At 46.8% G+C, this 61,761-nt stretch overlaps 7 protein-coding genes across 8 annotated transcripts; 2 read left to right on the top strand and 5 right to left on the bottom strand.

Annotated features, from left to right (window-relative positions):
- Positions 1–2,458: 2,458 nt before the first annotated feature.
- LOC133128062 (choline-phosphate cytidylyltransferase A-like) lies at positions 2,459–11,044 on the bottom strand. Of its 2 annotated transcripts, XM_061241298.1 has the most exons (11): positions 10,930–11,044; positions 10,742–10,789; positions 9,958–10,265; positions 8,140–8,252; positions 7,870–7,966; positions 7,242–7,358; positions 6,509–6,660; positions 5,180–5,258; positions 4,938–5,080; positions 3,614–3,802; positions 2,461–2,952 (listed from the first exon to the last, which is right to left on the bottom strand). In XM_061241298.1, the coding sequence occupies exons 3-11, from the start codon at positions 10,037–10,039 to the stop codon at positions 2,797–2,799; spliced, it is 1,128 nt and encodes a 375-aa protein (XP_061097282.1). In that variant the 5' UTR covers positions 10,040–10,265; positions 10,742–10,789; positions 10,930–11,044; the 3' UTR covers positions 2,461–2,796. The 2 variants fall into 2 exon arrangements, with proteins under 2 accessions (XP_061097284.1, XP_061097282.1); XM_061241300.1 differs by lacking the exons at positions 9,958–10,265; positions 10,742–10,789; positions 10,930–11,044 and adding an exon at positions 9,577–9,938 and having other exon boundaries at positions 2,459–2,952.
- A 496-nt stretch (positions 11,045–11,540) lies between these two features.
- Positions 11,541–15,481, bottom strand: LOC133128064 (stress-associated endoplasmic reticulum protein 1). The gene is made up of 3 exons (XM_061241302.1): positions 15,265–15,481; positions 14,627–14,702; positions 11,541–12,201 (listed from the first exon to the last, which is right to left on the bottom strand). Exons 1-3 carry the CDS (start codon positions 15,346–15,348, stop codon positions 12,161–12,163), a joined length of 201 nt encoding a protein of 66 aa, XP_061097286.1. The 5' UTR covers positions 15,349–15,481; the 3' UTR covers positions 11,541–12,160.
- Positions 15,482–18,113: 2,632 nt separating this feature from the next.
- On the top strand, positions 18,114–23,163 carry LOC133128063 (thioredoxin reductase-like selenoprotein T1a). Its single transcript, XM_061241301.1, has 6 exons — positions 18,114–18,426; positions 19,254–19,364; positions 19,530–19,656; positions 20,964–21,051; positions 21,239–21,396; positions 21,900–23,163. The coding sequence occupies exons 1-5, from the start codon at positions 18,290–18,292 to the stop codon at positions 21,361–21,363; spliced, it is 588 nt and encodes a 195-aa protein (XP_061097285.1). The 5' UTR covers positions 18,114–18,289; the 3' UTR covers positions 21,364–21,396; positions 21,900–23,163.
- A 737-nt stretch (positions 23,164–23,900) lies between these two features.
- On the bottom strand, positions 23,901–33,407 carry LOC133128942 (glutamate-rich protein 6). Its single transcript, XM_061242749.1, has 11 exons — positions 33,103–33,407; positions 31,047–31,108; positions 30,238–30,342; positions 29,722–29,817; positions 29,062–29,228; positions 28,277–28,344; positions 27,559–27,719; positions 26,791–26,873; positions 26,166–26,324; positions 24,800–25,022; positions 23,901–24,378 (listed from the first exon to the last, which is right to left on the bottom strand). The coding sequence occupies exons 1-11, from the start codon at positions 33,209–33,211 to the stop codon at positions 24,109–24,111; spliced, it is 1,503 nt and encodes a 500-aa protein (XP_061098733.1). The 5' UTR covers positions 33,212–33,407; the 3' UTR covers positions 23,901–24,108.
- Positions 33,408–34,364: 957 nt separating this feature from the next.
- Positions 34,365–36,743, bottom strand: LOC133128943 (G-protein coupled receptor 171-like). The gene has a single exon (XM_061242751.1). The coding sequence runs from the start codon at positions 36,741–36,743 to the stop codon at positions 35,754–35,756; it is 990 nt and encodes a 329-aa protein (XP_061098735.1). The 3' UTR covers positions 34,365–35,753.
- A 4,734-nt stretch (positions 36,744–41,477) lies between these two features.
- LOC133129638 (arylacetamide deacetylase-like) lies at positions 41,478–45,025 on the top strand. Its single transcript, XM_061243863.1, has 5 exons — positions 41,478–41,649; positions 42,411–42,639; positions 42,960–43,029; positions 43,359–43,530; positions 44,426–45,025. Exons 1-5 carry the CDS (start codon positions 41,512–41,514, stop codon positions 45,023–45,025), a joined length of 1,209 nt encoding a protein of 402 aa, XP_061099847.1. The 5' UTR covers positions 41,478–41,511.
- Positions 45,026–51,003: 5,978 nt separating this feature from the next.
- On the bottom strand, positions 51,004–56,175 carry LOC133129836 (succinate receptor 1-like). The gene is made up of 2 exons (XM_061244184.1): positions 56,113–56,175; positions 51,004–52,334 (listed from the first exon to the last, which is right to left on the bottom strand). Exons 1-2 carry the CDS (start codon positions 56,113–56,115, stop codon positions 51,306–51,308), a joined length of 1,032 nt encoding a protein of 343 aa, XP_061100168.1. The 5' UTR covers positions 56,116–56,175; the 3' UTR covers positions 51,004–51,305.
- Positions 56,176–61,761: the final 5,586 nt, after the last annotated feature.

The following is a 61,761-nucleotide window of genomic DNA, read 5'->3' on the forward strand; positions in this document are numbered from 1 at the left end:
AGACATACTCACTCGTAATCCCCACTTAAAATGAAACGGACTATAGTTTGGAGAAAACTTTCACTTTGGCTTAACTTGTGAATGTAAAAGTTCCTTACACGTGTAAAGGGATCGACGTTCAGTACACTGTGAAGGTTTAACCTTTTCACTCCAGGAGTGAAACGCAGATGATCAAACGCCATCACAACAGAAACAATACTTAAACAAAAAGAAAACTATTTCAACTATGTTACTGGAAGTATAGATTATTGTGTCATTTTAATAAAATAAAAGTACATGGTGAGTTTAAAAATGGAGACCGTCATTCCAGTAAAAATGTACTAATGTTCACAGTGGAGCAGAAGACCAGAAGATACGATTGGACAGAACCTTCGACTCCGTTGCAAACATTTCAGTTACAGCCCAAAGGGAAGATTAAATGAAACCCAGAAGTGCTCGTGTTAATAGTAGTAATAAAGTAATAAAACTTCTAATTGCATCATTCAACACTGTACCACTTCACATTATGGCTTGTTGCATTTGTGCAGTTGTATTATGCAGGCTCATACCAATCGCTTATTTTTCACCTCTTTATTCTTCTCCTTTCTTCCCCTTTTTTCTAGTAGCTCCACCCGTTAGCAGAGGCCAGGAAATCGAGAAAACGGGAATTAGGCAAATGGAATGTGCTCCTCCAAACCTCAGTTAGAGACGTGACAGATTGACAGGTTGATCATTTATAGGTCAGGCTTTCCAAAAAAATAAAAACCTCTGCATAGGATGCGGTCATGTTTCCCTGCTCAAAGGCAAGATTGGGAGTTCCTAACTTCAACTTTTAACGGGTTGGAAAGTCTGTAAAGATGGCGGACTTTGATCGATTTCCAGGTCAGGAGCAAGGAAAAGGAAAAGGAAAAAAAAAAAAAAAAGGAGGATTAAAATAAGCGATTGGGATGAGTCCAGTGCTTTGCACAGAGTGAGAGAGGGGAGAGGAAGTGTGAACTTGGCACAATCTCCAAAACACTGATCCAGGAACAGCTGACCCAACACCCAACTGCTTTGTTACTAACTGGAGGTCAGAGGTCACTTGGGGGAGGGGCTGAGAGTTCCTCCCACAGTAGGGGAAACAGAACCAGACAGTACACAGGAGGAAGGGTGGGGCTGCAGAACAATCCAGAATAAACAGTGGTATCCCTCGGTGTGTGTGTGTGTGTGCTTACAGTGGTTCATGTTAGTAGACTTGAAATTGTGAGGTAAAGTAAACGCATACAACAGAGGCATGTCCCTATACAGTTGGCAAATAATGGGCATCACCCCATTATTGGGAAAGGGGTGCGAGTGTAGACGGCGAGGCCAGAGGTACGGGTGTAAGAAGTATGTTTTGTCTGAACACTGTGTGTGTGCACGTGCCTGCTCCCTGCCAGTGTTCTCGCTGGGTTGCGTATTGGGGGCGAGGAGGAGGAAGCGGCACACTGACCCAACTCGTCCACCAGGGGGCGACTCAGACGTGGCACCTGCCTCAGCCCAATTACGAGGTGTGACACAGCCCTCAGGACACGCCGTACCTGGAGACAGGTGGAGTCTGCGTAATTCGGGCAGGATCTCTGGAAAGACAGGTGGAACTGGATGGGACTATAACACTCCGTTCGTAACACTGTTGTCCTGAGGGACTGCTACTCCTGTGACCTGGGCTGGTCTTTTCACGGCACGACAGAGAGCAACAGACTGAGAGAGAAGTGGGTTAGATGTTGATTGGTTAAGGGAGGCAAAGAGGGAGCTGTTGATTGGTTAAGGGAGGCAGAATTGGAGGTGTTGATTGGTTGAGGGAGGCAGTGTTGGAGGTGTTAATTGGTTTAGGCAGGTTGAGAGGCAGATGTTGATTGGTTAAGGGGAGGCAGAATTGGAGTTGTTGATTGGTTTCAGGGAGGCAGTGATGGAGGTGTTAATTGGTTGAGGCAGGTTGAGAGGAAGGCGTTGATTGGTTAAGGGAGGCAGAATTGGAGGTGTTGATTGGTTGAGGGAGGCAGTGTTGGAGGTGTTAATTGAGGCAGGTAGAGGGGCCGGCGTCGATTGGTTTGAGCGAGAGACGGAGGGGCGGGGCCAGGGGCCCTAGTCCTCCTGGTCCTCCTCGTCCTCGCTGATTGGTGGCGTGGGGGGCGTGGGAGGAGGGGGGGGGAGGGGCCTGTGGCGCGGGGAGGAGGGGGGGGGAGCGGGTGAGAACGGAGGCGGAAGGTGGGGGAGGGTGAGCGCTCGCGGGTGGGGCTGCTGCTGGGGCTCTGTCTGGGGCTGATGGCCTGGAGCATCCGGCCCCTGCCCTCCTTCAGCATGTGCTTCTGTAGGGGGAGGGGGCATTACATTACATTACATTCATTTAGCACATCCTCTTATCCAGAATAACACACATTCTCAAACTCAAGCATCTGGCCCTGCCCTCCGTCAGCATGTGCTTCTGTAGGGGGGGGGGGGGGGGGGGGGGGCATTACATTACATTACATTACGTTACGTTACGTTACATTACATTAGATTACATTCATTTAGCACATACCCTTATTCAGAACAACACACATTCTCAACTCAAACTCTCATCCCGGACATCCACTTAGTACAAAGTCATCAAGCTAGCTTGGTTATTAAGACAGTTTTAAGTCATCTTGTGGGCTGGTCTTCACCGTTTCCATGGATAGGCATAATGCGTCACACTGCAAAAACATGCTTAACGTGCGTTTTTGTCTTATAACAAGACTTCAGATCTTATTTTTCAAGTCACCAAGTTAGCTACGTTATTAAGAGAAGCAGGTCATAGATAGATAAACATAATGCTTCTCACAGCAAAATAATTAGTCTTAACATGCATTTCAGTCCTATAATATGACTTAAGATCTCATGTTTTCTCTCTAGTAGAAAACATTTTGCTTGTTGTGAAATTTTCTTACACCATTGGTAAATCCTGAAATGAGTCCCAACTGTCTCCAGGATTGTCTGGTAAAAGAAATACGATTTGAAGTCTAATATAAGACTAGAACACTTATTTTTTGCATTTTGCAGTGCGGTACCGCAGATTATCCATGTCCACAGATAACAGGAGGGCAAATACGTAATTGCTTTGGATTGAAATACTTTTCCACACTTTACCGAGTTTGTCTGGTGTATTGGAACCTATGAAATGATCTTAACAACTGTAAACCCCCCCGCCTTCTGGTCCTCTTGGTTGGCTCAAGTGCTCCAGGTGAGATGTATTTGAATCCAAAAACAAGTACATATTTACTTGGGTGTGGGGGGGTATAGAAGCAGAATTACTGATTTAGCTGGATAAATTCACTGAATAAAACCGGAACCCTTCCAAACCTGGAACACGGACGGTAAAAACAGTGGTTCCGGGTTTTACATGGTGAACTCATCCAGCTAACTTAGCAATTCTGTTTTGCGATATACCCCCCCCCCCCCCCCGCAATTCTGTTTTGCGATATACCGCCCCCCACTGTTGGCTACACACCAATAGAAACCCAAAATGGGTCCTGAATGCCCCCCCCCCTGCAATTCTGTTTTGCGATATACCCCCCCCCCCCCCCGTTGGCTACACACCAATAGAAACCCAAAATGGGTCCTGAATGGGTCCTGAATGCCCCCCCCCCCCTCTCACCAGCGCCCCCTCTGGCCCGAACATCTGCAGGAAGTTGCCGATGAACTCGCGTGACTTCTCCTCCCACTTCTGGATGAGGTCGATGCTCTTCTCCTCCACCTTCTGCACAAACTCCTTGGAGAGCTCCTCCACGTCCTTGACCTTCCTCTTCACCTTGTCCACGCGCTCCTGCAGGTGGTACTTCTTCTCCTGGCAGACAGGGGGGGCGGTATGGCGGCATGTCATTGCCCCGTTCTCGGGGGCTGAAGGAGTTACACGGCGGTCTGCCCCAGTTTCCATCAGCTCGGCCACGAAAGGGGACTATCTAGATCAGCATTTCTCACCTCCAGTCCTCGGGAGCCACTTGCCAGAAGGGTTTTTGTTGTAACCAGGAACTCACACACCTGATTTAATGACTGAGCCAATCAAACACCACCAAAAATGCCCTTGATTAGAGTTCAATCAGGTGTGTGAGTTCCTGGTTACAACAAATACCTTCTGGCAAGTGCATCCTGAAGACTGGAGTTGAGAAACACGGAACTCGGTCACTGGTTCTTAAACAGTTTGATATCAGCACCAAAATTAGACATTTAGTACTGTTCAGGGACTCTTCAAATACACAAACTAGCATAGTCTAGTGGACTACAAACTCATGCACTCCCATGACCCATGACCCACCTCATGCACTCATCAAACTCATGCACTGACACAAATAGCTTAACAAAACACTGATCTAGTTCAATAATGGATGTGTCACCTCGAGAACATTTTGTATCAAAGAAACATGCAACGTAGCAGGAATACCGATGTCATGGAACTTTGAGAGGATGATGTCACAATCATGCCTGTTCATTAGTTCCTCTTCCCAGTCTTGAGTCATTTGTTTTTTTGGGCACAGCAGACAATTCAGAATGCTAGATGTTTCCTTTGCATATGAATAAGGAGAGTGCATATATCCAGTCCCACCACAAACAATATTTCTAGAGACTTGAGCAGTTATACTAATAAATTGGTTTATGAACTGATCAATAGGAATTATATAGTTTAATTGCAGTTCACAGAACAATATTTGAGTAGGGGCAGCCTATAATGTAGTGGCTAAGGTGGCTTGACTGGGACCTCGGAGATTGGTGGTTCAAGCCCCAGTGTGGCCACAATAAGATCCACACAGCTGTTGGGCCCTTGAGTAAGGCCCTTAACCCCACATTGTCTCCAGGGCTGGTTTTCCTGTACTTAGTCTAATCAACTCTATGTTGGATAAGTGTAATGTAGTGTAAGAAGTATCCCTGTGCGTGAGGCGTTTAACCTCCGTAAAGGTCCGGACAGTGAGCACGCGGGGACTCACATTGATGAAGCTGACGTTGAGTTCTTTGGCGGTGTAGCCCCTCTGCAGGTTCCGGCGCACGTACAGGTCGTAGTCGCGGACGATGCGCGTGATGATGTCAGAGGTGGAGATGCCCTCCGTCCTCTGAGTGGGTGCAAACATGCCTGGTCGGGGGGGGGGGAACAACAGCCAATCAGAAACCCTCACTGTCAATTCCCAGCCAATCAGAACCACCCACCGCCCCCGGTTACCATGACACCCACCTGCCTCTTTGATGTGCTTGTAAACGTCGTCACTCCCCGCAGAGGAGTATGGGATATCGTCATGGGCAACAAAGTCGATCTGAGGGTCAGAGAGGTTACAGACCGTTATCGTCCGGAGCAGAGAGGGGGAGGGGCTGAGACTCAATGAGACCACGCCCCCCCAAAGATCATCATCAGCAAGACAAGATACCCTCGCTCTAACTCCGGCCCGTCTCCTTCATGGGGAAACTGAGGCTGAGCCAACAGCAAAGCACACTGGGATACCAGGAAGCACTGAAGCGCCATGTAAACAGCAGGAAATACTCCAATATTGTAAATGATACCCTCAGTCTCTCTCACACACTCTCACACACTCTCACACACTCACTCACACTCACTCACACTCACTCACACTCACTCACACTCACTCACACTCAATCGCACACACACTCGCACACACTCACACTCACTCACACTCACTCACACTCACTCACACTCACACACTCGCACACTCGCTCACACACGCTCACTCACACGCATACTCACATTCACTCACACTCACTCACACTCACTCACACTCACTCACACTCACTCACACTCACTCACACTCACTCACACTCACTCGCTCACTCGCACGCACGCTCACTCACATGCACACTCACACACACTCTCACACACTCACTCACTCACACACACACTCACTCACACTCACTCACACTCACTCACTCACACTCACACTCACTCACACACTCACACTCACACTCACACTCACACTCACACTCACTCACTCACACTCACTCACACTCACTCACTCACACTCACTCACACTCACTCACACTCACACTCACTCACACTCACTCACTCACACTCACTCACACTCACTCACTCACACTCACTCACTCACTCACACTCACACACTCGCTCACTCGCACACACGCTCACTCACATGCACACTCACACACACTCACACACACTCACACACACACACTCACTCACACTCACTCACACACACACACACACTCACACACACTCACACACACACTCACACACACACACTCACACTCACACTCTCACTCACACTCACTCACACTCACTCACTCACACTCACTCACTCACACTCACTCACTCACACTCACTCACACTCACTCACACTCACACTCGCTCACTCGCACACACGCTCACTCACATGCACACTCACACACACTCACACACTCACACACTCACACACTCACACACTCACACACTCACACACTCTCACACTCTCACACTCTCACACACACACTCACACACACTCACACACACTCACACACACTCACACACACACACTCACTCACACACTCTCTCTCTCACCCGGTGTTCGGCGAGGAACTCGGGGGAGAGGGTCCAGGGAGCGTCGCGGACGACCTCGTCGACGTAGCGACAGTGGCTGACGGCGTCGTAGCGCTCGTCCTCGTTCATCACGGTGAAGCCCTTGAACTTGTGCGTCAGATCGTCACTGCACACTGAGCGCAGCGGGGAAGAGGACTTCATTAACCAATCACAGCGGACGCTTCATTAGCCAATAAAGCAACAACTTAAATATTACAATGATATACAACCAGGGGGGTACATTACATTTATTTAGCTGACACTTTTATCCAAAGTGACTTACAGTTGATTAGACCAAGCAGGGGCCAATCCCCACTGGGTTTGAGGGCCTTGCTCAAGGGCCAAACAGCTGCACTGATTTTGTGTATTGTGCCTGCACTGGTGCTTGAACCACCAACCTTCTGGGGCCCAGTCAAGCACCTCAGCCACTAGGCTCTAAGATGCCCCAGGGGTTTATCACAAAGCAGGATCACCGAGTTAGCTGGAGAATTTCACAGAGTAAAAGGCCAGAACGTCTCTTTTCACTTCAGTCCATGTATCTGTATTTGAGAGGGCTCTGGGTTTCACCCAGTGCACTTGTCCAGCTGACTCCCTAATCCTGCTTTGGGATACACCCCCCAGCAGGGAAAACAAGCATTAAGTAACTCACGCCAAACATTATCATCTTCAGGACAGAGGCGTAACGTTTAGAGGGCGTTTAATGAGGGTTTCTCACCGCCCACGATGAGGTGTGTGTTTGGGAACAGCCGCTTGGCCTGCATCAGGGCGCGGGCGTGGCCCGAGTGGAAGACGTCGAAGATCCCGTCTGCGTACACCCGCACCGGTCGCTCCGCTGTGGGAGGGGAGCGCAGCGTTTACACGTGTGTGTGTGTGTGTGCGTGTGTTAACCAGAGAAACCAGAGTTCCCTGCTCAAAAAAAACAGTTCAGGCTAGGTTTTGATCTGGTAGCTGGTTAACAAGTTCAGACCAGCTCCATACTCAACATAGTTTGAGCAGCTCAAGCCAGGTTATGAAACAGCTGATAGCTGGTTGACTGGTTCAGACCAGCTCAAGCTAGGTTTTGAAACAGCTGATAGCTGGTTGACCGGTTCAGACCAGCTGCATACTCAACATGGTTTGACCAGCTCAAGCTAGGTTTTGAAACAGCTGGTAATTTCAAGATGGATTTTAAACCAGGGTTTACTTCAATTCCACCATCATCTTGTGTTGGGTTAAGAGATGGCCCAGTCACATTCCTTAAACAAACCTCAGTAAGAGTATGAGCATGTGTGTATTGTGTCTGGTATGCATGACGGTGTATTCAGAACGTGTGGAACACGTTCGGGGTGTGCTCTCTCACTCACGTGGGGTTCCCTTGCGTGCTTCGTCCATGCTGACGCGCAGGTAGGGCGTGGTCGGTGACGCAAGCTCGTCTGCAAAGGGCGCAGGATCACTCACGCCCTGGGATGTAAACAAATATGTTACCATGGCGGCGAGAAAGCACTCACCACTGGGACTCCCAACCGGAACTGTTTGGGCACCTCCACTTCTTATTTATTTATTGCCAAACCACTTTGACTATATTAATCTATACGCTCGTCGCCAAACTCTCTCATGAACGCACACAAACTTACTACGGTGCAGCGGGGGAGCTTCCCCAACCGCTCGCCGTCCTCCGCTTCGCCGTTGGATCCCTCCCTCCGCCTCTTCTTGGAGACGTGCCGTTTCGAGCTGTGGGGCTCCATGTCTGCAGTACGTGAAAAGGTTGCGTACATCCAGGTTACTCAAATATATGCTCACCGTGCAGATCTGGCATTACAGTTTGACATGAAAGCCGTAGATGGCGCCGTTTCACTGCAGGGCGAAGAAACTCGAGTGCCAGGTTTCACTGGTCGGATCGTGTTGCATAATCCGAAATTGTTGACCTGCCTCATGCCACGGATTCCACAAGACAACAGACCGACCGGTCGTGACATTAACGGGGCCATTATTCAATTCAAGCAGCAGGACAATTCACAATTCAGATATTGCACGACAAGGGCAGAATATGTCATGCCAGCTAGTAAGAGCATTTATTAGTCAGCAGGCAGAACAAAAGTTATTTTCCTTGAACAAACCAGTGAATCTTTATTGACTTCTTAATATGTCCCAATGCTAGTTTGGACAGTTGACTATATTATCCTGTAATGGAAAATAACGTTTATAAACTGGACATGACTGCAAAACTAAACCTCACCTAAATATCACAGGATCAGAATAGTATCACCAATAGTTCATAAAAAAGCTCCACCCGAGACTGCACCCAGTGAACCCGTCAGACAGACGGCTCGGTAAATGTCACCGGGACATGGCTTAAGAACGAACACGCACATGCACCAGACAGCTAATATGCTGTAACATGATGTTACCGTCTCAAAATGTATATCCCCTGGTATTAAAGGGCACACGATCCAAGCAAAACTTTGCCTGCCGACAAATCAACTCCCCCGGAACAAGACTAGCTACAACAGTCTCCCTTCTTTGTTCAAACAAGAATCCACACAGAATTTCATTACTGTCACCGATAACGATAATCACATCAGAGGACAATTATGGCAATTATGGAATAGATATAGGCATAACGTTACACGCTAAGTCACGAAATGAGTCTAAAGTCCACTGTCAAAAATAGCTCAAGCATTACCGTTCATAACTCACCTGCAGTTTTGAATCGATAAGCTAGCCAGCTACTACCTGCACACGAAATATTGCTAGTTATTAAGTGAAGACGTAAGCCTTCGTACTTGAAATTGTACTTTCTTCTAGGGTCTTTCAGCGCACTTGTTATGGGTATGCACTTTGAACTTTGTTGTACGTCGCTCAGGATAAGTGCCAATAATGTAATGTAATGTAAAAAGTAACGCTGGCTAAAGTGGCTGACAGTAGCCGCCCTCCACATGCTATCTTCGGTTACCAAATGCAATCAAACCTGCAAACAGACCGACTGACATAACTATCTGGTGGGATAACGGCTAAACATACAGATAATGAAATATAACAGATAGAGCTGATAATGCCGCTCTGTTACTTACTGATAGTCAGACCAGGTAAAGCCATCTCCCCATAGTTAGTGTAAGCATTGGTAGGTCGTGACATTTAAAATTGTGTAAAAGGTAACGATGGCTAAATAGGCTCTAGCTAAGTGCCAGATAGGCTGGAGCCAAACTTTTTTTCAGCAGACGACATAGCTTCTCAGATTTTCTTGATTTGCCTTTGAAAGATCATGCAAAGAGGACACGCGTCGTGGGAACTGCTTAACTTAAACTAACAGGTAAGTTAGTATAAGTTAGCTAGGACGAACTAGTTGCTTTGTTCCTGGGATTTACATTTCTGAATTAACATTGTAGGTGAGACTTTATATGATAGCTTACAGGCTAATGTTAGTAAAGTCACAATAGACGTCACGTCCGTACCCGGGTCTCCGGTTGTTAAGCACTCACTGTCCTGAGCACAGCCAGTTCCGTGATGCCGTGCCCCAGTCTTGAGTAGTGCCATACGGCCCGAACGGAGTCTCTAAACCTGTCGGTATGTTGCCGTGAGCGGAGGGCCGGGCGTGTTGATATTGGGATGTAGCCGGATAGATGCTATCGACTGTGCGCTTTAAAGACACAGTGAACCAGTTGGATGACAGCGATACAGGAACTACGAGGAAGTGAGGTGGCCTTGCAGATACAATGCTCGTATCCGCCCATCTGCTTTCTTTCTGCCGCCTGGCGGTGGCCTGGAATAGAAACACCGTTCCCGTTTAAAAATGACACTATGAAAAACAAGCACGAGCAGTTTAATTGTATGGACAATAGTACTTTGAATTTCACTGAAGATAAAATAATAAAAAAATCTGTTTCAAGGGCTGACCTTTCTCATTGAAGCTTCCGATATAATTAGATGCATAAAGATCTCAAATCAGGGCGTGAATCGAGGAACTATTCTATTTTGCTATGGACTATTCACGAATGTGGTATTTTAATCTTATCTTCATTTATTTATTTCTATTTATATATATTTTTATTTCTTCATTGCTTTAAAATAAAAATAAAAAACTGTATTGTGTATTTGTCACAAATAAAAAAAGACATTATAATCCAAATACATTCAGGTTAGGGTAACTGTGCATGTGTACTCAGTCAACCTACCCTGAGGTTAAATATGTATATATTTTCACACTGCACCCATTAGGTAAATGTTATGAGGACTTACACAAGGAAGTCTTTATGCACTGGTAGAGAGTTATGTCATAGCATATGCCTGCAAGTTGCAAACAAAAAGATACCCATGAATTCAAAGGCAAAATGTGCTTTTCTTCAGTGAATGGTACACAGACACACCAACATATTCCAAGTACTTGTTTTGCATTCATTAAAATGTTTAAGCATGATCATTCTTACGTTGTATATTCTGTATGCTGTATATTAAGATGTGCCAGTACTATACTGTTCTTGTGGTGTGTTGGCCCCGTGCCCAAATAAAAATAAAAATATGAATTGGGTGTGCATGGACATCTGCAACCTGAAATACACAAACAGAAAACTACATTCATGGTTTCCTTTTTTTTTTTATTGGTTTTGCTTTTTTTTTTTTTTTTTATCAGCAGAAAAGGCAGGTTTTTTGTTGTGTGGCACACCCACTGCAGGCGAATTGACTTCAGACTAAACTTCATTTCCTGTAGCGACTGCGCCCCCTGGTGGGCTGGAGGGTGTAAAACTGTACCGAGCTGGAGATCGGGTGGGGATCCTAAGGCAACCAGTTTGGGTTAGACTGAAGTGGAATGAAAGCCAGCTGCTCTTCGGGCCTCCCAACACTACACTCGCGCGCACACACACACGCACACACAGGCACACACACGCACACACAGGCACTCACACGCGCACGCACGCACACACACACGCACACACCCCCTACTCTAGGTAACAAAAAGAAGATGGAAATCGAGGGATGCAGAGAACCAGAGTGCATCATCATCATCATGACAGAATTAAGATGCATAAATACGCAAGGGAATAATTAAGACATACACTGCTTACAATTTATGTTCCATTTCATAGAGCTGTGGAATAAAGTTACTGACTTCTCAGTGGTCGCATCCTGGACAAGACTTAAGAGGTGGACCATTCCCCACCAGAAAAAAAAAGAAAAGAAAAAAAAAAAAAACACCTTAAAAATAAGTCCCCCTTGAATAAAGAGGACACGATTTGCAATTAGCCTGTAATCATGTACAGAGAAGGCAAAGTAGAGTCCAGCATGGTCAAGAAGAGATGCATAATTGGCATTACAAATATTTTAAAAACAGGATTAGAAAAAGTTGTGCGAGACATTGGGCTCTTTGATCGCGGGTCCCAGACAGGAATGCGGGAACGTGACCGGTATGGCTTTCTAACGCACGCGTTTGGGGTCCACTTTAAGGCACAGGGAAAGGAGGGACCGTCTCGGGGTGGACACAACGGCCCGGCCACGCCCCGAATTAACCAAACAAACAGCGGAAACGGAAGCAGGATGATAATGGCTCGAGCCTTGCCGGGTGGGCGGGGGGCGTCCATCGGGAGGGCAGAGAGGGGAATGCTGGGATATCACTGGGCCGGGAGCGGGGCGGAGTACAGGCAGCCGGGCGGAGCCCCCTTCTCACATTCCCATTCGGATGCTCTGGATGATCTGGAAGATCGCTGTGAAGAAAAAAAAAAAATAAAGAAACGGTTTTAGAAACAAGCGAACGAGGACAAGCATCGATCTCAGGGCGACGCTAGCAGGGTAGACACAGCAATCAGGGACCTGGAGCCTGGATCTTAAAGCAGGATTACCGAATCCCCAACAGCTATCTCGGTCCTCCTGCCAGGCATTTTTTTAAAAGCAGGATAATGCAGAGTTCGTTTGGATAACTGCGCTGTGTAAAACCCAGAATGGCTCTTTTTTTTACTTCAGTCCATGTTCCAGATTGGGAGGTTTTAATCAGGGCAGTTATCCAGCTCAGTAATCCTGCTTTGAGATACAGGGGCCTGTAAACGCAATGTTTCTGGGCTTGATTCCCGGCTAGAGTTTTGCTCTTATACCCTTGAGAAAGGCACTTAACCTGGTTTAATGTGTATCCAGCTTCTAAATGGACGCCGTTACATTGCGTGTCCCTGTGGATAAGGGAATCTATCGAACGCCAGTAATGTAATGTCAGCGTCAGCATCAGCGTGACAGTAGCAGGGGTAATGACCCGGGGCCTGTCACACAAAGCAGGGCACCGTTTCATGAAGCAGGATTACAGAGTCAGCTGGATAACTGCGCTGAGAAAAACCCGGAACGGCTCTTCGCTTCATGTTCCAGTTTCATGAGGATTCCGGATTGTACTGTGCACTTTTTTCTGGCTAACTCCGTAATCGTGTTTGTGAAACAGACCTGTGGGCCCAGGTCTGTATGGGAAGGCAGGATTACGGAGTTGGCAATAACACCGGAACAAACAGCCCTTTATTTCAGTCCATGTTCCAGATTTGAAGGGGTTCAGGGTTTTACTCAGTGCAGTTATCCAGCTAACTCAGTAATCCTGCTTTGTGGGTTTTACTCAGTGCAGTTATCCAGCTAACTCAGTAATCCTGCTTTGTGGGTTTTACTCAGTGCAGTTATCCAGCTAACTCAGTAATCCTGCTTTGTGGGTTTTACTCAGTGCAGTTATCCAGCTAACTCAGTAATCCTGCTTTGTGGGTTTTACTCAGTGCAGTTATCCAGCTAACTCAGTAATCCTGCTTTGTGGGTTTTACTCAGTGCAGTTATCCAGCTAACTCAGTAATCCTGCTTTGTGGGTTTTACTCAGTGCAGTTATCCAGCTAACTCAGTAATCCTGCTTTGTGGGTTTTACTCGGTGCAGTTATCCAGCTAACTCAGTAATCCTGCTTTGTGGGTTTTACTTGGTAGTTATCCATCCAACTCAGTAATCCTGCTTTGTGGGTTTTACTCGGTACAGTTATCCAGCTAACTCAGTAATCCTGCTTTGTGGGTTTTACTTGGTGCAGTTATCCAGCTAACTCAATAATCCTGCTTTGTGGGTTTTACTTGGTGCAGTTATCCAGCTAACTCAGTTATCCTGCTTTACTCCCCCCCTCGGAGCTTAAAGGGAGCAGTGCTTTCTCCACTACAGACTGCTGAGCAACAGAGTCCAAGAGATGTTTTTCGCAATGACGGGAGGATTCAGGCGGCTGTGAGTTTCTGTGAATGTCCCGGGTAAACCTCACTCTCCAAGGTGAATAATCAAACTCCTACTGCATGGTGAGGAATCAGGGATAGGAGCTCTCGGAAACATGGCAAATGTCAAACCGGCTGAGTGTGGTGAGGAAAATGGGCCTGGCAGCAAACGTCACACTGCGCATTTGCCAACACACACCCCCACACACACACACACACACACATACACAACCTACAGTGTTGCGCAATTCCTGAGTCATAACCTGTACCAAATAACAAAATGCCAATGTGTAGAGTTTGTTCCATGTTTCTGCTGTGGTTAGTGGAGCAGAACCTCCAAAGCAGGACAGACCTAGAGTCTTGTGGAATTCATGGGTGCAGAGGAATGGAGTTTATATAAGTTTAATATCGTGGGAAACTATTAAAGGCATAAAAACACCGGTCTGTCAACAAGTGGCTGTGTGCAAGGTCAGTCAGATACCTGTGCGAGAACACAGGCACCTGTGCGCCACACATGCGCCTGAGAACAAACAGATAGGCTCAGGTATCGGACTGCCGGCCCGCTGTTATCGGCCTTATCGCGAATCCCCCAATCTAAACCCGAGAACGTTGCTTTTTCCAGGAGCAAACTTCAGAACGCCCATCGGACACTTTTTAAAGATGTAACTTTTGCGAAAAATTAAAACCCAAAGATCAGCACTGAAGGGACGCCACGTGGGTAACGGTAGCTATAACCGACACCTTTTTTCGGATTTTCCGATTATTTAATCGGGATGAATAAACCTAATAAAGCTAGCTGGTCCAAACACGCCATTGGATGGGGCGAAGGGGCGGGGGGAATGGACCTTGTACTGCTATGACTATTCTTATTTGCTCATTCGGCTGAGATGGGTTCACTGACTGACTATTTGGCTTTGATTTTCTTACCTGATCCACATACAACGAAGATGAAAAGCGCCAGAAGCCATGGTCCAACCGAGACTTTTTCATCCTGGGCGTTTCTCTGTGGGCGATAAAGAAATAATTAAGTGGCTTTCGTTTGGTTTTTAAAAAAGCACTGCCGTTCACGGTTTCCCAGTGATATCAAAGAAGAAAAATCACATAACCATTATGACAAAACAGTTGCTAGTAATGACTTGATAGAAATCGACACTAACATGCTAGCGGTCTCCCTCCAGTCAGTGAGCTAGCCAAATATCTGACGGTAGCTAACGCAAGTCACACGTCAACGTTGAAACATTCTTTTAGTGTAACCATTCATCAAGGCAACAGACTTATGAATTTATATCATAAATTAATTTTCGAAGTTAACGAACATTAAAGATCAAGCATCATCAACTGCAAGTACTCGCTTGTACTACCGAACCCAATCAGACCTACAAACAACATCGTAGACGGTCTCAAATAAACTTGCTAGCCAAATACGGTCATTTGATAACTGGGAAGGCACATAGGAAAAGCTTCAATAAACCGACCAGCTCAAACGAAATCGATAAAGCGGAGTTAAAGCCACATTCATCACTGTTCACTACGGAAAACGCACCAGCTCTCACCCCAAAACTTACCGTACTTTTGGCCACATTTCCTCTCAGTGTTATATTTTTGCTGTGTTTCTCGTTGGCCATGCGAATTCTCTGTTTTGCAACCATTTTTCCGGGACTGGATGGATACTCGAACTGCAGCGAAACGATGTCAACGTTGTCCCACCAAATTTTAACTTAATAGTAAATGGTCTCCAGCAGAAAGTGACAAAGCCAACTGAAATGTCTACGTATACACAAACTTAGGCCCTACCCCTTGGAGGACGAAGTACCTGGGAAATGTATCTTTCCGCACGCCTGGAGCGGAACATAGTCCGCTTTCTATAGACCTCAGTGCTTTCAGTGGCCTAACACAAAAACAATACAATTTAATAAAAATTGAAGTATTTATGTTTTTTATTACCTTTGTAAATCTAATGTTTTCGGAGTTAGTTCATAAATTACATATTTAACGAGGTGGCCAACTTTTTAAAAATCGTTATGAAAGAAGATTACCTTGCATGATAAAGATAAGCAGATAAACAATAATACAAACGCTCAGTTAGTGTACACACAAAGGGTTTAAAAGGTGTATTAAATGTTTAACTGCAAACTCTGCCACCAAGTGCTGACAGCCAACACATTAAAAAACAATATATTCTGCCTACATATTAACAATTTTTTATTTTAACGTACTGGTGTATGTGTTCTTACAATGAAGCAGCAACCTTAACCTTAACTTAACCACCAGACTTAAGAACCAAACTTATTAGTAAGAGTTGATTCCAAAAAATAAGAATTTGGACAGCAACTCCCTTGGTATCATTTATTACACAGCCGTTGGGCCCTTGTGCTAGGCCCTTAACCCTCCAGGAGAGGATTGTCTCCTGCTTAGTCTAATCAACTGTATGTCGCTCTGCATAAGAGCATCTGCCAAATGCCATTAATGTAATGTAGATACGGGTCAGGAGCTTCAGTTAATGTTCACATTAACCATCAGAATGGAGATAAAATGTGATCTAAGTGACTTTGACCGTGGAATGATTGTTGGTGGTTTGAGTATCTCAGAAATTGCTGATCTCCTGAGATTTGCATGCACGTTAGTCTCTAGAGTTTGCAAAGAATGGTGCAAAAAGAAGAAGAAAAAACCAGTGAGCAGAAGTTCTGCAGACAGAAACGCCTTGTTAAAGACGTCAGAGGAGAATGGCCAGACTGGTCAAAGCTGACAGGGAGGTGACAGAAACGCAAATAACCACACATTACAACAGTGGTATGCAGAAGAGCATCTCTGAACACACAATGCATCATAACTCGAAGTGGATAGGCTACAGCAGTAGAAGTCTAAACAAATTATATTTCCAATGTGGTTGTCGGGCTCAAGACAAAAAAGGGGAAAAAGATAAAAACATCAAATGACATACAACAGAGTCTATCTGGGTGAGAGGGAGACACTCACGAACACACAACATAACTTGTGTTAGTGGACAAACAAATGAATACAACTCTCGGAAATAAGACAAGGCAGTTGGAGAGTTGCCAGTTCGATCCCCACCAGGGGTGTGTCAAAGTGTCCCTGAGCAAGACACCTAACCCCCAAATGTTCCCAATGAGCTGACCTTTCACCTTTGGTGTGTGTGTGTGTGAATGTGAATGGGCGTATGAGAGGCATTCATTCTGAATTGATTTGGATAAAAAAAGCGCTATATAAATGCAGTCCATTTACCATTTAAGAACACGTTGATATTGCTGTGGCGTTGCTGCGTCTACCTATTCACACACCACACTACGTATACTTCACTTGCGGCAAGTCGGCAAAAAGGGGTGCCCGTCAGATGTACGTGTGTAGTGGATTGATATCGCGTCGTTTCCTACGGTGATGCGGTCTCAGTCAGGATTTGTCGACGTGTTTCTCTCCTGTGGCTGTGCCTATCACGTGGTGGATTATTGCGCTTAACTCTTTGGACAGAAGGCGGCGCTGTTATCGTGCAGTTCAATTATTTTAAAACTCGATCCTGGAATGTCAATGTTGCCAATTATCAAGTTGTTCTGACAGCGAGACTAGAAAAAAAAGAGCCATGCATCATGAAGGCAGAGTTTATTTTTGTTGTCAGTGTCAATTTACCCGCATCAACTTATAAACCCCCCCCATAACAAAATATGAGATAAATGCGATGCAATGTTTCAAGGTTTGGGAATGCTCTATTCATGTCATTAGCAACAAGGAGGGCTAAAACCTGACCAGTCGCCAACTCATAATTCTGCTCCTCAAATAAACTTTTATATATGTCCCGAAAAGAGCAGTATTCATCACTTGACGCACAGACATCATCACCCTAATAACCTGCTAGCTCGTTTATATGTTTATATGTTATATGTTGTATTGAATCTGAGGCGAAGAAATATTTGAGGTTAAGGGCTTGATTTTTGATGCAATTTCCCTCACCTCGTTTCCGCTTCACCCGCTGTCCACTGTTCTTCATTCTTCAATTCAATAAGGAAAATTATGATTTTAAATAGATTGGCCGTTTTTTCATTTTTTAATTCCAAACGAATTACGGATTATCCGATTACACCTATACCATAATGCAGTGAGGCGCGTAGTTCATATGGAATACGGTAACTCACACGGGAGAGTTTAGCTGCTAACTTCACTTCTATTTTACACAGCAGTGATGTGGGGAACATACCGTGGAGATCACCAATAGCCTAAAAACGGATGCGTTTTTTCCGTTTTTGCTTTTGAAACAAATAACAGATTTACCGTTTTTCGTGTTTGAATTACAAAGGGATTACGGATTATCCGAACGATACCTAAGCCGTCCTTACCGTTGTTACTTCTTTTACAATGCCGTAGTAACAGCGACGTGTACATCACGTTCAATTTCGTAGTGCAATTTCCTAAACCAAGCGTCACTTTCTGAATCACACGTAAGACTACAGTTCCCAAAGTTCACATCTTTCACGTTTAACAAGCTTTCACGTTAATCTGACGTTTTACGTATTCTTGCGTCACGCCTTGTAGTTCACCAGGGTTCAGAGACCTCGGTTCAGGCACAGACCGGAGAAGAGAATGGAGAAACGGTGGTTGTCCTTTACACTCCTCTTCTTAGGAGTGTTTTCTCTCTACTGCGCCTCCGCTGATAATGGTGGTGTTAAAAAATTAAAGATGCAGTTTGCCACGGGACCACTTCTCAAATTCCAGATTTGGTAAGTGAAGGCATTAAGATTAAGAATACAAACGAAGACGGTTTGGATGGTCATACTGGCTAGCGTTAGCTGCGTCGGCTAATCGCAGGAAGGAGACTAGGCCGACACAAATCTGTAAAGATTTCCTAACGTCACCTAGCTAACACATAGACGTCTCGCTAAAATATAGTTTGGTAATGATTTGGTAATATCGGACAAAAACAGCGTTTCATTGAGTAAATGAGCTAGTTGTCTAATTACGTTTTTAGCTAGCTTATAAAGCGGAAATAACGTCCAACGTTAATTAGCAAGTTCGCGGAGGTAAGTTAATGAGCTAGCTAACGTTAGCCAACCGGTAATATTTAGATGCGTGCCCTTGCAATGGTCAACATTGTTCTGAAACGGTTTAACTAGTTTCGGTTTAACGGTTTACTAGTTCGCTGACATTGTAATCTCGTTATTTTGTCTCTTGATTTAATCCACCCCTAATCTGCTGAGCGTGTTCCCTGTCATTGTCGCAGGTCCTTGCTAGCTAAGTAGCTGTCAGTTTTCTAGCACTGGCAAGTACTCCCGAACCATCGTAAACAGCACACGAAATGTGATCGGCCTTTGACTATTGAAATTAGTGGGTCATGCGCACGTCATACGCGTACTTGTTGCAGTATGTTTGTAGCTATGCGTCTTTGGTTCGTGCCTGGCTATTTGTGTGCGTCTCCGCGAGGGGTTATTCACAATATGTGAGTATTATGTATGGATGTGCGGACTTTTATGTGTGTAAATTATATGTGTAGAATGCGAGTGTGTGTGTGTGTGTGTGTGAGTGAGATCCTCTTTTCTGTGCTCCACAGTATCTCCTGAGGGTACAAGCGGGTGTTTGAGGAGTACATGCAGGTCCTGAACCAGCGGTACCCAGACATCCGCATCGAGGGGGAGAACTACCTGCCCCTCCCCATCTACCAGTGAGTGGGTTTGCCCGGTGGCCGTGGCAACAGTCCCCAGGCCCCACTGTACATGCACATAACATGGAGAAAAAAAAAAAGATTATTATTATTTTTTTTTATTCGGGATTTATTTGCACCACATTTGGAGTGATTAATGGGTGACTTCTCGCTTGCTCTGTGCAGACACATCGCGTCCTTCCTCTCCATGTTCAAGCTGGCTCTGATCGGCCTGGTCATCCTGGGAAAGGACCCCTTCCCCGCTCTTGGCGTGCAGACTCCCGGGATCTGGACCTGGGGCCAGGAGAACAAGGTCGGGAGGTCTTCGCCGTGGGGAAATGTCCATGTGGCGGCGGGGGCGGGGGCGGGGGCCATCGGGCGGCCTGGGAACTGTCGCGACCACAGTGGGCGGGGGGGGTTGCCATGGCAGCCGAAAATTTAACACTCCACGTGTGTGTGGTTAGATTTGCGCCTGGTTGCATCAACCTTGTTTTTTTCCGTTAATGATGTCCCTGCGGTGGCCAACCTCGCCGGCCCTCATACTCCCAGCCATGTTGGTGAGTTATGTGGACGGTTTAGGCCTGGTTTAGGCCTGGTTTAGGCCTGGTTTAGGCCTGGTTTAGGCCTGGTTTCGGCCCGGTGCAGCAGGCTGATTTACACATTTTCACTGTGGAGCAGCAGACAGGCTTGGCCTGCGCAGTCCAGCTGGTATTCCCACAATCCTCTTCTGCCACACAGAGTGACTCCTGCCAGCCTGGCGTCTGTTGCTCACACCATTACTCGCAGGACAGGCTGACCATAGAGTCATTCCCAACAGTACAGGAGCTGCAAGCTAAACTCCGGATAGAATGGTGCCTGCTGCCATTTCACCCATCAGAAGGGCAGAATCGATGGATGTGTGAGGTCCGTCTTCGGGGGGGAACCTAAACCCGGCACCGCGCTAAACGGCGACAGTTTGGCGGATTTCGCTGTGTTGTGCTGTGCTGTGCTGTGCTGTGCTGTGCTGTGCTGTGCGATGCCTCGCGCTCTCCCTGCATCCACTGCTGCCACCCTCTGCTCCCCGGGGCTCTGCTCCCCGGGGCCTGGGGTGTGGGTGGCTCTCGGTCCACAGCGGTCCCCCCGTGGCTTAAATTAGTGCCCCCCCAGTGGACCGGTTACCATAGTGTCGGTTGCTCTCTCACCCAAAGTATAAACACACATTACAAGTGTTTCCTTTTTCTTTTTCCTTTTATACTCGAGGGTGGCTGCACCTTGCATTAACTCTTCAGTGCTGGTTTTCCCTGCTTTTATCCCTTTTAAGTTGTGAGATCACAGTATGTAATCAGAATGTTCTAGACTGAACATTCTAATGCTGATGTAACAATCGCTGCTGATAATTTAAAGCAACAGAGTTCTAGAAGAGTGACTTAGAACGTTCAGGAAAAAGCCTTCCATGCAGCCTCCTCAAAGCGATAAGTGCACTTCAGTGGATTTATTGCCAGTCCACAGCAGCAACCCAACTTTTCAGATTGTGTCAGTTGTTGTAGGAAGCATGTCGCCTCCTTCATCGTGTGTGATCTTTGTCAGTACTCTTGCAAAACCTACACGTTTTTTTAGTAATGATGTTTCTTTCTCTGGCAGATATATGCGTGTATGATGGTGTTCTTCTTCAGTAATATGCTTGAAAACCACTGCATGTCCACGGGGGCCTTTGAAATCACACTGAACGGTAAGTTGTGAGTTTTCCTCCAGAGTTGTAATTAGCAAGTGGGAAGGCAAAGAGTGTTCTGAGGCTCTTCTGTTGGATGAGTTCTGTTTTTTTCTTTTATAAAATCCTTTGCAGACATGCTGGTGTGGTCCAAGCATTGGGCTCTAGGATTGGGAGGGTTAATCTCTTGCTCTGTGGTTCTGTGCAGACATGCCGGTGTGGTCCAAGCTGGAGTCGGGCCACCTGCCCTCCATGCAGCAGCTGGTGCAGATCCTGGAGAACGAGATGAAGATGAACGTGCCCATGGACGCTCTTCCTCACCAGCGGTCCTAGCCCCCCTGCGAACCCCCTCCCGCCCCCCAGCCCGTACGTCCTGGACCCCTCTGCACTGCACGTTACCGTGCCCTTCCCTAGCAGTCGCTCACATGCAGTGGCTTATGAAGGTGCACTCAGTGGGATTTTTAAGAGCAGCGGTAGCCCACTTACTGACCATATCTCTCACCTCTCTGCAATGCCAGTGTTTGTTTCCATCCACTGTGTTCTGTTTCTGTGTGCTTGGAGTGAGCTGGTTTATTCATCTCCCTCTCTCTCTCCCCCTCTCTTTCTCTCCCCCCACTCTCTCCTCCCTCTCTCAATCTCTCTCAATCTCTCTCAATCTCTCTCAATCCCTCTCTCTCTCCCTCTCCCTCTCCCTCTTTCTCTCCCTCTCCCTCTCTCTCTCTCTCTCTCTCCCCCGCACTCTCTCAATCTCTCTCAATCTCTCTCAATCTCTCTCAATCTCTCTCAATCTCTCTCAATCTCTCTCAATCTCTCTCAATCTCTCTCAATCTCTCTCAATCTCCCTCTCCCTCTCCCTCTCTCTCCTGCAGGTTGGAGGAGGGCGTGCCCTCAGGCAGTGAGGCGATCCTTATGAAGGTCTGTGCTGAATGCAGGTTTGACTGCGGGTGCAGGCCGGATGTTTCCATCGTTCCTCACTGAGCCTGGGGTCCCTCCCTCCCCAAACGGGACAACGGGGGTCCGTGCCATCGGGATGGCTTTTCCCTTTCTTTATTTTATTTAATTTTTTCTTTTTTTTTCTTTCCACTACTGCTGCCCATTTGGTGCAATAATCCTATATAGCAGGGGTGTCAAACTCTGCAGTTTTAACTCCTGGAGGGCCGCAGTGTCTGCAGGTTTAACTCCAGTCCAGGAGGGCCGCAGTGTCTGCAGGTTTAACTCCAGTCCTGGAGGGCCGCAGTGTCTGCAGGTTTAACTCCGGTCCTGGAGGGCCGCAGTGTCTGCAGGTTTAACTCCAGTCCTGGAGGGCCGCACCGTCTGCAGGTTTAACTCCAGTCCTGGAGGCCCGCAGTGTCTGCAGGTTTAACTCCGGTCCTGGAGGGCCACAGTGTCTGCAGGTTTAACTCCAGTCCAGGAGGGCCGCAGTGTCTGCAGGTTTAACTCCGGTCCTGGAGGGCCGCAGTGTCTGCGGGTTTAACTCCAGTCCTGGAGGGCCGCAGTGTCTGCAGGTTTAACTCCAGTCCTGGAGGGCCGCAGTGTGTGCAGGTTTAACTCCGGTCCTGGAGGGCCGCAGTGTCTGCGGGTTTAACTCCAGTCCTGGAGGGCCGCAGTGTCTGCAGGTTTAACTCCAGTCCTGGAGGGCCGCAGTGTGTGCAGGTTTAACTCCGGTCCTGGAGGGCTGGTGTGTCTGCAGGTTTAACTCCAGTCCTGGAGGGCCGCAGTGTCTGCTGGTTTAACTGTTTTTCGTTTGTGATTACTTTTAAGTCATTGATTGGCTAAAGAATCCACACGTTGCTCTCAGGGTGACAGTTGGCTGATGATTGACCGGAACCTGCAGTTACCAGCAGACACTGCGGCCCTCCAGGAGTTTCATGCCTCTGTTGCATAGTTTTGCCGCCCCCGCCATAACCTAACATCCCCATTGATTGTTTTATATTTACGGAATTACGGAAGATTACTAAAATAACAAACAAATAACCAGAACAAGCCAGATTATAATTATTTAATTGCTCTGAATTTGAATTTACTTGACAATTTGAATTAGTTTCATTAACTGTTGTAATGTTTTATATTTGTTTTTATAGCCAAATATGGAACTGAGAGAGAAATTAAAATGTAATTATGACTAACTGGAAACCGTGTGTGTCCTGGTTATTAAATCTTTTTTATTATTTTGTTTTCCTCCCGCACTCCGGGCAGTTTATGATGGAAAATGATGTCTTATTTGATGTGTGCCAAGGGGCATCGCACGTGAACAGGAATGTTGCACATGCGCTGAAGTTGTCCTGCCCAGGACTTTTATGCTGGTCACAGTGAGCGGAGAACGCTCAGCAGTTCTGCACATATTTTATTTTAATTTTTTTTCCTCACAATTTGCATTGAAGTAATATCCGATTCTGTCATCACGAAAGCCTGTCTTGTAGATAAGACTTACTTTTATTCGATGTATTTCCTTCTGTGGTCCCACTATCTAACCAATAGGTTCATTGAGAAGATATGGTGCATTCTGGGTATTCTGCTTGTATTTCCTGGCTTCAGCAGACAAACTGCAGTGACGATGACATTGCTCTTATCTGCTCTAGCCAAATCCACCAATAGATGCTGCCAACATTTTTTATTAAAATTGTTTTGCAGTATGCAAATCTTATTTACATTGACACTTGCAAGTACACTGTATAGCCAAAAAGCTAATACACCAATAACCAATAATGCGCATTTCAATAAAACATTCATGCAATTTCTTTTCTTCACTTACTCTAGACTGGGGTGTACAAGAGTATTTTATCATTTGTTATTTAGCTGACGCTTTTTTCCAAAGCAACTTGCAGTTGATTAGACGAAGCAGGACAACAATCCCCCCCCCCCCCCCCGGAGCAATGCAGGGTTAAGGGCCTTGCTCAAGGGCCCGACGGCTGTGCGGAGATCTTGTGGCTACACCGGGGCTCGAACCACCAACCTTCCGGGTCCCGGTCATTCATCTTTGGCACTGGGCGTTCTCGCGCAGGAAGTGCAGTGCGGAGCGGAGCGGAGCGGAGCAGCTGTGGGCGACAGAGGGGTGCGGAGGGATTGGGGGCAGAGCGGTCACACAAAGTCCCGCAGGCAGGCCTGGATGAAGGCCCGGTCGCTGTCCTCCATGTCCATGCCCTGGCTGAGCTCCAGCAGGGCTTTGGCCAGGGACACCAGGGAGGGGGCCGGCCTGGGCGCCGGGGGCCGCGGGCTGGAGGGCAGCCGTGAGCAGTGATGCAGGAGAGCCAGGGTCCGGCGCAGCCTCGCCCGCCCCGCCAGGACCACCACCTCCTCTCTGGGGAGGGGCCTGGGGCCGGGCGGGGCCGTGGGGCTCGCGTCCCGAAACTGAGAGAGAGCGCGCACGCACACACACACACACACACACACACGCACACACACACACACACACACACACACACACACACACAGACATTAAATACACAGATTGCACACACACATACAGACACACACAGACACACACACACACACACACACACACACACACAGACATTAAATACACAGATTGCACACACACACACACACACAGACATTAAATACACAGATTGCACACACACACACAGACAGTATGTACACAGATTGCACACACGCACACAGACAGACAGTATATACATATTACACACACACACACACACACACACATACGGTATGTTCACAGACCTCTCACAGAACACACACACACACACACACACACACACACGCACAGTTTGTACGCAGAACTCACACATGTATACGGTACACGCAGTACCTGCACACAGGTGCCCACGCTGAACCTGGCCTGGCAGCCCTGGCTGAGGAAGGTGACGAACATCCTGTCCTGGCCCAGGACCCGCACCCCGACGCTGCGGTTCAGGGACAGGAAGAGGGGGCGCAGCGGCGTGGGCGTGTCCCGGTACCCGCTCCAGCGCCACCTCCTCACGCGGGCCCCCGTCTCGTCCGAGCACTGGCCTCCCGAAACATCCACGCTCACCCTGCAGGGCGCAGAGGGGTCAGACCAGCGCCAGGCCTGGTGCTCTTACAGAAATCTGACCGGCTCTGAATCAGTTACTCTTACTGAAATCAGACAGGCTTCAAATCTATTACTGTTACAGACTCTTACTGAAATCAGACAGGCTTCAAATCAGTTACTGTTACAGACTCTTACTGAAATCAGACAGGCTTCAAAGCAGTTACTGTTACAGACTCTTACTGAAATCAGACAGGCTTCAAAGCAGTTACTGTTACAGACTCTTACTGAACTCAGACAAGCTTCAAATCAGTTACTGTTACAGACTCTTACTGAAATCAGACAGGCTTCAAAGCAGTTACTGTTACAGACTCTTACTGAAATCAGACATGCTTCAAATCAGTTACTGTTACAGACTCTTACTGAAATCAGACAGGCTTCAAAGAAGTTACTGTTACAGACTCTTACTGAAGTCAGACAGGCTTCAAAGCAGTTACTATTACAGACTCTTACTGACATCAGACAGGCTTCAAAGCAGTTACTGTTACAGACTCTTACTGAAATCAGACAGGCTTCAAATCAGTTACTGTTACAGACTCTTACTGAAATCAGACAGGCTTCAAATCAGTTACTGTTACAGACTCTTACTGAAATCAGACAGGCTTCAAATCAGTTACTGTTACAGACTCTTACTGAACTCATACAAGCTTCAAAGCAGTTACTGTTACAGACTCTTACTGAAATCAGACAAGCTTCAAATCAGTTATGTTACAGACTCTTACTGAACTCAGACAAGCTTCAAATCAGTTACTGTTACAGACTCTTACTGAAATCAGACAGGCTTCAAAGCAGTTACTCTTACAGACTCTTACTGAAATCAGACAAGCTTCAAATCAGTTACTGTTACAGACTCTTACTGAAATCAGACAAGCTTCAAATCAGTTACTCTTACAGACTCTTACTGAAATCAGACAAGCTTCAAATCAGTTATGTTACAGACTCTTACTGAAATAGGACAAGCTTCAAATCAGATACTTTTGCCACTTTTAATTGATTACTGTTACAGAGATCAGCCAAGATCTGAATCAGTTACTACTACAGAAATCAGACAAGCTCTGAATTGGTGACACAGCAATCATTAAACAACGGAGAGGAACAGGAAGCCCACCATATGTTGCCGTTTCCGTGGTAACAGGTGGCCCTGCCGTTGGATTGGAACAGGGCTCGGATGGGCGGGTTGGGGGCGTGGTCATCCTGCACGATACAGACCCTGTCCCCCTCGCCGTCTCCCACGGTGATGAGCAGGGCCAACTGGCCAGAGGGGTAGCTGTCGCCATGGCGATAAGGACAGGAAGCACACACCGACAAAAATACTAAACACACTCCCCCCCCCCCCCCCCCCCCCCCCCCCCCCGTTTCCCAAACTTCGGGGGTATTACCGAAAGAAGGATTACCGGGTTTGCTGGATAACTGCACAACGTGAAACCTGGAACAACTCTTTTTTTACATCAGTCCATGATCCAGATTTGGGTGGGGTCCAGGTTTTACTCCGTGCAGTTATCCAGCTAACTCCATAATCCTGCTTCGTGGAACAGGCCCCAGATCTGCTGCACTTCATTCTGAATGTTTTGAGCTTCATTCATGTCTTATATTTGAAGAAACAAGTTGAAACTGCCAATGACTGCAGGTGATTGGTTACTTAAAACCACCAATGGCAACTGCCAATTGGACATTGAAAGTACAGTATATTCTTGTGAGTGCACCAGTGCAGACTGGTCTCTTTCCAAGGATACAACAGCTGAGCCGAGCCGTCAGGAAACGCAGTGAGGAACTTGTTCCCGTTGGCGTAGTACTTCTCTCTGAACCCAACGTTATGCTGCAAAGAAAGGTATTAAAACAAACAATTAAAAACATTACTGCCCACCCATAACCAGGGCTACTTTCCAAATTGTACTGTCTTTGTTCTAAAGCTCATTTTTATTTTTCTGCTCTACTAGGGAAGAAGACCCATCCTGAGACTAGGCATTTGCTTTGTAATACTGTACAGATACAGGACCATGTTTACATGAGCAGCAGTTCTGCAGACAGAAACGCCTTGTTAATGAGAGACGTCAGAGGAGAATGGCCAGACTGGTCAAAGCTGACAGGAAGGTGACAGTAATGCAAATAACCTGACAGGCACCCTTTAAGTGTCTCACAAGCCTTATTGGCAATCCCAGCTGGAGATGGCTGCTCATCTTTCCCAGATGAATTACCTTGTACAGTGAATGAGCTAATCCTGGCTCAACTTGTAAATGGTAAATGGTTGGCATTTATATAGCGCCTTTATCCAAAGCGCTGTACAATTGATGCTACTTGTTCCCCCAATTCATACACACACCAATGGCAATTGGCTGCCATGCAAGGGACCAACCAGCTCATCAGGAGCATTTAGGGGATTGGGTGTCTTGTTCAGGGACACTTCGACACAGCCTGGGCGGGGGATCGAACTGGCAACCCTCCGACTGCCAGACGACTGCTGTTACCGTCTGAGCCAATGTCGCCCCCCCCCCTACTCGTACCTTGTGCCGTGCAATGCCAAACCCAAACACCCCTGGCCCCGTCAGGAAGTCCTCCTCCTCTCTATGGTCGTGGTCCACCACTGTCCCAGAATCCTCAGTTTCACTTGTGTCCGTCTCCCTGGGAATACAGCTGGAGAGCTGGAAGCTGATGGTCCTTGTGCCTGCGTGAGTGACAGGAGATGAGTGAGGTCATCCTCCTGGTTGTCGACACCATAGATACTTTGATCAGAGATGCGTCATTCGCCAAGATGCTCCTAGAGATGATTGGTAGCAACAGCCAGCTAATTGTGAATGCACACGCTATGGATTGTGGGTACTGGCCAGAAATAATGAAAAGAAGTACATTGGAAACTTAACCCTGATAACAACAATTATAAATAATTTCTCCCCCATTTTTCTTTTCTTTCATCTTCAATAACTAGCATCAATATATGGTGAATAATTAGGAGTGCCAACTAATATTTATTCTGCTAAAAAAGCAGCTCCGACATATTGTTTTACTTCTGCAGCTAACACGTTTTACAAAAGAAGACCAGGACATACGATATCTCATTTCATCTGAGTTGGGACCTTTCACCTGCATGAGATGAGGTAAAATGCTACGCTAGCGCTACTGAGCGGTGCTACCACGTCATCCGAAGTATTTCTGCTCCTGTTGACGTGTCTCTAATAACGGTGTCTCTGTCGACACCGATGGCTTGTTGCCGGGCAGACTCACAGTTGTCGGCGGGGACGATGGCAGGGTGGGACGCCTGGAAGTACTGCTCCAGGTCGCTTTCCTGGTGTCTGAGGATGTGGCAAACGGAGAGGGAAGGAACAGTAGTGTCGACAGGCCCTGATTCTGATCCTGGACCCACCTCAGGTTTGTTGCCACCCAGTGATCGAGGTCATATTTAAGGCTGAGTGGACTGATCTCGCATCACTTTCTTTGGGAGCAGAGTCAGAGTCAAAGCAGAGAGCTTACTGCTGTTACACAAAATTATTTGCTTAGGAGATATGACATTTTGGTTGGATGGTTGTTGATGAAAGACTGATTTAGCCATGATGTAAATGGACAGCATTTCTCTAGCACTTTCATACAATCTCATTCACCCACTCATACACATGCCAATGGTGAAAGGCTGCCATGCAAGGTACCAATCAGCTTGTTGGGAGCAATTGCGTGTTAGATGGGGAAATTCTACATACCCAGGGTGGGGGATCGAACCAGCAACCTTCCAACTGCTCTGGCAGTCGAAGGACTGCCGGTTCGATCCCACCCTGGGTGTGTCGACGTGTCCCTGAGGAAGACACCTAACTCCCCAAATGCTCCTGATGAGCTGGTTGGTGCCTTGCATGGCAGCCAATGGGCCGTTGGGATGAGTGAGTGAGTGAGTGAGTGAGTGAGTGAGAAGCATCACCTGTACAGCGCCTTGGATAAAGGCGCTATATAAATGCAGACATTTACCATCCTTACCTCCTGTGCTATCGTAGCCCCGATGTCGCCACGCCCCACCTCCTCACCTGGACTCCTCGCTCTCCCAGGCCTGGAGGCTCAGCTCCTCCTCCTTGTTGGGGGTGTCTGGTGGGTCAGGCCCGCCCTCGACCCCCTGCCCCAGTGTCTCCATCAGCAGCCTCCACTCCTGGGCCAGAGCCTCCACCAGCGCCCCGGCCTCGGGACAGCAGAACCGCTGCAGAGAGTCCGGAACGGGGGGGTCACGCACGGCACCGAAAGAGACCAAACGCACCGGATTCCTCAAAACCCAGGGCTGGCCCAACCCTGTTCCTGGAGATCTGCTGTCCTGCAGATGTTCGTTGCTACCCTAATTTGGCTCACCCGACACCTACTAATTAGCAACCTCAAGAGATCTCCAGCTGTGGAATGGTGTGTGCTTTGTTAGTGAAGATCTACATAACAGTAAAAACAACTGGCATAAAGCCAACTTGAATCTTTGTGAGGGAAATGGAATTTTAAGCAGCCTTGACCCGGTTTTCAAGGACTGGGGTGGCTAACCTACAGTATATAGGCCCACTGTTGTCTTGACAACGGCATATTGTTTTGCCCTACAGTGACCTGTACGTCCACGAGTTGAACAGCTTTCAGAGAGAGTAAGCCACTGCAGTGTGCTTTGCGGTCCAAAAGTGCCTATTGGGGTGGGGATGGTTTCTAAGAAGGTGGCTAACCTCAGGTTCCACTGTGAAGCTCAGGTCAGCAAGGTCAGGGAAGGGGCATGCAGGCAGCCCGCAGAACTCACACAGAGCACGTGCATCTCCCAGCTGCTAACAAACAGGAAGAAGAGAAACTATTGTGACATCATAATTCAGCGCCAGCCCTGACAGGCAGAGTACCTTTGGAAGCAGAGCAGCGCATGTGCATCTCCCAGCCACAAACACACAGGAAGAAGAAAAAGTACTCTGACGTCATCATTCAGCGCCAGCTTTGGCAGGCAGTGTATCTCTGGAAGCAAAGCAGCGTGTTCAGTTGCAGTCCACATAAATGGACAGTAATTTTATGGCATTAAGTCTACGAAACATTCACCAGAACTGTACCTGGTCATCAATGCCACCAGTGACCTCACCATCAATTGGCAACATTGGGCTGTTTAATTTGAATGGTCAGAGGTCAGAGGTCACTGCCTCATTGGACAGAGGGAATGTGATTGGACAGAGGGAATGCAAAGAGGATGTGTTGAGGAGTACCTGTGCTGGTACTCTCTGGAGGTCTGTCGCTCGATCCTGTGACTCCTGACGGAACCTCAGGACCGGTGGCATTCTGAGCCGAGGGCACAGAGGACCATCTAACATCTAACAACATGCGCGCACACACACACACACACAAACACACACACATACACATACATACACACACACACACACACACACACAAACACACACACATACACATACATACATACATACATACACACACACACATACACACATATACACACACAAACACACACACACATACACAGACACACACATACACACACATATACACACACACACATAGAAACACACACATATACACATACACGCACACACACACACATATACACATACACACATACACACAAACACATGCATACATACACACACAAATGTGCACACACGAACACACGCATGCATGCACACACATATATACATGCACGCACAGACACATGCACAAACACACACAAGCAGGCACACACACACAAACACATGCACACACAGTCATGGGCAGATATTGATATAGCCAGATACAAGCAACCCCACAATGCATTGCAGACAGACAGACAGACAGACAGAAGTGGTTGAAGAGCATGGTAATGAGACTTAGGACTCTTCTGCTGCATTGTGTTGCACGCTTACTTCTTAAATCGTGTAAAGTTTATTTTTTCTAGAAACCGGAAGCATATTCTGGGTTTCCTTTGACAGGAAGCATAACGACCTTATCTATGTGCCACAACAGTATGATTCACCATCAGGGTCGCAAACAGATCTACATGCATGCGCCCCTGCACCCTTACTTGGCTTTTCACTGAAGAGCAGATTTCTCTCTGCTTCTTATCCAAACAGGTAGGTACGGCATCTGAAGATACAAAACACACAAATGTCCGCAAAGATACAGATCTCCCTTGATGAGTGTTTAGTTCATCTGTCAGCTTGCTCTGCAAACAGCAGGAAGCATTTTTAGAGAAGTTATTTGGCCTCAATACATCATGTACTAAAGTATTTTTATCTACCATACTGTTGACTTTGGGTCGTCATTTATGATGGAAAATGTTCCTGGATTTCGCTAATTTCTTAAGTTGCTTGCATTCAGCATGCCTCTTATTCACCTGTGATATACAGTGGTGTGAAAAAGTGTTTGCCCCCTTCCTGATTTCTTATTTTTTTGCATGTTTGTCACACGTAAATGTTTCAGATCATCAAACGAATTTAAATATTAGTCAAAGACAACAAGTAAAGTAAACACAAAATGCAGTTTTTAAATGAAGGTTTTTACTATTAAGGAAGAAAAAAAATCCAAACCTACATGGCCCTGTGTGAAAAAGTGATTGCCCCTAAACCTAATAACTGGTTGGGCCACCCTTAGCAGCAACAACTGCAATCAAGCGTTTGCGATAACTTGCAATGAGCCTCTTACAGCGCTGTGGAGGAATTTTGGCCCACTCATCTTTGCAGAATTGTTGTAATTCAGCCACATTGGAGGGTTTTCGAGCATGAACCGCCTTTTTAAGGTCATGCCACAGCATCTCAATAGGATTCAGGTCAGGACTTCGATTAGGCCACTCCAAAGTCTTCATTTTGTTTTTCTTCAGCCATTCAGAGGTGGACTTGCTGGTGTGTTTTGGATCATTGTCCTGCTGCAGAACCCAAGTTCGTTTCAGCTTGAGGTCACGAACAGATAGCCGGACATTCTCCTTCAGGATTTTTTGGTAGACAGCAGAATTCATGGTTCCATTTATCACAGCAAGTCTTCCAGGTCCTGAAGCAGCAAAACAGCCCCAGACCATCACACTACCAACACCATATTTCGTCTTGGAACTCTGCCATGCAGGCCATTTTTGCCCAGTCTCTTTCTTATGGTGGAGTCATGAACACTGACCTTAACTGAGGCAAGTGAGGCCTGCAGTTCTTTGGATGTTGTTGTGGGGTCTTTTGTGACCTCTTGGGTGAGTCGTCGCTGCGCTCTTGGGGTAATTTTGGTCACCCGGCCACTCCTGGGAAGGTTCACCACTGTTCCATGTTTTCGCCATTTGTGGATAATGCCTCTCACTGTGGTTCACTGGAGTCCCAAAGCTTTAGAAATGGTTTTATAACCTTTTCCAGACTGATAGATCTCAATTAAATAATTTCTTTCTCATTTGTTCCTGAATTTCTTTAGATCTCGGCATGATGTTTAGCTTTTGAGGATCATTTGGTCTACTTCACTTTGTCAGGCAGGTCCTATTTAAGTGATTTCTTGATTGAGAACAGGTGTGGCAGTAATAAGGCCTGGGTGTGGCTAGAGAAATTGAACTCAGGTTTGATAAACCACAGTTATGTTTTAACAGGGGGGGCAATCACTTTTTCACACAGACAAAACTGTATTTTGTGTTTACTTGTGTTGTCTTTGACTAATATTTAAATTTGTTTGATGATCTGAAACATTTAAGTGTGACAAACATGCAAAAAAAGAAGAAATCACACACCACTGTATGTCTGTAGAAACATTTTCTGCACTCTTTGTGCTTAATATTGATTATCAATGAAAGGTTATTCTTGATGCGCTAACATGGCACACTGGGGATTTAACCATTCAATTTAAATTTAACATTTACATCTATATATAGTGCTTAAACGTATTTAACATTTACAGTTACATTATATATCATTTTAATATTGCTTTAATGCAGCACATTACTCTTGCAAAAGCGCTAATGTTTCAGACAAATTTCTCTCAAAAAGAAAAGTGACATTTGAAAATGACACCCATAATGCTAATTACAGTATTCCTAATTACATCAATCCTCAACCTGGCCCTCCATATTAATACTACCCCCCCCCCCCCCCCCCCACCCACCCATTCCAGACCAGTACCTGCTACAGTGGGAATCTCCCCCCGGTCCCACGTGCTGGCCCCGGCTGTGACATCATCATCGTGGGCCTCAGACTTGGGGCTCCGAGTAATTCCTGCTTCTCCCTCCATGGCAGTCTGTCCCCCTGTTTCCAGCTCCCCTCCGCCCTCTCTCTATGTGCAGCCAATCCCGCGAGGTCCTCTGCTCCTCCGTACACACTGCACAGTCACCAGTCCGAGTCCATACTACGGCACCGCATGTGTGCTGTGCATTCAGACATATTCCTCCTGCGCTGGTCTAAGAGGAGGTTATTTTGTGACTGCTCTGTTCTGCTTAGGTGTTGACAGTATCCTTGGAGATGGAGCGAGGGGGGGTGGTGGTTGTGGTTGTTAAGGGTTTTCTATTTCTAATTGCCAGCATGTGGCAGTGCCCCGGGCTGCAGTATATTCAAAGGCAAAGTCCAGACAGATAACGTGCTTGGTAATGTTTTAGCCGACGGAGAGATTTGTTTGTTGTTTCTGCAGCGACTGTGCGTGTTCTGTAGTGTGCCTGTCTCTCTCTCTCTCTCTCTCCCTCTCTCTCTCTCTCTCTCTCTCTCACACACACACACACACACACACGCACACATGCAGTTTGAGGGAGCAGGTGAACTTCAGTCACGCAGGTCTGGCTACTCCTTGAGTACTCAGCAACTGCACAGTGAGATGTGCGGCCATTAACCAACGAGGGTAACCAGACCTGCGTTACTCAAGTTCACCTGCTCCCTCTCCCTCTCTCTCTCTCTCTCTCTCTCCCTCTCTCTCTCTCTCTCTCTCTCTCCTCTCTCTCTCTCTCTCTCACACACACACACACACACGCACACATGCAGTTTGAGGGAGCAGGTGAACTTGGGTGACGCAGGTCTGGTTACCCTCGTTAGTGATGCATGACATCCTGTGCAAAAATAACTCATGAACATGATGAAATGAGCCTTTTTATTTCATCATTCAAGTATCATGGAGGTTCGGTCCAACCAAGCAACAGTACATTTGAGGCCGAAGAAACAAAATGGAGCCCTAACAAAACTTTGAAATCACTAGCAACAGGGATTTCAAACTCCAATCATGCACGCCTGCAGGGTGCCATTTGGAATTCTAAAATCCCTCGTATAAATTCCAGCTATGGCCAGCTTGAAATACTAGCTCCCGGCTGTTTCAAAACATAGCTTGAGCTGGTCTGAGCGGGGCAACTAGCTGCCTAGCAGTGACTGTGGCCGGACATCCAGTGCAAAAATAACTCATGAACTTGACAAAATGAGCCTTTTTATTTCATCGTTCAAGTATCATGGAGGTCCGGTCCTACCAAGCAACAGTACATTTGATGTAATTGGAAAAACACCTAAAACAAGAACTGTGTTGATTCAAAAGGGGGCTGTGGGTTCCAGTACCCGTGCATTGTGATGGTTTTTTTGGTCACACTTTACAATAATATTCCAAGAATTGGCATGAACTAATGTAGTTGTTAACTAACTGTACAGCCCTGTTCATGTATTTGTTGATTCATTTTAACAACAACATTAGTTATTGCCAATTCATATTGGAATGAAAAAATCTGTTAATGTATTTGTTAATGATTAACTAATTATAGGTTCATCCTATGCTTTGCTAATGTATAAATATACATGTACAAATACATTAGTTAGTTGTTAACAAATGCATTAACTAATGAAGTTAGTTTCACGCTTAATTCGTGAATTTGTCCATCATTCATTCATGAACAACTACATTAGCGGATGCCAACTCATGAACCTTATTGTAAAGTGTGACTGTTTTTTTCTTAACAGCAAACACCGCAAAGCCAGAAAGTACCTTTCAAAGCTGGCTTCCTCGGACTGAGGCCGAAAGAACAGATGTTAAGGCTGGGGGAAGTATGTCAGGAGCACAATGACGCAGATACGAGAATGTTCAAAACCCCAAGTCTCTTGGGCCGACACAAAGCATTTCTGTTAAAGGTTTAGGTTTGTAATGAAGCCATAAGCAGAAAAGGCATTTGATGTGGTCCAACAGAAAGATACGAGAGTTTCCACCATTCGGGGAGTGGGCTGTGTGACTTTTCCAGCAAACAGTCTCTTTACTGGACTGCCTTATCTTGATCCTACGAGGAGATATTTAGAATACATTTGAAAAAGTCATTCTGATAACTGGCAATAATATCCACATCTTTTTTAAGCAGTATTCAGGACAAAAAATAACAGAACCATTTCATCGTTACTTTGGGATGTGTGCCTTATACCAACATCTCAAGTATGTAGTTCCAATACATCTTTCATCCAGGTCTGGTGACTGGGCTGGGCTGAGCCCTATTGCTTTGAATGTGCATTTTTCATATGGGTCTCACAGCGTAGCGTGGGGGAATCAAGGGACCTCAAGGACCCTCAGTGGGACTCAAGAGGACCTCCAGGGGACCTCAACGAACCTCAGGGGCCCCCTAGGAGCCTCAGTGGGACTCAAGAGGACCTCCAGGGGACCTCAAGGAACCCTAGGGGCCCCCTATGAGCCTCAGTGGGACTCAAGAGGACCTCCAGGGGGCCTCAAGGAACCTCAGGGGCCCCCTAGGTGCCTCAGTGGGACTCAAGAGGACCTCCAGGGGGCCTCAAGGAGCATCAGCGGAACTCACAGGGCCCATAGAGGGGGCTTAAGGCTGTGGGGATGGCTCCAGGTCCTGGGCAGGAGTCGAGACCTTTCCCTTGGGCCGGAAGGCCTCGGTGAGCCTGAGGCGGAAGGAGCGGGAGAAGTGGAAGTAGAGGAAGGGGTTGACGCACAGGTGCAGGACGGCCAGCAGCAGGGTGCACTCCTTGGCCAGGTAGAGGCTCCACTGGCGGCAGTTGGCGACGGGCCGGCCCTGGGAGAGGGTGTAGGGCGGCCGCACCGCGTGGTAGGGCACGAAGCACACCACGTAGGCCAGCGTCACCACGGCGATGTGCCGGGCGGTGCGCCGGGCGACCGGCCGCCCGTCCGCCCGGCCGCCGCCGCCGTAGTCGCCGAGGCGACGGCTGGCCCACAGCCGCCGGAGCGCCAGGCCGTTGGCGGCCAGCACGGCCACCGAGGCGTTGAGGAAGACGGCGGTGGCGATGAAGGTGGCCAGCTTGTGCCAGCGCAGCCCCGCCTCCTGCTTCAGGTCGGCGCAGCGCAGCACCCTCCGCTCCGGGAGCGTCCGGACGGGGATGGCCATGTTGGGCACCATGAGGAACAGCACCAGCGCCCAGGTCAGCGCCGACATGACGCGGGCCAGGCCCGCCTCCCGCGCCCAGCGCAGCCGTGGGCTGCGCGCGATCTGCAGGTAGCGGTCCACGCTCACCAGGGCGAGGAACACGATGGAGGCGTAGAGGTTGATGTAGACCAGGACGGCCGAGGCCTGGCAGTGGAAGACGCGCAGGCCCCAGGGCGCCGCGTCCAGCCCCGTGGCGATCCTGAAGGGCAGCGCGAGCGTGAGGAGGACGTCGGACACCAGCAGGTTCAGCAGGTAGACGTCCATGCTCCGCCGTGGGCCGCGGCCGCAGGTGAACCCCCACAGGGCCGTCAGGGTGCCCCCCAGGCCCAGGAGGAACGCCAGCGTGTAGACGGCCGTGAAGGGGGCCGCGCTCCCGGTGTACCCGCAGCTCACCGACAGGTTCGGGGCCGCCATCGCTGGACAGGCTTGGCAAGACTCAAAATGGAGGCCGGAGAAACAAAATGGAGCCCTAACAATGAGCACAACAAGGGCACAGGCATCAGGCAAGTACAGCTTCTTTTTTTTTTCTCCTATTCTCCATTGGTGTATTTACTTCTTGAACAGACGATCTAAAGACGAGCTGAACAACGGTGGCCTGGGTGGCAGAGAGCCATTGATGTTTATCTGAACAAATCATTTCCCCTTTGATATGACATAATTTAGTAAGTGGCAGTGATGGACAATTCCCTTATAACGTCATTCCTTTATATTTGATCTTGTTACAAAGATGGAAACTAATGGAATGGATTGGGTTCACTATATACTCTATGTTATAATGTACTAAACATTAAATTACCTTACGTAGTACAATCAAAACACCTCCAAGGAGCGACCACAAATTAAATAAAGACACGACTTAACCCTTTGAGCGTTTGTATCATCTGGCAGTCACACAATGACACAAACACTCTCTGTATTTGTCATGACCATACACATCTACTGTAAAGTAAGTTCAGTTCTTCGTGGTCTCTACAGCTATCTGTAGTACTTCACGTAAGAACTTACAGAGACGTGGATAACAAAGAGCTTTTGACACATAATTGTGCCAAGTAGTACTACTACTACTACTACTACTACTACTAATTGCAGCGCAATATACAGTATATTACAGATCACGAATGAGAGAGAAAGCGAGAGATTGAAACATACAGTCAGGGACAGAAAAAGAGAGAAGAAGTATCAGTGATTCGTCGTACAGACATATTCGCAATGGAATGCGGAACGAGATGGTGAGAGAGAGAGAGACAGATAGACAGGTTGGAGCACAAGGGGCAAAGGGAACAGGTACTGAACGGCGTGATAGAAAGAAAGAATCAGCGATAGAAATAGAGGTGAAGATTACGTACCAGACGAAGGGGTCTCAGGGGCGTCCGAGATGTAGCAGGAAAGGAGCATCACACCCTCTCTCTCTCTCTCTCTCTCTTTCACTCTCTCTCTCTCTCTCTCTGCTCTGTGTACTATACCCAGACCCCCCCAGCCACAGAGCGTGGCTCTTCCTCTGTGGAGGCGGAGCAGACAGTCACCTCTTCCTGTCGACGAAGGTTTGCGGTTGAGTAGGTTCCGCCGAACGTATCTTAGAGTGGCACCAAGCAGCCGCGATCTGCTCTCCTGTCTTATCGCTCACTGATTCGCCTCGCTTTGATCCACGCCAGGGCACACACACACACACACACACACTCACACATACTCACACACACACACACACTCACACACACTCACACACACACACACACACACACACACACTCACACACACTCACACACTCACACACACACACATATATACATACACACATATACACACTCACACATATATACATACACATACACACACACACTCACACATATATACATACACACATGCACACACTTACACATATATAAATACACGCAAATACACACAAACATGAACACACAAACACAAACACTCTTGGACCCTCCTGCTGGAGCACAGAGAGACTTATGGCCTCTCCTGTCATGTTGCGCACCCTTATATTACAATGGCAAAAACAAACGCACATCACACACCTTTTTAATGTGTGATATGTGCATGTGATCCACAAGAACCTGAGATTTTGGAACTAATTGTCTGGGGCAACATTGAAGGATTGCCTGTAACTTCATTTCAGCAATGTGTCATCTTTTTGGAAGAAATCGGAGAATTAATAGCATCATATTTTGCACATATTATTTATAGACAACTCAAATAATAATCTCAAATATCACACACAGTACATAAATTATGATGCATTACATTAATGGCAATTTGGCAGATTCTCTTATCGAGAGCAACTTTCAGTTGATTAGACTAAGCAAGAAACAGTCAGGGCTAAGTGCTTTGCTCAGGGGGCCCAACGGCTGTGCGGATCTTATTGTGGCTACACCAGGGATCGAATCACCGACCTTGCGGGTCCCAGTCATTTACCTTAACCACTACGCTACAGGCCACTCAGCAGGATGACGGGAAATAGACAGTCGGACACTTGGAAGCTGTGATGGATTGGCGACCTGTCCAGGGTGTATTCCTGCCCCTCACCCACTGCATGCTGGGATAGGCACCAGCTTCTTCCTACAGTTCCGACCAGGAATAAGTGGTTCAGAAGACGGATGGATGGACGATGGAAAATAGTGAATGCAGGAAAAGGGGAGCTAATAAATCACACACACAGTTTCCTCTGGTGTCTTCGCACGTGTATAAAGATGGGGCAGAGGTTGCACAGGAAGAGGAAGTGACATGCACATCTGAGCCCACGTATATGGGTGAAGATAGAGGCAGACTGACGGGGCAGGAAGCCCCATTCAACCCAACGACGAATGTACATGCACAAATACACGTAGGCAGCCCGGAAACATACACATCCAACACTATTACACACACACCCACACACACACACACACACACACTCAAAACACTGAACTCAGTGAGCACTTTTTTTTATTTATTACACTTTTTTTTCGAGTGGTTTTCTGCTGCTGTGGTTATTTGCATTACTGTCACCTTCCTGTCAGCTTTGACCAGTCTGGTCCTTCTCTTCTGATCTCTCTCATTAACAACGCATTTTTGCCCTGTTTTTTTGTTTTTTGCACAATTCTCTGCAAACTATAGACTGCTGTGTGTGAAAATCCGAGGAGATCAGCACTTTCTGAGATACTCAACCCACCCTGTCTGGCACCAACAATCATTCCACAGTCAAAGTCACTTAGATCACATCTTGACCATGTATGCATGCTTGTATGCATCGGTGCCACATGATTGACTGATCAAATATTTGCATTAACAAGCTGGTGTTCAGGTCTACCTAATAATGTGGTCACTGAGTGTATATTTGTTTGTTTGTAACATTGCGCACTTTATACAAAGACAAAGCATATCAAAACGATATACATGCAATTAAAACGATACTATGGTATGTGGCTTTTCAATTCATCAAGAGTTCAGTACCGTTGTACTATGCCGAGGGCATCATCCGGCATCCACCAAAGAGAGGGAGAAACCGAATAAAAAGCTACGTGTTGTTCCCTCAATCACCCCGACCATGCGCAATCGTTATACTGCCCACCCCCCACCACACCTGTTACCCGCCCCAGGGGGAGAAGGGCTCTACTCCAGGCATGATGCAGGCGGTCATTGCTGGAGAGGACGATTCTCATAATCTCCAGGAGGTGGCAGTATAGCCACCCTTGTTCCAATAGCGCTGATGCGAATCAGAAATGGGGTGGCCACTTGAGTTATGAATTTGATGGAATCATTTTGATGTCCCAGTGATAAGATACCCCCACTTAAAAAAAAAAAAACTTTAAAAATTAACAAAAGATTTTCTTTTACAGTTGATGGAATTAATGGAATCATTCACATCGGTAAGGTAGGGATGGAAAATGTGTTTGAAAAATCAAGACAGTAGGATTGTAGCCTGGAGCTCATCGTCTAATATAAACGTCCATGCATTAAGGTTTTGTGCAATTGCATAAAAAAAATTATCAAACTATGAGTAATTAGAAAAAAGAGAGAACCCTTCAACATGCTACAAGAGGCCATGTAGGCTAACATCGACGAAATATGCAGGAACAACACAGATACTCTGTATCTTTGTTACATTCTGACTCCAAACCGCACGTGAGGAAACACGTTTAACATTTCGCAAAGGGGTAGGCAAGTTCCCGGGACGATTTATTTCCCACTGTGCGAACTTGAGGCCTGAGAATGAGGGAAGGAGGGAGAGCGAGAGTGAGAGAGGAAGAGAGAGGGGGAGAGAGAGGGAGAGGGAGAGAGAGAGAGCAAGATGCGTGCTTCGCAGACCCCTCCTCCTCCGCCGATGCATATGTGAATATGTTCTGGCATTGCACATACTCGGCACGCGCTTCTCAACGAAACGCCACGAGCCTCCGTGACCCTTCCCTGCTTCCAGGAACATCATATCACGTGTACCCCAAGATGCGTTATTCCTACTGCGTTCACCTGCACTTCCGATCGGTTTTTAAGTTAGCTGCATATGTAACGAACTCTAAACATAAAAAAAAAAAAAAAAAAAAATCTGGAAAATCGATTGAAAGGCACATGCATCCCGAAAGTACAGTTTCAGGGGTCAGTGGCACGTGTACTGCACGTGCAGCAGCTGTTCAGACAGTTTTGCACATATTCTTTCTCTTGTATTGACGTTTTATTTATGAAAGAATTACAACAAAAATACAGATTATTTTGGGAGATGCTGCAGATTAAATAATATGTGCTCCATACCATTATAATGTAAGCTATTTATTTTCGGCCGGTTACAGTGCATTCAACCTAATTTAGGCTATGCATCAATGGCACATGCATTACATTACATTACACTCCACGAAACTACCCTTCCACTGTACAACATGGTTGGTGGACTATAGTTGCGGAATTACAAATACAAATTATTGGGAACGGTTATCACCACGTGAGATAGATTTAATTAGTCATTTTATCACGTTAAGTAACGCGGAGGAAGAGGGTAGGCTAGAGCGCGAACGCCGGGAGGCGGTACAACAACATCACACTTGGGATCAAACACGTGTATCCATACTTCTGGCTCTTTTCCAATATTAACACCAGATTACATTCCGTCCGCAGTCTCTAGCACACGCCGTTCTGAGTGTCCGTTCATAAACATAGCCGATAGATTTCCTCTGCGTCGTACACTGCTCGGACACACCGCAAAATGAGATCAAATGGTACAATTGCGCTTCTGCTTGTGGCGATTAGTGCCTACTACGTTTATTTACCAATTCCTGGGGATATTGAAGAAAAATGGAAACTAATGATAACGGACAGCTTCTTCAGAAGTCTCAGCCACATGGTAAGTTTACAGCTGCATTTCAGACTCACATTTAACTTGTTTATCAAATCAAAAGTCGTTTTTTGGTTTGGTTCAATCAGTTAACTATTGCTTTATATATATTTTTGGCACCAATTCACGCTCATGATTGATCACGATAAGCGCGTGAGAAAATGTCGCAGGTTCGCCCGCTTATTTCTGTTAAATTTCGCGACTTTCTCTGACAGTCATTTCACATTTGAATGAAAGTTCACTGATTAAGTGACAAGTACTTGGGTGTTTCCCACATAAAAATTGCGCGTGTGGTATTTATAGAAACGTCGAATTTCGGAAGTGAAAAGTGTATGTCTCCATCGGCTTTGTCATCAAAATAGGATTTTTTATGAATATGTTGCATGCACTGTGATAGTAACGATGACAAAACGGAAGAATGATGAGAAAGGAGGAAATATCATCCATAATAATATATCAACAAATCACAGAAATTAGGTATTAGCAAAAGGTAACACACACACACACTCACACTCACGCACGCACAGAATTACTTGCGATAATAACAATACGTATTTTACATTTTAGACATTTGGCAGACGCTTTTAATCCAAAGCGACTGGGACAAGTGCATAGGTATATGAATATAATAATAACTAACTGAACTGGCTCGGCAGCATCAGTCTCCCTCTGACTCTGTCTCTCTGCCTCAGACTCTGTCTCTCTCCCTCTGACTCTGTCTCTCTGCCTCTGACTCTGTCCCCCCCGTCCCCGTGGCTATGCGCTTCCAGGCTGACCTCAGTGAGCTCCTGGGCCTGAAGGACTACATGGGGGTGATGATGTTCATCACGGTGCTGGAGAGGGTGGTCCCGGTGACGGACAGGCGGGTGTGGGTGACGGAGGAGGTGTTCGACGGGGTGGACATGGTGGTCTACCAGCCTGGCCAGCAGGGCGGCGCCAGGGAGCTGCGCAGGGCTGTCGTCTACCTGCACGGAGGAGGGTGGTGCCTGGGCAGCTCCAGTGAGTGGTTTTAGACATGCAGACGTGCGCACGTGCACACACACACACACACACACACACACACACACACACACAGACAGACAGATGTGCACGTGTGCACACACACACACACACCCACATGCACATACATTCCATACACATACACATACACACACACACACACACACACACACGCACGGACATGGAGAGAGATGGCATTCAGCACAGGAAGACATCATGCAGCTTTTAAATTAAAACTCAAGCCCTTGAAGTCACACTCTTAAGGAAAGTAATAAAACAGTAGTCTAACTGTTCTTTCTTCCTTCCCTCCTTTCCTCCAGGAATGGAACCTTATGATCTTCTTGCCAGGAAGATGGTTGTCGAGCTCAACGCAGTCGTCATTTCTGTGGAGTAAGCACATCACATGATTTATGTACTTATTATCGACAGTGTTAACAATCTCCCCCTTCTCCTTCTGTTGTAATTGCAAGCAACCTGGCCCCACTGATCTCAAAACTAAGATCGTTACGTAATTGTTACATTTTGGATTCAAAAACCTTTCTACGCTTTACCGAGCTCATCTGGAACCTACGAAACACTCTCAAAAAGTGCGAAACCCCCGCCTTCTGGTCCTCTCGGTTGGCTCAATTGCGCCAGGCAAGATCAACCTAGCACAGAAAAGTATTCGAGTTCAAAACAAGTGTGTCTTTGACCCGGGAATGCCCTGTCCCGGCCTGCAGGTACCGGCTGGCCCCAGCGCACCCCTTCCCCGCCCCGTTCGAGGACGTGTACCGGGGGGTGCGGTTCTTCCTCCAGGAGGCGGTGCTGGCCCGGTACTCCGTGGACCCGACCCGGATCGCCGTGTCGGGGGACAGCGCCGGCGGCAACCTGGCAGCCGCTGTGGCTCAGAAGGTACCGCCATCTTCATCGCCACCCTCATCTTCGTCATCGCAATCTCCACCTCACCTCTTCCTCATCATCACAATCTTCATCTCCACCTCACCTCTTCCTCATCATCACAATCTTCATCTTCACCTCACCTCTTCCTCATCATCACAATCTTCATCTTCACCTCACCGCTTCCTCATCATCACAATCTTCATCTTCACCTCACCTCTTCCTCATCATCACAGTCTTTGTCGTGCTTGTTTTGGCCTCCACTTCCACTACTTTGCCTCATCTTTAGAGCTCTTATCCTGAGTAACTTGCAGAAGTGCAGACTGGATTGGGTTGAACTTAAAACTTAAACTTTTGGCATACAGCGCTGTACAATTGATGCTTCTCATTCACATATATACACACACACACACACACACACACACACACACACACACACACACACACACACACACACCAAGGGCGATTGGCTGCCATGCAAGGCACCAACCAGCTTGTCAGGAGCATTTTAGGGGTTAGGTGTCTTGCTCAGGGACACTTTTGACACACCCAGGGTGGGAATCAAACCGGCAAACCCTCCGACTGCCAGACAACTGCGCTTACCCCCAGAGCTGAGCTTACTGTGACACACGACAGGACAGAATGTCTTTGTGCTAGTCCCTGTGAAGTTGTCCAGCCATAAATCACACACACAGACGCCGGGCTGTGTCGAAGTGTCCCTGAGCCAGACACCTAACCTCCAAAACGCTCCTGACGAGCTGGTCGGCGCCTTGCATGGCAGCCAATCGCCGTCGGTGTGTGTCAGAGTGTGTGTATGAATGGGTGAATGAGAAGCACCAATTGTACAGCGCTTGGGATAAAGGCGCTATATAAATGCCGACCATTTACCATTTTGTTCTCGTCGCCGTAGCTGCAGCAGGAGCCGGGCCAGCAGGTGGCGCTGAAGGCCCAGGCCCTGCTCTACCCGGTGCTGCAGGCCCTGGACCTCGACACCCCGTCCTACCGGCAGAACCAGGACATGCCCATCCTGCCGCGCACACTGATGGTGCGCTTCTGGAGCGAGTACTTCACCAGCGACAAGTCGCTGTTCCGCGCCATGCTGGCCAACGCGCACAACTCCGCCGCGTCCGCGCCGCTGCTCAAGTTCGTCAACTGGAGCTCGCACCTGCCGGAGAGCTTCCGCGGGCCGTACCGCTACAGCGCGCCCGACGCCGGCCCCGCCCCGCCCTTCGGCGCCATCGCGGACCCACGGGCGTCGCCCCTGCTGGCGCCGGACGGCGCCCTGCGGCGGCTGCCCAAAGCCTACATCCTCACGTGCGAGTACGACGTGCTGCGCGACGACGGCGTGATGTACGCCACGCGCCTCCGCCGCGCGGGCGTCAACGTCACGCACAGCCACTACGCGGCCGGCTTCCACGGCGCCCTCATGTTCACCGCCTGGCCCGCCGACTTCCGCATCGCGCACCGCATGACCGAGGACTACGTCGGCTGGCTGAGAGAGAACCTGTAGCGCCGCCCGCGCCCTGTCTCCCAGGGCGACCGCTGGGCCTCCGACAGCCTGTTTGGACTTCATTGCTGCTGTGTATTTTTCGTGTTATCGTGAACCGCGTGTTCTCTTATTTTCTCGTTTTTTTTTATTTTTTATGGATGTATTATATAGACTACTTCAACTGTTGTCGTGTTGTTTTATAAGTTAATACTCTGCGCCAGTTCAGCCGTGTACAGTTTCTTTAATTTGTAGTGGTATTCTGTGTGTTCCTCGTTGATAATGTTTATTTTTATTTGTATTGCCAATAAACACAGTTTGAGTTTTAATTAATGTTTGTTCTTTGCCCTTACGTTTAGCAGATGAATGTCAGGGTAAAGACCGTTTCTCACTGAATGAAAACGTTAACTATCGTGGCATTTATTTTATCTTTTAAAAGCGCTGGAGTCTCCCCTCCAGCCCGGAAATGGCGATTTAATAATTTACCAGTAGGGGTCAGTGTTAGATCGTACACTAGTCCTGTGAGTATGTGTAATTAAACTATTTCCAGCTGTCAGACTTTATTAGGAAAACAGTAAAATATAGATCTTCCAAATATATATATACACACACATACTGTACTTGCATTTTCCAACTTTATTTTAAAATAGTTTCATTTAAATATGAACATTGTAAGTCAGACGATAGCCTAATTACTAAATTATGCATTTACATTTACATTGACCTCGTGCTCACACTGTAGTTAAAGCCGAGTGGGCTAGGTCCAGGCATGCTGGTATATCGGTGTCATTGTTTTTAAACGCATCGGCTAAAATGATAATTCTTCGTGTTTTTCATCACTCTTCCCTGTGGCTTCTGCCTGACGGACGTGATTGGCATATAGTGTGCCCAGTCTGCTACTATTGAGAACTTTGGGCTGAGTTTGAGTGAGTTGTGCACTGAAATTCGTGTTCACGTTAATGTCTACTCTTGATATTTGTGTGATATGCAGTAACATGATAACACCGAGTCGTGGTGGCGACACGATACATCTGGTCTATTTCAGGCAGGGAATCCGACGGAAAAGGTGTAAATATCAAAATTAGATTTCGTACGGATACCACTGGTCTAATCATGTGAATGGTTTCTATACAATTTGACATATATATTTATGTAACCGTAACAGTAATCTTTGTGGTGACATGATTAATGTGGGCCTTTTAAAGCAGGGAATTTTCGCTTTGAATATCCGATCGATATGATCGGCTACTGTTCTAAGGACTTTTCTTTTATGCCAACAATACTACTTCATTTTATAAATAGTTGAACTACACGGTACTGGAAAATGCGGGTAAGGTAGCTCTGGCCAACGTCAGATATATCGAACACAATACTTTGAATAGCACTATTAGGCTAAGTAAGTTAGAAAAAATAAATGGTTGGATTTAATAAAATTATGAACATGGGTTACAGGTAATGATAGCCCATATTTTTCAACTTGTGTACTAAGTAATGTTGCATGCAATATTTGTCCAATGATGTATTGCTTTATTTATTTTTATATATAAGGTATAGTGGAAAGCTACATTCAGTTTGCTGGCAGTTTGAATTCGTGTGTAAACGAATAAACATGGGAGTCCTCCATGAACCTTAAGAAACGATAATAGCCATAAGTGAACCAACAGCTACAGATTTAAAACACACAGAAATTATTTGAGAACTATAATACTGCAGCATTAAATTCCCTGTGGCGTTTGCATCCTTATCTCTCTGAAATAGCCAAAGGCTGCATGCTAGGACTAGCCTGAGGGTACAGTGCATCCGGAAAGTATTCACAGCGCTTCACTTTTCCCACATTTTGTTATGTTACAGTCTTATTCCAAAATGGAATAAATTTATTTTTCCCTCAAAATTCTACACACAACACCCCATGATGACAACATGAAAGAAGTTTTTTTTTGACATTTTTGCAAATGTATTAAAAATAAAAAACTAAGAAATCACATGTACATAAGTATTCACAGCCAAAGCCTTTGCTTTGTTGATACACCTTTGGCAGCAATTACAGCCTCAAGTCTTTTTGAATATGATGCCACAAGCTTGGCACACCTATCTTTGGGCAGTTTCGCCCATTCCTCTTTGCAGCACCTCTCAAGCTCCATCAGGTTGGATGGGGAGCGTCGGTGCACAGCAATTTTCAGATCTCTCCAGAGATGTTCAATCGGATTCAAGTCTGGGCTCTGGTTGGGCCACTCAAGGACATTCACAGAGTTGTCCTGAAGCCACTCCTTTGATATCTTGGCTGTGTGCTTAGGGTCGTTGTCCTGCTGAAAGATGAACCGTCGCCCCAGTCTGAGGTCAAGAGTGCTCTGGAGCAGGTTTTCATCCAGGATGTCTCTGTACATTGCTGCATTCATCTTTCCCTCAATTCTGACTTCTGTCTCCCAGTTCCTGCTGCTGAAAAACATCCCCACAGCATGATGCTGCCACCACCATGCTTCACTGTAGGGATGGTATTGGCCAGGTGATGAGCGGTGCCTGGTTTCCTCCAAACATGACGCCTGGCATTCACGCCAAAGAGTTCAATCTTTGTCTCATCAGACCAGAGAATTTTGTTTCTCATGGTCTGAAAGTCCTTCAGGTGCCTTTTGGCAAACTCCAGGCGGGCTGCCATGTGCCTTTTACTAAGGAGTGGCTTCCGTCTGGCCACTCTACCATACAGGCCTGATTGGTGGATTGCTGCAGAGATGGTTGTCCTTCTGGAAGGTTCTCCTCTCTCCACAGAGGAACGCTGGAGCTCTGACAGAGTGACCATCGGGTTCTTGGTCACCTCCCTGACTAAGGCCCTTCTCCCCCGATTGTTCAGTTTAGACGGGCGGCCAGCTCTAGGAAGAGTCCTGGTGGTTCCAAACTTCTTCCATTTATGGATGATGGAGGCCACTGTGCTCATTGGGACCTTCAAAGCAGCAGAAATGTTTCGGTACCCTTCCCCAGATTTGTGCCTCGAGACAATCCTGTCTTGGAGGTCTACAGACAATTCCTTTGACTTCAAGCTTGGTTTGTGCTCCGACATGCACTGTCAACTGTGGGACCTTATATAGACAGGTGTGTGCCTTTCCAAATCATGTCCAATCAACTGAATTTACCAATTAAGATGTAGAAACATTTCAAGGTTGATCAGTGGAAACAGGATGTCATGGGAACTTATTGTTATTGTAGTCTGTTTATAATAAACTATCTTCCCCTTTCAATAGAAAATTACAAATTCCACAGGCAAGCAACCACATCTATGACACATCACAAATGGCGCTATGGTTTCACTTCAGCGGTCCGTTCTGAGAAACTCCCTCTTAAAAACCCACCATTTCTACAGACAGAGGTCATCATGACAAACTCAACATTCAAAGATGAACTACACAAACTCAACATTGGAAGATGAACAAGACAAACTCAACGGGGATTCGAACCCAGGACCTCCTTGCTGTGAGGCGGCAGTGCTACCCACAGACAACAGAAGTGCATTTTTTCCACTAGCCGTGTGTACTTGGAAGACCTCCAGGGAACTTATGTATTGTTTCTGTGTTTTTTCTGTGTTCTGTGTCTCCCCTTCAGAACGCGCTTCCAGCGACGTGGCCCTCCACGGCGACGGAACCCCACCAACCTCTGCTACCCCTCACTGACCCCCTGTGACAACTTCACAGTTGCAGGGGGGCTATGGAACTGCCAGTCTGCCACACGGAAGGCTGACTTCATTACTGGTTATGCCTCCCTCCTGTCCCTATAGTTCCTTGCCCTCACCGAGACCTGGATTACACCAGAGAACACCGCCACCCCCGCTGCCCTCTCATCCTCCTTCTCCTTCTCACACACCCCCCGGCCCTCTGGCCGTGGAGGTGGCACTGGCTTGCTGATCTCCCCTTCGTGGAAATTCTCTGCGTTTTCCCTCACTGACCTATCCCTATCCACCTTTGAATGCCACGCTGTCTCAATTACTCACCCTGTTAAACTTTATATTGTCGTTGTTTATCGTCCACCAGGTGCCCTGGGAAGTTTCCTTGATGAGCTTGACACTCTACTCAGCTCATTCCCTGAGGATGGCACCCCACTTATCCTCCTGGGAGATTTCAACATCCACCTGGAAGCCTCCCAGTCTGCTGCCTTCTTACCACTACTTCACTCCTTTGACCTCTCTCTGCAGCACTCTCCCCCAACTCACAAGGCTGGAAACCTTCTCGACCTGACCTTTCTGAGGAACTGCTCCTCTTCTAACCCCACTGTTACCCCTTTACACAAGTCCGATCACCACTTCATTTCCTTCTCCATCCCCCTAGCTCCTCTGCCTCCCTCCCCTTCTCTCACCCCCACTGTTTCTGTCTGATGTAACCTCCGCTCTCTATCACCCTCCTCCCTTGCCCCCAGAGTCACCGCTTCCCTCCCTCCTCTTGAATCCTTCTCCAAACTACCCACTGATTCCACATCTTCCGTGCTGCTTTCCTCTCTCTCCTCAGCCCTTGACTCTCTCTGTCCTCTTGTCTCCTGGCCTGCTCGATCCTCCCCTCCCAGCCCATGGGTTTCTGACCTTCTACGTTCCTCCAGGCCCAGCCTACGTGCAGCTGAGAGGAAGTGGAGGAAATCAAAAGACCCATCGGACCTGTCTTCCTACCAGTCTCTCCTGGCGGAATTATCTGCTGGATGGCCTTCCAGCATCTGCCATCAGACCCCTACAACATCCAGAATGCTGTAGCCCGTCTGGTATTCAATGTTCCCAGACATTCACATGTCATCCCCCTGGCTCCGCTGGCTGCCTGTTATGGCTCACATCAAATTTAAAACTTTGGTGCTCGCATACCAGGCAGTTAAAGGATCAGCCCCTGTATATATTCAATCCCTTATCAAGACCTATACACCAACAAGACCCCTCCGTTCTGCCACTTTGTGCCGTCTGGCCCCTCCCCCTCGCCACACCTGCACTTCATGCTCACGACTGCTGTCTGTCCTGCTGAATGACCTCCCAGTGGATGTCAGAACGGCAGAGTCTCTGACCTTCAAGCGCAGACTGAAGACCCATCTATTCAGGCTACACCTTTCCTTCTCCAACTCACAATCACCGTGATTAGCCTTAGACTGTAATGGCACTTATGTATAGATATTGTTACTTGTATAGATATTGTTGTTTTTATTGGCTGTTGTATTGTTGTATTCTAGCTGCCAACTGTGGTATGCTAGTTTGAAAGTTGATTGTACTCTTCAAGGGTTCTGAATTTCTGTATGTTTACACTAGGACTCGGAACTGTACTGTCCTCTCAGGTCCTCTTTGCACTTGTTCTTGTGTTTGATTTGCACTTTGTTGTACGTCGCTCTGGATAAGAGTGTCTGCTAAATGCCACGTAACGTAACGTAACGTAACGTAACGAGTAGAGGAGGATACCAATACAAAAACATTGTGACATATGACAGCTAAAGTTGAAACAGTTTTTTTTTATTTAATTGTGCCGGAACATGAGAGAGAACTGACTTACGCAGTAATACTAAACAATGATATTATCTGAGCACCGAGTCTAATATGATGTACAAATAAATTTTGCTCCTCTGAAACAACTAGACCTAACTCCTCCACTGTGATGTAGATGTACTTATCTAGATTTATGTGTCATCAACAGAACAGAGAAATTATACAGAACCACAGCGGTACAAACCTACTAAACCAAATCAAACAGGAAGCAACAGCTAATTATTGGGTTCTTTTTATCAGATACCAAAATATCTGCAGTTACTTGATACAGTTTATCACGGAGCACTAAAAGTCTAAAGCCATCACTCATCACAGTTCATTTTCTGTAAGAACATTGTTTGACTTGGCCTAGCCTAGCTAGCCAGAGCTTAACTCATTGGTACGTGTTCATTTGTAAAGCTATATTAACAATAACTACTGTTTATGTTCACCGGATTGTATTTCATTAACTGTGCCGATTCCACAAATCTGGACAGAGTTTGGTAAACAGGCTTTCAAATACACTGCTTTGAAATAATACTGTAGAAGCGCTTTCACTGGGGTCAAAGACCTGGAAATCAGCACTTTTACTTTCGATGTCAGCGCGTTCACAGAGAAGGGGGTGGGATAAACAGTGTTGTGGTTTGAGCATGTTTGTTGCTACAATTCCTTCTTTGACCGTTAGAAGTAAAAAAAAAAGAAGAATGGAAAAAGAATTCGCATAATACAAAAAATACGGTACACATGCAAAGCAACCCAAAATAGCATTACGATTAGGGATGTTGTGTCACTACTGGAAAATAATATAATGTAGGGGAGAGTCCTCTCTGTTCTTCAGTGCACTTCCTCAGTTCTACACTCGCCTCCTTGGGACTGGCTCCGCTGGGGAACCGCCCGCCGAAACAGGGACCTCGCCTTGTCCATCAGCAGCTCCCTGAAGCGGTCGCCCATGAAGAAGTAAAAGACGGGGTTGACCACGCTGTGGGCGAAGGCGATGGGCCGGCTGATGACGTAGGCGCTGGCGCTGTAAGGGTCGTGCGTGAAGGTCGCGGGCGACGCCCCCGGCAGAGCCGGGCCCACCCGGCGCGCGATGTAGACGTTCCTCATGACGTGGTACGGCGTGTACAGCACCAGGAACATGGCCGCCGTGGCCAGCACCGCCCGCTGGGGCCGGCGGAAGGGCGAGGGGTCGGCCCGGTTCTGGAACACCTCCGCCTGGGCCCGCAGGACGCCGGCGATCCGCGCCGAGAACGCGCACAGCGCCAGCAGGGGCAGGACGTAGCCCGTCGCCGTCAGCACCAGGCTGTAGCTCAGGAGGTCCTTGCACCCCAGGACCGCCACGTTGCCGAAATCGCTGCAGCGGCTCCAGTTGCCCCTGTCCATGTCCTTGACGACGAAATAGATCAGCGGGGCCACCTGGGCGTTGACGACGACCCAGGTGAGGGCGACGATGGCCTTGGCCACGCGGGGCTTCTGCAGGGGGTGCTGCCGATAGGGGTGACGCACCAGCAGGTAGCGGTCCACGCTCACCCACACCATGAACAGGATGCTGGAGTACAGGTTGACGTGGAGGATGTAGCGGTTGAGGATGCAGAGGGTGGGCCTCGTCTCGGGCTGCCCTCGGGCGTAGGTGAAGGCCAGGCGAGGCAGGGTGAACAGGAAGATCAGGTCCGAGACGGCCAGGTTGAACAGGTACACGTTGGAGCTCTTCCACTCCTTCAGACAGAATACGTAGCCCAGGATGACCAGCAGGTTTCCCGGGACGCCCAGGCAGAATTCCAGACTGTACATGACGGGGAGGTAATACCACTGCAGCAGGTTAACCAGGCATGTGCTGTTATCCGGGCCGGTGCTGTTATCCATCTGAGAGGGGGGGTTTGTGGAGAGAGACAAAGATACAGAGAGAGCGAGTGAGAATAATTACGTGGCAACCAAAAGCCTAGAATCAAGAACAATATACTGAAAGCCCTCTCATACATGCACGAAGTGATTGAACACCCCTGAATACCCAGAGAAATACCTGTGAATTTAAATAATAAGAAATACCCGTGGAGACCATTTGTCCCTAATATTATAGTGATGAAATGGGGACGACGACGACTGTCGAAAAAGTTTAACCGTGAATTTTTTTCACTTCGTTCCATGCAATTTCAGAAATGCTTGCATCATGCTAAATGGTTGGCATTTATATTGTGCCTTTATCCAAAGCGCTGTACACTTGATGCTTCTCATTCACCCATTCATACACACACTCACACACTCACACACTGACGGCGATTGGCTGCCATGCAAGGCGGTTAGGGGTTAGGTGTCTTGCTCAGGGACACTTCGACACAGCCCAGGCGGGGGATTGAACCGGCAACCCTCCAACTGCCAGACGACTGCTCTTACTGCCTGAGCCAATGAGACGACTGCTCTTACTGCCTGAGCCAATGAGACGACTGCTCTTACTGCCTGAGCCAATGAGACGGCTGCTCTTACTGCCTGAGCCAATGAGACGGCTGCTCTTACTGCCTGAGCCAATGAGACGACTGCTCTTACTGCCTGAGCCATGTTGCCCCCAATCATCTCACGCAGTGGCGCAAAATTGTTGTTGCGGCAGACATTTTTCATTTCATTTTTATTTAACTTCCAGATGGTTACAATTTGCTAGACAGTTTAATTTGACCTTTCTGCCTTGCTGGATACCTGATGCGCATTTTGGCTTGCTGGATACGGAAGAAACAGAGAAGGCTTGACTCGGCAGCAGTTCTGCCGGACACAAAGCTAACCCGGCATCATCTGTTTTTATTTAATTTTATTTTTCAGTCGCTGCGACGCCACTTCTGCTGTAGCTTGCAAACTAGCAAACACATACCCCCGGAGTGGCTAAGGTACATGACTGGGACACGCAAGGTTGGTGGTTCGAATCCCAGTGTAGCCACAATAAGATCCACACAGCCGTTGGGCCCTTGAGCAAGGCCCTTAACCCTGCATTGCTCCGGGGGAGGATTGTCTCCTGCTTAGTCTCTCAACTGTATGTCGCTCTGGATAAGAGCGTCTGTCAAATGCCAATAATGTAATGTAATGAGTCAGACCTGTTCGGGAAGCCGGAACTCGGATATAGATAGAAGATATTGGCCATCTATTGCCATCACTTTTGTGAAGTTCGAGGCAAGACACATTTGATTTATACCACGGTAGTGGCATTCTGCATCAACAAATAGGCCTAGAGCCTACTGTTGGTGATTCTTTGTCAAGACCTAAGCTTTTGGTTTTCCTAAAAAAAAGAAAGAAAAAAAAGTAGACTACTGGTCATAATGTTGCAATGAGTTGAGGCTCTGCGCAGCCCCCGTGCCTATTTGCGATTGTGTCGTAGGGTTGTGTCACTTCTTGGTGATTTAAATCATTTCCTGTTTTTCTTCTGCGAAATGGTGCCATTTTTTTTCTTTTTCCACATTTCTTCATTACGAGTAAATGACATTTTAACTTCCTCACTTTCATTTTGACCAAAATAAAGCCTTCCGAAAATAAGATGTATGTGGTTCAATTTTCGTTACACTAGACATTCATTTTTCATGGTCAGCTGATACTAAAAGTTCAAAGTATTCGCATTGTATAATATTAAAAGATGGAACTAAAGACGAATCCCTGTCTTCTTACAATAACTAAATGTATACGTTGTTTTATGCTGCGTGAAATTCCTAGAGAGGGCTTGCAACACCTTTAAAATAATCGCCCTTTCAATGTTTCAACATTGATAGTCGTAGGGATTTTGAAGAGCAGGTTGTAGTCGGGAAACTTGCTGATGATATGATATGTCTTGCGAAAAATCTAGAACACATTGTGTTGGTTACTATCAGTCTTCTGTCCTTATGCTGAACCTAGCGAAGAAAACGCGGGGCAATTACGTGCCTCGATGCCGGCGGATGAACCAAAGAAAAGCTGGCCTGTTGGTCCAGGGTGCACCTGCCTTTCACCCAATGTCTGCTGGGATAGCGCCCTGCTCCCCTGACCAGGAGTAAGCGGTTGAGAAAACGGATGCATGGATAAGGGAAAACCTGCATTTTCAATCAACCCCCCCCCCCCCCCCCCCTCGCCATTTAACAAAAGCCTTATTCAGACTGGGTTCGTTTCTCCAGGGTATGTGTGTATAAAGCATTTGCATGGCTCTGTTCAGTCCTAAATTCAAATTTATACTGTGTACTTTAAGAGCTGGTTTCGCATTTATTGCAGAACATGGATGTTGCTTTAACCATTTCTGCGTGGATGTGTGTGTTTGGAGACAAGGGTGCCAATAATTCTGGAGCCCACTGTATGTTCATCATCAATCCATATGTGCAATGCATAAATACATGTAAATATAAATGCATTAATCACAAAAAAAGTTCCAAAGGACAATAATAATAAAAGCACAAATATTATACACATAGAGTACCGTGCAGAAGTCTTAGGCACCCTAGACTTTATTATTTATATGTTTATTTATTTTGTGTGTGTTAGTATAAAATAACACTTTTGAGATTTCCAAATATACATTTTCCAAAAGATTTAATTTCACAGAGACATTTTTGTATTTAATTTAAAAAAGCAACATATTACTGTAAGCAATTAACTACTTTTTACATAAAAACTTGATCAAGGCTGTCTGAGATCAGAAGCAAGGAGCCAACCAAAGTCTGCTGAAGAACTGTGGCAAGTTGCTGTGGCAACATGCTTGGAACAACCTCTCTGCTGATTATCTTATAGAACTGCAGGACAGAGAAGTGTTTTACGAGAAGTTTTAACGCTGAAGGGTGATCACAAAAATTATTGATTTGATTCAGTTTTTAACTATTCTGCCAAATTACTAAAATGTAAAATGTATAGTACATTTATTTAGGACCTTTCATTGAATTATTTTTAAAAGAATCTTATCTGTACAGAATGTTATACAGGTGCCTAAGACTTTTGCACAGTACTGTATATTTATTTATTTATTTATTTATTTATTTATTTATTTATTTATTTATTTATTTCATATTGGAAAGGTGATTAAGTTATGGCTACTCAAATAGGAGTGCTATTATATGTACCAATATAAAATATTCTATAGTATATGTAATATTACATTTAACATTAAAGCATCGTGTTGCCAATTTCACCTATTGCAAATTCTATAGTACATTCTGTAGAGGACGTAGGGTATGGAATAGATGAAAATGGCAATATGATGCTTTAATATCAAATGTAATGCTACAAATACTGAATGTAACACAATGGTATATTGCCATATATTTCGTATTCTTTCTTACAGTTCACCTGTACAGCTCTGTTTACGCATTTGTAAATCATTAATTCTAAAACTACATTAGTTATTGTCAATTCATATTTGAGTGGAAAAGTCAGTTAATGTACTTGTTAATGGTTAACTAACTATAAGTTAATCCCATGGTTTGCTAATGAATAAATATCATGTAACAAATGTTAGTTGTTATCAAATGCATTAACTCTTGAAAAGTTACATTTCATGCTTAATTAATGTATTTGCCCATCATGAATGCATGTTAACATCTACATTAGTTCATGCCAATTCATGAACCTTATTATAAAGGATGACCCATGTAGTGTTTCTTTCTGAGGACACTGTCTTGAAATAGCATAAAATGTAGTTCTGTCTTACCATGTTGCTGGCTGTGTTGATCTGTAGACTCTTCTGAACAGTGCTGTGGTTTACATGCAGCAGTGACTGTGCGAATGCAGCCAAATGAAATATAATCTCTTCGGCTCTGTTTAAAACTGTCAAAAACCGGAGGGGAAGTGACTAGCCAGACATCTAATCTCCAGAGAACCCTGCCTCTCACACGTAGCGTAGTGGTTATGGTACGTCACTGAGACCTGCAAAGATGGCGGCTTGATACAACTGGGTCTAGCTGGGTATGAGCAGGTCAACCAGCATGGCCAAGCTGGTCATAAAGCTGGCCTAGCTGGGTATGAGTTGGTCAACCAGCTTGTGCTGGTAGCTTGTCACCCAACAACCGGCTGTTTCAAAACGTAGCTTGAGCTGGTTTAACTATGTCAAAGCTGTGAGCTGGTCTGAAGTAGTCAACCAGCAAAACCATGTCAAGCTGGGAGCTGGTCTCAACTGGTCAACCAGCAAAACCATGTCAAGCTGGGAGCTGGTCTCAACTGGTCAACCAACTAAACCATGTCAAGCTGGGAGCTGGTCTCAACTGGTCAACCAGCAAAACCATGTCAAGCTGGGAGCTGGTCTCAACTGGTCAACCAGCAAAACCATGTCAAGCTGGGAGCGCCCTCCTGTGTGAAAATGATATTGATTGCATGGGAACAGAAAATTGACAGACAATTGATTGGCATACACGGCCACTGGTTCATGATGACGTGAAATCAAAATTCAAATTGTTTTCCATAAGGTGGACGGAAAAGTGCTGCTCTAATGTCCGTTTCAGCTTGGCCTTAAAGGCAGTCTTCATGGACACAGATTACTCTTAAGCCTGGACTAAACTTGAGTTCTGTATGGATAATCTTCATCTCCAAACTGGCCCTAAGTGTCCAATTCAGGTGATGTGGTCCAACGAGATGTGCTCTGCTAGGTTCTGAGTGAAAACCTACAGGATGGCAGACCTCCAGGAACAGGGTTGGTTACTCTATGGGCACTTTTCAGTTAGTTATTTGAATTTAAAAGGCATTCAGCCCAAATGCTGGGGCCCCCCTCATACCCTTTGAAGGCAAAGCGGACGTCAGTAGTTTCTTCATGGATGCTTCTGGCAATTGGCACCTATTTCTCTGTCAGTGCTTGCAACACTTTTTCTAAAAAAAAGACTTCCGCAGAACGATGTCTGTGATACACAGAATCGCTGGTGGCATGTCTGGCCCTATGCATCCTGGGAGACTCGGCGATGGCTTACTGTACTGTTACAAAACTGGTTGTCATGTTTTACCTGAGCTTTTGGTGAAACAATAACAAGTATTATATATTTTTTCTCTTTTTTTAATATTTTTTTTTCATTAATATACCTTGATCTTGGCCAAACTGCAGTCTCCATCGCAAACAAAAATGTAGACGAAAAAGGAAGATGTCTTGGTGGGGGGCTTAAAGGTATAATAGGTCAGATTTTTGTGTTTAAACATTGTAACCGTTGTAAATCCCTTTCTATCATTGAAAAAGCCTCACTGAAATGTTGACATTACATTACATTAATGGCATTTGGCAGACACTCTTATCCAGAGCGACGTACAACAAAGTGCATACCCATAACCTGGGATAAGTGCGCTGAAAGACCCTAGAGGGAAGTACAATTTCAACTGCTACCAGTACAACAAAGATAAGGACCAGGGGCAATAAAAACATTTCTTATTTTTTTATTTTTTTACCCTCTGCCTGTGTTTATAGTCTTTAAATTCCGGTTTCAAAATATACAGTTGACGGCCCGACACTCTGTACCAAAACATTGTATAACTGTGCAATAATTCAAGCTCATTGGCTGAAAATTGGTTCTAATCGCCACAGCCAATGGCGTTTCAATGTCAGCGGGCTTACGGAGAAGGGCGAGGTATAAAAAGTGTTGCGGTTTGAAGGTGTTTGCTGCTGCCATTCCTCTCTTGACAGAAGCCCGAAATTACCTATTGTACCGTTAAGTGGTGATTGGGGCCATTTAGTTTTTTTTGTCGGCTGCATTTACACCTATACCAAAGCAGAGCGAACGAAGAAGAAAAAAAAAAACATTCGTAGGGCCCTGCTTGATGATGTCATCGCCATGCGCCTCATTATTCCACTGGTTCTTTTCCCACCATTCCCTCCGTGTAGCAGGTAGGCCGCAGGCACCTGGTCAACCACTGGAGGTCACTAGTGTGCGATGAGAGTCCTGATCCCTGCCTGCTCAGATCCCTTCCTCTGCCTGGGGGAAGGGGGTTGAAGGACAACCAATTAGCCCCTCACCTGTCTCCTGTCTCACCCTCCCTGAACCCCTCCTCACCTGTCTCCTGTCTCACCCTCCCTGAACCCCTCCTCGCCTGTCTCCTGTCTCACCCTCCCTGAACCCCTCCTCGCCTGTCTCCTGTCTCACCCTCCCTGAACCCCTCCTCACCTGTCTCCTGTCTCACCCTCCCTGAACCCCTCCTCGCCTGTCTCCTGTCTCACCCTCCCTGAACCCCTCCTCGCCTGTCTCCTGTCTCACCCTCCCTGAACCCCTCCTCACCTGTCTCCTGTCTCACCCTCCCTGAACCCCTCCTCGCCTGTCTCCTGTCTCACCCTCCCTGAACCCCTCCTCACCTGTCTCCTGTCTCACCCTCCCTGAACCCCTCCTCACCTGTCTCCTGTCTCACCCTCCCTGAACCCCTCCTCGCCTGTCTCCTGTCTCACCCTCCCTGAACCCCTCCTCGCCTGTCTCCTGTCTCACCCTCCCTGAACCCCTCCTCGCCTGTCTCCTGTCTCACCCTCCCTGAACCCCTCCTCGCCTGTCTCCTGTCTCACCCTCCCTGAACCCCTCCTCGCCTGCCTCCTGTCTCACCCTCCCTGAACCCCTCCTCGCCTGTCTCCTGTCTCACCCTCCCTGAACCCCTCCTCGCCTGTCTCCTGTCTCACCCTCCCTGAACCCCTCCTCGCCTGTCTCCTGTCTCACCCTCCCTGAACCCCTCCTCGCCTGTCTCCTGTCTCACCCTCCCTGAACCCCTCCTCGCCTGTCTCCTGTCTCACCCTCCCTAGGGAGTCAGGGGATGGGGGTCGACCCAAATTCTAGGCTTGATAGTTCAGATTCTGTACCGGCTTTTCTGGGCCATTCCAGGCTCAGATACAGACCCTTACCTGGACTTGCCACCCAGCTGGAGACAGGGCCCGTGACCGACTTCAGGACGTCTTTTTCTTCATTAGCTCCACGTTGCCATTTCATTTGATGACTCACATCTCCATGGCAACAATTGAAAGAGAAAGACTCCTCTGCCAGCTCTGTTTCTTTCACATGCATGCTTTTTTTTATTTTGAAGTGTGGAGTGCGGTGGAGGGGGGGCCCCATTTCCCAGAATTCATTTGAAACTTGTTCATGCAAATATTTCATCAGCCAATCGTATGGCAGCTAGTGAAAGCATAAAAGCATGTGGACATGGTCAAGAGGTTCAGCTATTTTTAACACCAAATGTGAGAATTGGGAAGAAATGTGATCTAAGTGACTTTGACCGTGGAATGATTGTTGGTGCCAGACAGGTTGGTTTGAATAACTCAGAAACTGCAATTGCAATTCTCCTGAAATTTCCATGCACAGCAGCCTCTAGAGTTTGTAGAAAATGGTGAGAAAAACAAAAAAAAACAGTGAGCAGCAGTTTCTCCGGGTTAATGAGAGAGGCCAGAGGAGAAGGGCCAGACTCGTCAAAGCTGATAAGAAGGTGGCACTAACGCAAACATCCACACATTAGTGGCGTGCGGAACAGCATCTCTTAACACACAACGCATCAAACCTGTAAGTGGATAGGCTACAGCAGCAGAAAACTAAAAAGTCTAAAAAGAAATCATCCTAATAAATACCTAATAAAGTGCTCACTGAGTGTATATAGTATTTCTGCAGCTAAATATTCTGCATATTAACACATAAATGTGTACTGTAGACATATGAGCCCAGCTAACACTTTTTGGTTCTCAGAACATGTCTGGAATTTTAGGGCAACACATTCGTTTGCCCAGTTTCTGGGATATCCCTTGATTTTCCTAAAGAGTCATACATATTTGGAGGAACAGCCTGAGCACATATTAGTTTTAGTTTTTTTAAAGCTAAAAACACAATTTCTATTGTGGTAGGTGATTCCTGTTGAATTCATCAGGACTATTGGCATGATCAAACACCATAGACATTTCAAGGCGTGTTTGTTTCATGATGGACTAAACTTGAGTTTTGTATGGAGAATCTCCATCTCCAAACTGGCCCTAAGTGTCCAATTCAGGTGATGCAGCCCACTAAGATGTGCTCTGCTAGGTGTGGAGTGAAAACCTACAGGAGAGTGGACCTCCAGAAACAGGGTTGGTTACTCTATGGGTACTTTTCAGTTCATTTGTTTTTTTCAGGGTTATAACACCATCAGGCAATATTGGCAGCAGGTTTTGTTATGACACACCTGCTAAATTTCTCTGTGACTGGCAACATCATTTAATTAAATTATATTCAATTCACAAGCTGACTGATAGACATGGAGGCCTGTTGATGTGTCAGTTTTATGCAACTCCTTATTCAGCCAGCAGAGGGCAGCATACACCACTCCATTGCTTAGCGCTACCTGAATCTTGTTCTGTCATCAGAAGAAGCAAATGAAGATGTAGGGAGTTGTCCAAGGTCAATGCCAATGGGTCCTGGCCACCTGTAGATAGCAGGAAGAGTTAGTGGAGACCTGGGTGATGCACGGCAGCCATTTTGAAACCAGATGATCGCCACACCTTAGCTGAGGTGGAGAGGGAGAGAAAATATTTTTAGCCGTTTAAATCAGGGGATGATTAGATGGCAGGTTGAAAGAGCCAGGGCTGGTAAATTTAGCCAAGACACCGGGGAACCCCGAACTCTTGGCAGTGAGTGTCATGGGATCTTTAATGGCCACAGTGAGTCAGGACGTAGCCTTTAAGTTCTCATCGGCAAGATGGCTTCTTTACGCTGTGCTGAATGAGGGGGACTCACCTCGGAGCTTTAGAGAGCCCTGACCTTGAGGCCGCAGTGCAAGGTCATTGGTTGACCCCGGAATGTTACGTTGACACCAAACTGGCTTTTCACTGAGTTAGCAGCTGCAGGTAATGACCGTTATCCAACAAAAAGACATTTTCTCATATGGAGATCCAATACACGCTCAGTGAGAACTTTATTAGGTATTTATTAGACTTGTTTTTCTGACTTACTAAGTCTTCTGCTGCTCACTTTTGATGAGTTGTGTGTTCAGGGACGCTCTTCTGCACACCACTGTTGTAATGTGTGCTTATTTGTGTTTCTGTCAGCTTACAGTCAGCTTTGACCAGTCTGGCCCTTCTCCTCTGACCTCTCTCATTAAAAAGGCGTTTCTGTCTGCAGAACTGCTGCTCACTGGACGTTTCTTGCTTTTTCGCAGTATTCTCTGCAAACTTGTGTTGTGTATGAAAATCCCAGGAGATCTGCAGTTTCTGAGATACTCAAACCACCCTGTCTGGCACCAACAATCATTCCACGGTTAAAGTCACTTAGACCAGATCTTCGCCATACTGATGGTTGACGTGAACCTTAAGCTCCTGACCCGTATCTGCATCATTTTATGCATTGCACTGCTGCCACACGATTGGCTGAGTAGATAATCGCATGAATAAGTACGT

Source organism: Conger conger, chromosome 5 (assembly GCF_963514075.1).
Source record: "Conger conger chromosome 5, fConCon1.1, whole genome shotgun sequence".
Lineage (NCBI taxonomy): Eukaryota > Metazoa > Chordata > Actinopteri > Anguilliformes > Congridae > Conger > Conger conger.

Bases quoted from the DNA above. Each gene is read 5' to 3' on its own strand.
- LOC133128062 (XM_061241298.1), bottom strand. From the start codon at position 10,039: ATGGCACTACTCAAGACTGGGGCACGGCATCACGGAACTGGCTGTGCT. The intron at 8,253-9,957 runs GTACGGACGTGA...CACGTACTGCAG, and splicing joins CTTAACAACCGGAGACCCGG to ACATGGAGCCCCACAGCTCG. The intron at 6,661-7,241 runs GTGAGAAACCCT...CGCTGCGCTCAG, and splicing joins CACACACCTCATCGTGGGCG to TGTGCAGTGACGATCTGACG.
- LOC133128064 (XM_061241302.1), bottom strand. From the start codon at position 15,348: ATGGTTGCAAAACAGAGAATTCGCATGGCCAACGAGAAACACAGCAAA. The intron at 14,703-15,264 runs GTAAGTTTTGGG...TATCGCCCACAG, and splicing joins GAAATGTGGCCAAAAGTACG to AGAAACGCCCAGGATGAAAA. The intron at 12,202-14,626 runs GTAAGAAAATCA...TTTTCTTCACAG, and splicing joins CTTCGTTGTATGTGGATCAG to CGATCTTCCAGATCATCCAG.
- LOC133128942 (XM_061242749.1), bottom strand. From the start codon at position 33,211: ATGGAGGGAGAAGCAGGAATTACTCGGAGCCCCAAGTCTGAGGCCCAC. The intron at 28,345-29,061 runs GTGAGGAGGTGG...CCACATCCTCAG, and splicing joins TGGGAGAGCGAGGAGTCCAG to ACACCAGGAAAGCGACCTGG. The intron at 26,325-26,790 runs GTATCCTTGGAA...CCATGGCGACAG, and splicing joins GACGGCTCGGCTCAGCTGTT to CTACCCCTCTGGCCAGTTGG.
- LOC133128943 (XM_061242751.1), bottom strand. From the start codon at position 36,743: ATGGCGGCCCCGAACCTGTCGGTGAGCTGCGGGTACACCGGGAGCGCG.
- LOC133129638 (XM_061243863.1), top strand. From the start codon at position 41,512: ATGAGATCAAATGGTACAATTGCGCTTCTGCTTGTGGCGATTAGTGCC. The intron at 42,640-42,959 runs GTGAGTGGTTTT...CCTTTCCTCCAG, and splicing joins GTGGTGCCTGGGCAGCTCCA to GAATGGAACCTTATGATCTT. The intron at 43,531-44,425 runs GTACCGCCATCT...TCGTCGCCGTAG, and splicing joins CAGCCGCTGTGGCTCAGAAG to CTGCAGCAGGAGCCGGGCCA.